The sequence below is a fragment of the Galendromus occidentalis genome, unplaced genomic scaffold (assembly GCF_000255335.2).
Source record: "Galendromus occidentalis unplaced genomic scaffold, Mocc_1.1 scf7180000077522, whole genome shotgun sequence".
Lineage (NCBI taxonomy): Eukaryota > Metazoa > Arthropoda > Arachnida > Mesostigmata > Phytoseiidae > Galendromus > Galendromus occidentalis.
Window position 1 is genome coordinate 36,731 of NW_003805510.1, and position 60,948 is coordinate 97,678.

A 60,948-nucleotide genomic window follows, 5' to 3' on the forward strand; every position below is an offset into this window, starting at 1 on the left:
TGTCATGGATAGCGTCGATCTTTCATTGTAATTATTCGTCTCAATAATCACTGCGCAAATCATTACGTATGTCCTAGTTCTGCGCTAAGTGACCATAGAGATGTATGTCTGTATAAAGCTCATTATTGGCCCTTTGAATATGCCTCACTTCTTGCTGGTCTTGCATTTGTCCCCATGTTCGAAGCGATTGCCGCGGACTCATGCAGTAGGTAATCCAGTTCCGGGTAACTTTCGCAAAGACCAACATTTTTGAGCTCGTCGTCGATCAGGACCCCGGACGACGCACTTTTGTTTAGTTCTCTTGTTAGCGCGATGCCTTTTGAGCGCATGATAGATTTTGGCGCGTGGAAGTTTCGTTGACCTGCGACATATTCTAGTCATCGATCACCATTCATCAATGATTTCTCTTTTCTAATGCAACTCTGATGTCCTCAGAAAGTATACTACAACGAATGAAAAATGCTATTTCCATAAGTTTTCTCAAGTGAGTCTGAGGGAGCTGCGACAGTAGCCATGGAATCGTGACGCGGACAAATTATATCGAAGACAAAGCGTGAGGTCCGCGAGACGAACCATGCGAGATCCAGGAATTCTGTCCTCTCTCCGGATGTTTACATTGGCAGCAATTAAAATCTCATCGATGACTCACTTTCAGCCAAGTTCATCATGATGAATGTTGAAGGATACGACAGAATTTTCTTCTGTATACTCATGAATCATGAAAGCCTCACATTAAGCATATTCAGAAGCCGGGCCGATGGGTTTCGGGTGAATGACTGCATTCGGACCGGAGCCCCAAAGTCGCCTAAGGACAAGCACCTTATATCCAGAAGCAACGCATATTCCTCCTCCAACATACATATTTGTCAAGCAAGATATCCGTTTTCTTTCGCGTGCGCGACGATGGGAAGTTGGGCGTTCATCCCAGGGAACTGGGAAAAATTGATGATAGAGATTTTCTCCAGAGGCACAGGCCCGCGCATTGGAGGACTACCCATGTGGAAGGAGGATGAAAAAACGGATTTTGAATAATCCAGCGTCCAAGCTCAAGATCACTCGACATCGGATTCAATACGGACACACGCCAGGAGCACGAACCGACTCAGACCGGAATCCGCACGATTATCATGCGGCGTCATTATTATCGAAGGGTCGTTGGCAGCAGGGCAAGATACTGGTTGTGACCTCTGGGGCGACAGTTCGGCTCGATATTGGAGCGACTTCGAAGGGCATGAAAAAACGCAGCCCGTTGCGTCGAGCAATCACCGTATCCTCTCTTGCTTTCGCATGCATGTGTAAATTGGGGAGGAAGTTCCCCGCCGTACCGGGCTCGCCGGAGAATAGACGGACGAGTGTCCATCTCCAGAAAACGTGCATGCCTTCTGACAGAGAAGATGAGGTATCAGAGAGTCTCCTGCATTGGACAGAATAAGACGATGCCTTGATGTCATCGACTTGATGAAGCCTCGACCCAGTCGAGCAGCTTGCGAACTCACAATTTTCAGTGCAAAGACAGCTGCCGGGTCTCTTCAGGATCATCGAATTTCCACGAAAAAAAAGTTTTTCCGTCACGGAGCTAGCAACCATGTACACGACGCACAGTGTCATTGCAGTCTTCCAAGCTCGCTCGGAATGTCGTCTCCGAGATAATGGGGAGGCGGACGCGTCTCATCTGATGACGCAGAATATCGTACACAAGGAACCGTGTCACCCAACAGTAGGGAGTCATATTAGATAGCAGTCGAGTCGGTTGGATTACACAGGGTTTTCCAAGATCCTTGGCGGTACATCAAATGACTCCTTTGATCTTCTAGATTTCCAGAGGTCTTAGAGCAGTGTATCTCACGCTTCGGGGGTCCGCATCTGGCCTCAGCGAACAAGCGTTGAGATTGAATCGGCTCTCAATGATAGAGCTAATCAAGCTCCCAACCGCGAATCATCCAAGAATGTTCGAGTGCAATGTTTCACATGAACTGTGCGTGGGGCTGTAAATAATTCGCGCCCCACGATTGGCAAGCGAATTCTCGCGGTACTTTCTCCGATACCTCATGTATGTAGATTGAATGGAGGCCGCCAAACGCCGCGCATTTTGCCGAAAGTCGCCGCGAATAGTTCACAGCCATAGCTACGCGGAATGAAGAGCCTTGTGAGATTATTTCGAGTGAATTGATGGCTGAATCCATTGGTGATTCCATAATCACGGCAATACAGTTCCTTCCAGGAATGGCCTCCAGCCACTGCTCCACTTACCAGCGACGTTTGTCCGCTCTGATGATAAGAAAAAATGTTCTTGACTGCTTCGATCTGTTTTTGAACGTCTCCGCGCAGGACAAGTCCCGCTCGCTGAGCCTCCGGAAGAAGAGATGATGAATCGATTCCCGACATGCTCACCGGCAGGAGCGGATTTACCCAGTAGGCTTAGTAGGCTATAGACAGGGGCGGCAGTTTTCGGGGGGCGGCGGAATCCCGGTTGAAGCTTCTGTGATCCTCGACAAGTCTCTCAGTGAGATCATTCGAGACCGAGACGGGGACGTCAACTGTGTCCATGAGTTCGAAGCTGCCAGATTAACGGCGGGGAGCCGCCCCAAAAATGAACAGCGAGACATAATTTCTTGAATACCCGATCAACTATTTTGGAAAGGAACACTCCCTCTTCCTCTTCTGGGATCGACTGAATAAGCGTAGACATTCCCAAAGTCTATGATGGATCCTTAGGATTTTTGTGGAATAGAAGATAAATCTTAAAAACTCGGAGCAAGCGCCGAGAAGAATCGGGATTCGTTCTCAGATGGGTTGCATCAGGGCGGCGGTCCTGATCAAGCCAGGCGGCGGCGAATTCGTGAATCCGCCGCCGCTCACCAGTATACGCGACGCATTCAGGCGCGATTCGACATTTCCATCGTTGGGTGAATGGAGCCTCCATACGGAAATCCAGGGGCAGCCGCTCATGAGTGACACTTCGCTGCAATCAAGTCAGCGATTCTCGATGCTCTAGTTGCAGGCTCACGAGATCCTATCCTGTAGGAAGCTTAGAATTCGCTTCTCATTTTCCCATCCGAAATCGCTCAATATCTCCTCCGAGGTCTAGTGGATCATAGAGATCGCAGGGCCGACGCCTTCGTCCCCGGGAGACTGGAACTCGATCGCCTCCGGGTCCATTCTGCGGAGACTGACAGCCCGGATTCTCCCATCGGGTGTGAAAAACCGTCAGCGTCGCCCCCGCGTCCAGTCCGCGTCGATTCTTTTGATCGATGAGACGGTGAATGTGTGTATCTTATGCGCGGAGTTGCGATGGTGTCTCCGATACCGAGCATTCCGAGAAGAATTTAAGGAAAATAGATCTTGACGCAGGGAAAAGTGAATTCTGTTCACCCATCAAGATCACCGCAGCATTATCCACATCGGGGATTCTGTCAGCGGCGGGAATGGCTCATGGCGCCGGTGTCCTCGGCATCCTCAAAGCAATTCATCAGCGAAGTTATGGCTAACAATCAAACAGTTCATGGTGCACCATCCGGCAGCTCCCGTCAGGAATGAGCCGACACCCTCCAGCTCGCGTGGTGTAACGTCGGCGCCCTGGACACGCGAGTGACGACTCGAACGAGGCTTCTCCGTACGAAACACGAACTTGGCGAATAACGAGGATTTATCCAAGACCGTCAGTGTTGTCGCGATACGGGATGAGCGTGGCAAGCGCATTCGATTTATTCTGAGGATGCGGATTCATCCTGTCTGTAAAAAACCTCTGGCGCATGGGCAAAGGCAGTCATCTCCTACTCTGAAGTCTGAAGGATTCGGGACGGGTCTCAAATCCGAGACCAACAAACCGAGATTCACTGACTTCTATCTGCAGAGGTTAGCTGTTGAAGAAGGGCGTCGGAGCGCTCAGCTTCTGCTGGATCGTCGCCCCCGAAACCGGAGTCTGGATGGGATTCTCTTCGATTGATCGAGCCGTCTCGAAGACTTTAGTGGACGATAAACGGGCTATATACACAAATGGGTCAAACGCGAAGAGTTCACAATAATAATGGCTTGTGCCGAAAGAGTTCGCTGCCTAAGGAATATTGATCTGATGCTTGGACAGTTTCCCTCTCGATTTCCCTTTCTTGGAGACTTCGATTGTTCTCAGCCGCTGACAGCTCCCGCAAAACGATGATGGATCCACCGGAATCGCCGGTAGGAAATAGAAGGGAAGGAGTCGGTCATTGACCTCCAAACTCCGTCGAAGCCGCGGAGGGCGCGCGGATGGCCATAGGATATCAGCTTGGTCTCAAGACGGATCTAGAAGATCCTGGACATCGAAGTCAAAAGAGACAACGCAGTCGCCGACTTTCGCTTGCAAGGACGCAACCGCGGATCGATGAAATCGACCGAATTCCGACAGTCCGTGACGAACCGATATGTGACGAGAAGGAAACGACAATTCTAAAATCAAGGGATGAGAAATTCACAAACAGCGCGACGCGGAACGCTGCCAAACTATTTAGCATACACTTCCATTCGATGGGAGAAATCCATTCATGTATCCGCTTCCGTTACCGGCAGGAAGATTCCGCTTCACGAGTGGGTGTTCGAGCACTTCTCATGACACGCGACGCTTTTTCTCATGGTTGCGTGTGGACATCGAGAACCTTGATTGGGAAAAATGCGAAAACTTCCAGCGGTTACGGGGGAGGTGGGAATTCTTATTAGCGGACATTGAACGGACCTCTTGATATGAGGACCGCTCGATGCTCTTTTTCGCGGAGGAATCCCGTTTTGCATATCGAATGATTCGGACGGCGCACCCGATTTTCAGGATAAGCGCGAGCCTTCCGCATCAAAATTCATCTCCGAGCAATACTGACACAGTCACGTTCGGATTCACTATCGCATCCTGTTCTGGACGTTGTTTCACTGTAAAATCCAGGTCACGATACGTCAAGTTGTTCTTCTAATAGGAACGATTTTTCGATGAGCTTTGTGGCACAGCCATGCCTAGCGTTGTCAAAAGGTCCAGACCATAAAATATGTATGTATCTCACGACGACAGGAAGTTACTCACCGAAGGAAAGAAGATGCCGCGAGGTTATTAAGTGAGTAGTGGTCTCACTCTCGAGAACGGTCCCGCATCGGAGGTAGCTATTTGAACGGTTCCGTGAGACCACTCAAAATCGGTTGTCCAGTCCAGGACACAATTCACTCACGACAGGACTCACACGAAACACTGCATGAGCCACTTTCCCGATCAGAATTAGGCACGGGGCTGGACGCAGCCATGGAAGGAAGAGCGCTCGGGATTCTAGCTTTTGACGCGCGGTTTGGATCTTCTGACCAGCCCGGTGCACCCTCACCCGTCAGTCGGCACCGGAATGATAGCCACCGACTCTCTCCCAGATAGACCTCCCTCGCGCTACCGCCAATCGGCGTGAGTACCGTTTGTGATTTAAATTTTCTGACGCGTCAACAACGAGAGAAATAACAAAAGAGATCCACACAGACGACCTTTGACAAAGTCAACCAGTAAGTCGGTCAGATACAGAGATAACGGCGGTACTGAATAATCTGCCCTTCGTTTCTGTCTATGTTCAAAACCAAAGGATGACCAAAGTGCGACCCTTGTTTCGGCTCTTATTACCAGAACATCCTTATCTGACCTGGAATCTCACAGCGATTTGTTTTTTCTTTCCTCCGATAGGGAGGGGCTCTCGGACCCTGGCCAAGCCATTGTCATGGGCCCGGAGCGCGTCCGAAAAGAGGGAAAGTAATTCGGTGTCAAAGCTCTACCCGGTGCACCATTTTTCTTTTCGAGCTATTTCCTTTCTCTATCAATAGGCCCCATCGCCAAAGTTGTGGGCTCCTCATCGTTTCGAGCTCTGGATATCGATGCGCACAGTACGATATGTTGCCATCATTCAGTCAGTCAGTGTCGGACTCCAGTGACTGTTGGAACCTGACGTCGAGCAAGGGTCCGGTTCTCGTCTGACGTCTCAAGATTAGCCGAAGCATCATCAGGCACCTTCTAGTCACTTTCGCTCTGAGTTGGTAGAACTCTTCAATCCGGTGGAAGTCTTGGGCGAGCCAGGTTCAATGCCAGCCCAACTCGAGTTGGTACTCGCGACCTAACAGAAAAGTGGCGTGATGATACGATGGGTTGCACTCGCCACATCTCGGACAAACCCCTATGAGATGCGTCGATCAGTACTCAGCACTGCACACCCGAGGCGTGAGCCGCATTTTTTCTGCCTCGCGCGACATCCGTACTCTCAGCAAGGCTTCCCTTCATCGGGTCCTCTCTTTCATTGATGCTTTCCAGGACATCCTGAGTCTGTTCGCCACAATGCGCTTGTTCCAATGGTCTCGGAATGAAGCGGGAGCCGCAATTTATTCTTCCAAGGATGAAGCTCCGGCTCACAGCTTCCAAATTCTGTGCCTCGAGTCCCAGTAAAACTATTTGTACTACTCAAGACAAGAAGTCGCTCTTCGGGAGCATAATGTCGACTCGGGAGGCTTCTGGATGAAATCGCGGACTCGGTCGCTGAGCGGGAGGAAATGAGTATCGTGACTTGTGACAGATAGATACCGATGACGGGAACTCGGACGGTCCAGCGTTAATCAGCGAAAGGGTCTGAACCATAATAAATGACCTAGTTCAAAGGAGCAGAAGAAATGCTAGATGAGAAGGTGGCCGACAGCGATTCGTAGCATGGAAATGGTCAATGACCGCTGCCCGAGGACGCTGGCACGCTTGAGAAAACCTGGAGTAAACTAACGCTTTGGAGATGTAGATATCACAAGTGATCCGGGTTGCTAAGCCCTTCTGAGAACTCCCGAGAAGAATCTGGGGAATTAATGGAATAGGAGGATGGTATTCGGATAGGAGGAATGTTTCAGGATACCACAAACGCATGGACCGATAGATGATGTCACAGTCGAATCAAATCTCGGGAGCAGTGATATCCGAAATTTTTGAGATCTTGAGAGGGCGCAGGACCATTGAACATACATATGTATTGGAAATTGAAAATCAGTCAATCGACAATATCGCTCTGCAGGAAAGGGAGTCAATTCGACAAACTTGATTCGGACCAACGTTCCGTGTCAAAGCGGAGATCGAGTGATGACAGAAAGGCATTCCGCGAGGCGCCTGTCGATGAGGGGGAACGCATTATCTTCGATGCCTCTCTTTTATTGTGGGAAATTCATCAGCGATTCCCTGCCTGTAGTCATTCTCACCGAATTACTTGCGGATATGCAGCCAACGCAAGTTCCTCCCGAGACGGTCGTGGATCTGGGGCCCATAGAGATTGGAGTTCCATGATTGGTCATCTTTGGCATCGAACCTCACCGACAAATTACAAGGGATAGGCCGCTCGAGCGGAACCGCACTTTCCGAACCGTCCACCTGGAGTGTGTATGTATCCTGCAGTATTCGAGTATTAGCAACGGTGACTGCTCGTCGAGGATGTAGCTTTTCATGCTGAGAACAGCACCGTGAGTCAGTACTCAAGCAGGTTAGACTGCGATCAGATCCGTATATGCACTCTGCTTCACCCATGGTCCATTTTGGCTGCCGTGCTTTCTTTCGCAGAACAAGATCATTTCCCATCGTGTCTCATCAGTATCAGTCATCAGATCTTAGGCCATGCTTTTTCAAAACGAAAAAACAAGGCTCCGTTGCTTGACCTTGAAGTGACGAGCACCCTCCCCGGCCTATGCTTGTAGAACGCCGTTCAGGGTGTCCGTGATTGTGCGCTCTCGATTGCTTCCCAAATTACGCGCAACGGATGTGCGACTGAGCGTTCTGGCTTTCTCAGTGTCGGCTCCGAAGGGCTAGCATGTGGCACTTTTCCGTCCCGATACATATGGAAACGTGGAGGTGAGGTCGGCGACATCGGGCGGCTTCAGAGCTGCCTTGACTTTCCTCGCTGGAGGATGGATCAAGAAAAGGAAGTGGCACGAGAATGAAGACGGAGCCATTTATAATTATTATCACTATGGAGACTGTAGAATGGTCACTTCTATGGAAAGGCTCTTCGTTTTTCATCCATAATTCTTTCCTAAGCGTGGGGATTTGGTCGATGGAAGTCGGCATACCTGCCGAACTTCATCCCCGCTTTACAGAAGCCGCTGCACCGCCGACGTGGAGCATGCCTCCCCTTGGCCCGGATGCTAGTACGTAATCGGCATACAGCGCAGCGGAGAGAGACGAGATACCATTGCATGCAAACGAAGACTTTCCCCAGTCCCGAGGTTTGAGCAATCTCGATATTCTTCCCTCATCAGACCAAGATTCAGAGGAGCCAGTTTCCGGCCGATAGTTATAGTCGCGGCGCTGTCCCTCCGGGAGCGCGGGGCCGAAGGAGGGTCCTTACAGGCATCAGCCAACGCGCGGGCGCCGAGTTACCGGACGACGATCGCAGACACTGACGATTTCACTCCAACGGCGCGCGGCGGTCACTTACCGCGAAGCAGGGAGCGGGCACACTTTCCCCGCAGTATGAATCATCCAACGCTCCTGTCGGCGGCTGATCCCGAGTGACACCCCGGAACGAGCAAGATTTCTGGGCCGGGTCACTGAGGTCAATATTCCGAGGGAGGGGAAAGCTTCGGATCTCGTTTTGATAATTTCCCGCTTCCAAAATTAGGGTGGAAAGCTATTCATCCCGCAGGGGGAAGAATGCCGCATGGAGCACCTGGAAAAGACAGCGGACACATATAACGAACGGACCGCAATTAATAGTAGACACGCTAATATCCTCCAGTTTCTCAACTGGAGAAATACTGTTCCGGGAGAACTATCTAGTCGGTGGAACATGAGATCATCGGATGAAGGAGCAGACATTCGATAATCTCCTGAGAATGCTGATGACACAGAGCTGGCACAAGGTTCGTTCGTCCCTGCGTTCTCCCAATTGATGGCTACGCTCCTTCTGGGATGGATTGGGAACTTCGTGCTGGAGAGAACAGCGGAAAGAGGACATTTTCAGGGAGTATGAAATTTTCATTCTGCTGCTCTCCGGAGGCTCATGTGGACAGTAAAGCTTTTCCCGGATGATACATGGGTAAGACACCGATCGGTGAGTGGGTTCAAGTTCGGTGATGGCCGACAGTTCTTTCAGGCACAGCGGTCTTCAGAGGCGATCGGAATTTCGAGAGACATGCTACTGGGCTCCATGGCGATTGAGAGAGTCGATTACGAGAGACGCAATCGTTTCAGAGCGAGTTAAGCCTCGAATGAGATATCCAGGTCCTGGTTCTCCCCGCAATTTCAGTGTGGTCTGTCGGAGAGATGCGTCTCGTCCTATGCCTGAACCTGTCGTCCCAGTTGGGTAGGGACTCCCACAGAATTTCACCGGCTCTCACACATCTATACCCCTCACATCTCCGGACGAAAGTCTGGAAGTTCGATATCAATGAGCTTGGTAAAATACCAGCGAGACGACCCACGCCCAACTGAGGCGGTTGAGTCTCTCCCATAGTTGACCGATTGCAGACAAGGCTCCGGGAAGATTTCGGAGCTCCGGTCGACACCGCCTCGTTAGCAGGGCCGCTGAGAATGAGTCGATGATGTAGTCGTCCACAGCCGAGGATCTTCTTTGAGCGAAAACCTGAGGAAATCCACACGAACCAAGGGCGTCCGTCCCGATTAACTGTCCACATCGACGGATTCTACGACTACCGATAATAAGAATCCCGTATTTTTCACCCTTCTGAGCGGCTTCATCGAGGAAAAATGGAATGCGAGAAACCAAGCTTCCCGGACGCTTTATGGTGGGCGAATGACTTAGTTCTTATCGAGTGGATGTATCAGGATCTGCAAAGACACCGGTGCTCGAAGATATTATTCCAGAGCAATTCCTCTGAGACACGCCAAATTCTTCCGAGCGATATTTTGATTGACGTTCGGCGTGAGAATCCAAGCTATGGATGTATGGATGCTCCCCTCTCATGGAAAGGATATCCGGGTAGAGAGAGCGCTATAAAGTCTTCCTCCTCCTCGGGACGATTCGACCCACCATAAACTTCAGATTCAATGCGAGCAGGATACGGGACCCAGTGTAGAATCACAAGACTCCTCTAACCCCGCTGATAGGCTCAAATCTGAGAACTTACTCGAGCTAATCCAGGCGGCAGAGAACAGACACAAGAGCCGGCCTCATTCGTCTAAACGCCACTACTGTTCACCCGAGTGCTGATTCACTCGTTCGTTCTGTACCCGATGTCGTTCAGCCCATTAGTCAATCGGGTTCAATCCAACGAGCCAAGGAAGCCGTTGAACTATTGATGCTGTTGCTGCCGTAGCCGTGACGATCAGTGCGTGTCCCTCTCGAGTTCATGTTGTCCGCGAAATGAACGAATCCCTCTGTTTCGGTGGTGGAACCTCCACTCCGAGACTGAACCATAGTTGAGGGAGAGTGCAGAGAGGAGAATCCTCCCTGGAGCCCCTTCACGATATTTATGCGAACAGTTTTCTTTTGCAGACATTTCCTTGTTTTCACTGAGAAATCAGATCGCGGTGTACATCAGAGCCCATCAGTTTCTCCACCGGTTGTAAGGGTCTACGTATCGGAACTGTGCCGCGCGGAAGTACCAGAATCATCGGGGCAAGTGAGTACGCTTCGATCTGATAAAGGGAGTTCGACGCATGTTTCTCTCGAGGCATGCGATACCAGCGATGCAGCAGAGAGGCACCGAACGGAGTTTCGGAAGCTTGAATGCTGGCATGATGCTGCTTCCTCCGGACCTCTGATGGCTTGTTCATTCATTCGACGACGGACACAGGAAGGTCCCTGTCGGAATTTTTGCCACGAGATCGGAAGGGTGTAATGGCACAATGGTCATATGCCCATCGAATCAAAATAGACCGAGGACGGTAGCCCGTGAAGTCGGGACTACATTTTATCTTCCAAGAAAACTGTAGAGACCAATTTCGCATGCCCTGTTGGTGATGTACTCGTGATGAAAAACTAAGGCACCCCTGCCGGAGCAAGGATTCTCTGAGGATGTCGAGGGAGGGGTGGAATGGAAAATCATTCCGCCTCCGTATCGGGAACTATCAGCTCTGATCTCGCGGGAGTGTCAGGAGCGCCCAAACATTCTTAGCTCATGTCGTTCTTAATATCCCCGCCTGATTATATCCGGGAGCAGGCTCGTATATCTCGAAAATGTGCCGGCTCATGGCCGCCCAATCTCTGGCCGCCTGAGGTCGATGGTTTCTGAAAGCTTTGGGCGCGAGGGAATGACGTGTTCCTCCAGCGAAATTCTCCAGGGGAGTCTGATGTAATGAGAGCATGGGATTTTCGCAGATGGCACGAGGATGCGACTGCTAACATGTCGAGCTCATCAATGATAGCCCACACATGGACTCTCTGCAAAATTCTTCTTGGCGTGAATGTACTCTTAATTATATTCGACGGCTATTTGTTCCTTCGCGTCTCATCTTTAGAGCGCAGATTACTCATCTATGAAGATAGGTATCCCGAGGTGAGATCTCACTGCTCAATCCAGGCACATGATCCGCGACGAGCATTCGTATGAATGTCTCGAGAATTTGAATTACGCCTGTCGATCCACAGGTAGCTCCGACTGCAGCGAAACCAGAATTTTCGGGGAATGCTTTTCCTCGAAGTCGACGTTTCGTCAATGACGAGCAGTGCAAGTGCCCTTCCGGCCCACCTGGTAAAAGAGGGCGGAGAGGTCGGAATGGAGAGCCTGGTCCCGTAGGTCCCGCTGGTCCGCCGGGGAAACCAGGATTCCCTGTAAGTCTGAAATGAGTTCTATGTAGAATCAATCTGCCCATTGAGGGACCTCCCGATGGATTTTCGCTTCGAACCTCCTCGTTTCCAGGGTGCCATAGGTATGGACGGCCCCAAGGGCGAGCCGGGGAGCAAAGGAGACAAAGGAGAGGGCGCTGGATTCAGTTTCACGAGTGGTAACGCAAATAGTGACTCAAATTCGATTCCGCAAGGAGTGCCGTCCATAACACCGCAGGACATCATCATGATCAAGGTATCTTTGAGGCGAGATATTTTCGTCCCCGTGATTCTCCAGGCCTCTTTCCCCTACACCGAGACTTATCCACATCTTTCCCAGGGATCTCAAGGAGAACCAGGCGTTGCGGGTCCTCCTGGGCCTCCAGGTCCTCCAGGTTTGCCAGGTTTCGACGGCGGCACAGGACCTCCAGGCCCAACCGTGAGTAAAGCCTGCGTCACGTTCGAGATACTGATGATCTCAAGTCGCTGATTTTTTCCCGAGCCCTGGGTTTAAATCCTTCCATTGATTTTAGGGACCTCCAGGGGAGCCAGGACCTCCGGGTCCACTGGGGGAGAAGGTAGGCATGGTCTCGTAGTTAGCAGAGTCTATTCCGGTCGATGAAGCGATGCTTGTTTTTCTGTTGGTCGGGGTTCTGCTCATAGTCGCCTGAGGCCCTGGAGAGAAAAGTGAAAGCCGGGGCCGTATCCACGCTCATCTACCGTGCGGAATGCTATACCACATGACAGCTTCCTCGCTCTTATGTCGCAGCGGTGCGCTCCGAGCGTGAATCCTTTATTCGAAAGGAAAAGCCTAACGAGATTTGCTTGACAATCCTTGTATCGTTTTGGACAGGGGCCACTCGGAGATACAGGGCTGCCTGGACCGAAGGTAAGTGCAGCTGAAGTGTTATTGATTATGGTCATCAAGTCACGCTCAAGACGATTCATTCGGGGTTGGAAAGTGTATCATCAACTCGCTATAGGGCGATCGTGGGGACAAGGGTGAACGAGGCCTAACTACAACACTGGACGGCAATACCTTCCCGACTGGTTTCATCGAAGGTCCTTCTGGACCACCGGGGCCGCCAGGTCCGGCCGGTCCGCCTGGCCGAAAGGTAAGATTACGAACCGGAACCGACGACATGAGCCTTCGGGCGCAGTTATTTGGAAAATTCATTCCATTCATCAATCAAATAGGGAGATCAAGGGCTTCACGGCCCTCCTGGAACTGACGGTGCTAAGGGCGATAAAGGAGAACGAGGAATGCGAGGCAAACGAGTGAGTAGGACCTAAGAAGGATTTAGTGACGTCTTTCTGTCCATTGGAGGAATCTCCGTATTATCTAATCATTCTTCTGCTTTTCCTAATTCCAGGGACCTCCGGGGTTGGACGGAATGAAGGTGATTCCTCCCTCTTTTGATGATTCTGATACTCAATCCCAAATAGATCGCACAGATATTCTTGGAAGCCTTCCGTGTCCACCAGCTGCTGAACCCCATTACGATTTCTGATGACGGTCAATACTATCACGTCCGCAGTCCGAAGCTCCTGATTCCCAGGACGAGCTTCAGAGCAGTCTTCGAGAGAGAGCTTCGAGATTTCTGTGCGACAGCGATGGAGTTTCCGGCAGCCATTTTGACCATTTATTGATCTATCGACGGATTAGGGGCTCGACTCCTTGCCGTTTGTGGTCGCTCGTCGGCAGCGCTGCTTGAGGGTGCCTTCGATGGGGGTTGATGATCGAAACAATCCATCCGAGCCGGCGCGACTACCCTGACTGATCCTCGATTGAGCGGGAAATCATTTGGCGGCTTCGGAAGTTTGCTAAGAACCGATACTCCGAAAGAACCCCGCACGAGAAAGCCCCGAATGGGCAACATTAATTTTGCCGAGACACTCGTCTGCTCGACCGAAGAGAGTATCTTTTCTGCCGCAGAAAAACTCACGCATGGGAATCTGGCTATTATGAAATGAGAGGGCGAGGGCGAATGCGCGAGTTCGAGAGCTGCTGAGTTTTAGAGACGACCACATCATATCCAGCAGCGGACACGAGGAATTATGACGTCTCTTCTCCTACTGTCGCCTCTATGCCGGAATGCTGACGTGCTTTTCACTAGGAGGCGGGTCATTGTTATAAGCCTCCTGCCCGCCTCTGCTACCCTTTTCTTTGATTCTGGTTTATCCTGCTTAAGAGACATCACCACTCCCTTCCTCCTCAAAGCATGGCTCATGTTTTGCGTACTCATTTCTCTCGATTCCCTCAGGGTTCACCCGGCGACAAAGGAGAGAACGGATTGACGGTGAGTCTCCGGTAGCTACTTTGCTCGCCCCCCGGTAGACATATGCGCACTGAACATCTCACGGACTGCGACGTCGATAAACAATTTAATGATCTGATGTCAGACGCGGCATAGACATGCCATATATGCAATAATCGACCTGAATTCCAGGGTCCACGAGGTAAACGCGGTAAACGCGGAGAAAAGGGTGATAAGGGAGATCAGGTTAGATTGATGATTCAGTAATTAGAGAATGACTTCAGTCGCGTCCGAAATTCCGATTATTCTCATGGTACTCTATCATGGTGGAGAGCCCACGAGTACGGCACAGGACTTGAGAAACACTTCCTATCTAGTCTGGATGCTCTAATTCTCGGGAGTTCCCATCAGCCGGAACTCTCGACTAGGCGAAGAACGCGAATTCTTACGAGAGCCGTGGCGCTCGACCGCGGTCCTCGGCGCTCCTCCGTAGAGCTCTAGGATCGAGCTGAGATTGCGAATCATAGCGATCCCAGGAACCGCGGTTCTTGACAAAACCTACTTTGGACTGACTCTCCCTATAGTTTAGTGCTGCCTGTGAATGTGGTGAAACGATGAAATTGCCGTGCAAAGAGAGCTCACTCGCTCGAGCGGTCTCGGCACGCACCAAGCGATTGCTCTCCGTTCGCAAATGTTTTCGAGTCGGAACTCTTCGGAAAATCCGAGGCGGAATTTAGTCGAGAGGTTACTTTTCTAGTCTTCACTCATTCCACCGAGTTTGGCGCCTTGTTTTCAATGAAGGTCGTTGCTGCTAATTCCAGGGTGTACCGGGCCTAGATGCTCCGTGCCCACTGGGCCCGGACGGCCTCCCTCTACCAGGATGCGGGTGGAGACAGGCGGGAGCAGGTCCCCATCCAGGCGGCGAAACAAACACGGTGATCAATCTACATTCTGGTCCTGCGCAATGATGTGCTTCATAGAATCTGACAAACGAATGAAATCGATCCGCGGCCCTGTACAATGCTCGGGATGAAGACCGGATTCTGAAGCTCCAAGTCGATTTACAGGAAAGGAAGGAGTCCGCCTGAACAACCCGATCCCGCGTCTGGGTGAAGGAGAGGTCGAGGAAAAATCTAATCATCAAGCCGAGAGCTCAACAGGGATTGCAACGAGCCTCGACGCTCAGGGAGAAGTGCACACCACTGAAGCTTGGGTGAACTTCCATACGAGGGCTCCGCGACCACAACTCACTAGGTAAGCTGCTGGTCCGTTCTGAGAAGTCTGTTTTCGATCTCGTCCGAAGAGCCTCTACAGCTTGAAGATCGTCCTCAGGTATGCTCATGGTGATGATGTCAACTTCCGCCCCACAATTATTCTCGCTTCTTTGGATGATACCGCTCAAAGGAAGGCCCGGATCGAGATCCCAAATCAGAGACTGAGAAACGACCCGGCCTAGCTTTCGAATCGTCATTTCTTTGCTGCTTCGGGAATCCACCCTATTGGCGGTATCTTGAACCTGCGAACCCATACAGCTGCTCGGCGGCATCAGCACTGGCATGATGCCTGCGGCGAATCCAGAGAACCCCTACCCAGATGGGAAGATCTCGCCCTCATCGAGACGCCGTTCCCGCAAGGGGCACTTCCCAGGCAGCATCCCCCTTGAGAGGTTCCGTTATCTGATAGCCAAAGTCGTGGAATATGCGCTACCGATTGCGCCTGCAGATAGATCCTTCCTGCCTTTCCGACTTCAAGAGCAGTCCTCAACGGAACCTCCGCCGGGTGGTTTCGCGTATAAATATGGGAGCATTCCATCCAACCCGATTTTCCGTCATCCGATGTAAGAATGGAAAAAAGGAGAAATGCTCCCTCATAAACTCTATATACTTATCATTCTCTTCCGAAACAGATCACGAGGAAGTCGCGGGTCGCTGTATCCATATGATCCAAGCATTCGTCGGCATGACTCCCCTTTCGCGAAATAAAAACTTGGTTTGTTCTGTATAAGCATCATCATCATTGTTGTCGAGGATTGATTCTAGTGAGCTCGACTTCGGTCTCGGTCTTCTTGTCGAAAGCTCGGCCTCAGTAAAATATCTCCGGGGAGTCCTGAGATGCAACGAAAAAGCAAGGTCACGGACTTCTATGGATGTATTGCCCCAATTTAGAGGAGCCGAGCGAGAAGCCCGAAAAATTCGAAACAAAAACAATCTGAGGAGACGGAGCACTTCGAACACGGAGCCACGATTTGCCAACGTTCCCATCAAATCATGGCTTTTTGGCTGGAATTGATTTCTTATCACAAAGAGGACCGGCCGTGTTTCAATGAACAATCAGGGAAAGCAAAGGGTAGGACTGAAACGTTCACCAAAAAAATCGAAGCGGTTTCGCTCGAGAGGTTGACCGATCTCTTCGAAGAACTACGTCCATTGGATAGAGGAAGGGAACGTAATGTTCCTGAAGTATTGCAGGAGTGATCGTCACTATGCGAGTACTCTAGTGTGTTGGGGCTATATGCCCAAGTTAAAGCCAAAGCAAGAGAGCTCGAGAAGGCAGGCCGTTCAAGTCGACCCACCGCTCAAGTTTACTGTTCGCCTAAACTCACGGCTCGTGCTCGAAGTCACCGAGGTCTCATTATCACTCTGTGCTTGAAATCGCACGTGCTGGAGCCCACGCTGCGCTCCCTATGGAGTCGCCCTGAAAACGCTGCGTCCGGATGGCGTCCGCGCTCAGGCCCATCATGTTTTGCGGAGCTTCTCTTATGGTACCTCAAGAGGACTGCAGAGTCGTTATGCATTCATTTTATTCCTTATGTACATCTACTCAGATATTTACAACGTCTGTCGAGTCAACGAGCTTCCTCAGTCGTATGGCACTCACGGGGAAATCACTAAGGTGTCTAGACACTCGGGGCATCTTCACGGTATTTGCCGAACTTCCATTTCTGCCGATTGTTGTCCTCATCACAACCTCGCACGAGCAGCTCAGTTTTACTAAGCGACATCTCCAGGCACTTCCTGCTGCTCCCGTGCCGGAGCAGTTTCGTCTGGAAATGAAATTAGGTACGAATTTCTCAGTTTAGGAGTTTCCGGAGGGAAAGCGACGGCACAATCTTTGGGTTTGGGGAGTAACTCACTTGCTGGTCATAGATCCAGTATTGATTACCCTTGGAACCGTGGCAAGGATAGAGGATGACATCCGTTCCCGCATAGTCCAAACACGCTTCATCTCGACGGATTTCCCCGTTTTTCGAATACAGCCAATACTGATTACCTCCTTGACCATGACAGGGATATAACCCGACTGCTTTGTGCAGGGAGCTCTTTCCCGCCGGACTGAAAATGGGCATGGGAAAATCGCTGCGTGAGAGATCAGCAACGACTCATCAACGCTCGACCCCCCAGGATACGGCGCATTCGATCATCTCGAACATCCCGCGCTCAACTGTTTCTCAACGTGATGCTCAGCACCATTGTCCGGTTCATAAGTAAATACCTGTCCAAGCACATTCCCCCGCTCCCGAGGTTCCGCATCTCGCCTGATCCGATTGCGTCCCCAGGCACGAACAACTCTGGATATACCTCATCGATGTACCATTTGAATGAATGACACTTGAGCTTGTCACGCAGAGCTATCCGGTCGCTAATGTCCCCGTAATCTCCCTGGAAAGTATCGAGTTCTAGCTACATTCATATCCTGATCGTTTGAGCAGAGTCAGTAAGCCTGCGATCAACCAGCCCTACCAAATCGTTTCCGAGTCTTTCGAAGTAGTAGTTCGCGTATTCGTCCATCCAAACTTTCGCCAAGCGTATGGAGTTCCGTCTCAGAACGTTCACTCCCGACCTCCATTTGTAGGGCGATCGTTTCCGGAAAATGTGACCGACATGGGAGCACGGAATTATTTCCAAGCGACCTCCGCACATCCATGTCTGTAATAAAACACGAAGGATTAGAATCCATTCGGGACGGGCTCAGAATCTCCCTCGATGATAATCATCCAGAGCCGGCTCACAAACTTGTCAGGCTTGCACAAGCTCGGCGGAAGACCACCATTCTGCGTCGGGCAAGAGGCTGCTAGAGTACTCAGTCAGCTCCAAGTTGAGGCTTCGGACCAGAGCTTACCTTGAACGAGAGCTCTAGATTCTCTCCTCCCCAGATGTCGAAGCCCGGATCGTACATTCCTAACCTCTCGAAGAATTTTCGATCTATCGAGAAAAGTCCACCGGCCATCGTGGGTGTCTCGACGGGCTGCCATCGCTTGTAACCGGACTTGAGAATCCTGTCGGATGGTTAGAAAGCCAGGTTTAACACACAGCGTTCTTACGAAGAATATCTGAGTGCTCATCCGGACGCGATCGGAAGGAGAGGCTCGGACCCTTGTTTGAATTACCTTTCAGGTATAGAGTGCCAGGAAAACTGGAGACTCCAATCAAAGCCGCCCACGTTGACATCTGCGCTCTCTTTCGCGTTGTATTCCAAAGTGTCGTCGGCTATGATGTCGATTACCGGAGAAACTACGTTCGTTGAATTCACAGCGATCCTGTCTAAGAGGGGTTCGAGCCATCCTGCGGAATGAGGAAAAAGGCTCATGCTCAGCGATAATTGAAGGAATCAGGCGACTGCTCCGACAGAGCAGAAGAATCATTCACCTTCAAGAATATAATATCATACCATGATGGATAATATGATATATACTCACATATAATATAGAATATATGGAGTATAATATCATACCATGATGACAATAAGGTAAATGATCTGCGCTCAGACTCACCCTGCGTGCATTCCACATGAGAATCTAGGAAAGTGAGGACGGGAGCAGTGGAGTGACTAGCTCCGAGGAGTCGAGCTCTAATGAGCCCCTCGCGTTTTTCAGCTCTCACAATGCGAACCTTTGGAAAAGCTGACAAGTACCTCTCCAAAGGATCCTGAAATTAGTCCATTGCAATTTCCAGAGCGAGTATCGACGCTGGGCAACCTCTCGCTGTATCGGTGGGATGAGCTCCGAACGTAAGGGGACTCACCTTCAGCAGTTGGAGATCCGAAAAATCGTCGACCAGGATGATGTCGTGAATAAGGTGCGCAGGCGAACGATTCAATATCGAGTGGACGGTGCGGATCAGAACGCTCCAGGCTTCGTTGTGGAAGCAAACAATGATACTCGTTGATGGCAACTTCGAGCTATACACTTGATCTCGGCATTCTATGTGCCGCATATCGGGCAGGGAACGATTGACAGATATCAAATCCGATACGTAGGAGTTGAAAGCGTTCTGTTTCCAACCCTCTCTCTCCTGAGGAAGAAAGGGACTAGCTCCTTGACGATGCCCGTGTGTTGAGCTCAGAGGGCAGACCTTCCCTCTTTGCGCGACCTAAGGTATCCCGCCCCTGTACATAGACCATTCACCGTGGAAGCCTTCCAGAGAAGGCTTCCAACTGAGAACGACACGGGAGACGTCCGTCTCCTAGATACGGCAGTCGGAACGCACCTTCTGTTCGACTGTAGAATTGATGTTCTTGATCAACACAGGACGTCCCATTTCCCCGTAAGCAGGCACGGTGGTGGTGTGGTCCTGCATCTTTGAGACATCTGGTCGAACCTCTCCCAATATCGGTGGCACTGCTGTTCGCGTTTTCTCTCGTCCAGGGGGGACATAATTCTGTGGAAAAAGCAGAGGTGGCTCTGTTCATGAGAGAGGTCAACTCCGTTCGCCAGCAATCGACCGCAAGCGATACCGAGTTTTATACGGCTACTGATATCGTTCCCTATTGAGAATAACCGAGTTCTCTCAGTCTCCCCGACGAAAGTGATCGAAGTTTCGCGAACCGGCAGGGATGATCAGGGGCTCCTCTATAGGTGCTCTTCCAAGTCTGGGGCTCTTCATTGAGATCATGATGGTGAATTTTGTCTAGGGTTGAACTTACTTGGGATTTTCTGGCGAAATACTCAAATGAGCGAACGTCCGATAGGACTGCCGTGTTGGGCGACAGCGCCACGAAGCAGAGCGAGCCGAGGACCCAAGACCCGGCGAAGAATGCGAGGCTTTTGAGAAATATGGACCGACGACGAGCAAAGCACATTTCTGCTTATCTGAAAGAATCAGCTGCATCATTCGCGGGAAGTGTTCGACAGACCCATCCCTGATGTTAGATCATGATGTTGAGCCCTCCAAGAGTCTCGGCACCGAACCATCTCTGGACTGTATCTGTTGCTGCTTCCCGCTCGCATCCCTCGTGCTCGGTTTTTACCTCACCGCTTGCGTGGCGAAGTAGTCCCATCGAACTCTTTGTGAAAGTCGTGGAGTGGGATCTCATTCATTCGATTCAGTCTCCCTAAGATTATAGGTATGCGCTGCTTCCTCGTGCTTGCCACATGTATATTTGTCGATTCTACGATTATCAGAGTCATCATACTTATGATCCGCGAGCACTCTCTCACAGCGGAAAGCTACGCTGAAGAATATTCGGACATTGGAGTCAGTGCTCGGGCGAAATCCGGACATCTTCGAGACTCTAGGAGGGTGGCTCGGGGAGAGCATCTAGTATTCGACCGGCATCAGAAGGAGCCTTGGCCGTGACCAACGGAACGACCCGCTCCGTACTCGGGATCAACCTACAATGCCTAGGTGCCAAGCGAGCTCAGGAGAATTTCGCAGGTATAAACCTTCTCGGATCTTTTCTCCTGTTTTTTGAGCTTCCCCAAAAAGCATATATTTTTGATTCTCTGTGTCTGTCTTAGGGATGGCCGAAGCAGGCCTGTGTCACGGTGCTCAGTCGGAGTTATCTTTCAGTCGCACGGCAGAAACAGGTTCTTCGATAGTAGAACAAAAAAGCGGATGATGGAAGAGGCGTGGAGGTGGACCGAGGAGCGGCTGACGAGAGATAATGCCGCTCGATCCGGCGACTAATTCAAGCAGCGGTCTTCGACCAAAGGTTCAGGGCATTTTCTCAATGATGTGGAAGCTCTTCTGAAGGAGTTGCTCGTCGTTATGACGAGTTTCCATCGAGATTGTTGTGAAGCACACAGGATTTCGACCTCAGGGTTTCTCCACACAATTTTCCCCCTCTCTGGAATCCTCTGGAGATCTGTGTAGAGTGTGCTCTGCTCTTCAGGATGCTTCCGAGAGCTAGAAACCTGATGATGATATCTCATCTTGTGGGACTCGAGGGGAACTCAAAGAACCACTCTCCGCGCGGAAGTTCATCAGCTCCGCGACGCCCTCATCGGGATCGAGATCACACCGTATTCAGGAGCAAGACTCAGATCGATTTCTGTTTGCCTAAGGAGTGGTGCGGGGCTTAAGACCCCGGATCGGAGTCGAATCAGGTGACTCCAGTCTGCTCGCGTCGTGGTCAGCGGATGGGGCGCTCGGACGGGACTGTAGAGCTCAATTTTCCGATTTGCGCTCATCTTCGAAGTGTAATCATTTTCTTCGATGATCTCGACAGCGCCAGTCTGAAAGTCATTCAGACGTCTTTCTAGATTATCTAGAAAGAATATCTCAATTCAAATCTGAGTCCTTCACAAGCGGCTGCTGTGTTCTAAAGGAAACCTCGCTGCTAAAGGTCGCTGAATGACTGAATACTACATTTGTCCCAAATTTTATTTCCGATTCAATTCGCTCCGGGAGATGTTTTCAGGATTCCAGCTTCTCGGGTCGGAGGTCTTCAATCTATCTGTCCGGGCCGCTGTATTCGTTTCGAATGCCACTGATCGGTCGACCGTTCGCCGGCTTCAGCAACTCGTGCTACGAGCCGATTGAGTTGAACCTCCCTCCACCTGTGAGCGTGTTAGCTTCAACCGGTGATCCCACCAGGTCCGCTCGGATGATTGAATTTTCATTGAATTATCATAATAATAATTAAGTCGACCACGATTGAGAGAAATACACTTGCTACAACGAGCCCGACTGTACCGGAAAGAGTTGTTCGTTGCAACGGGATCGCCGTAGAGGATGTGTGTCAACATTATCCCAGTGGCGGGCACGCCTGCAGATGAGGACACAATCTCCGCTGTTCTTGGATCCCGTTCACTGAGGAACCTTTGATGGAGGTTCTTTGTGAACTGAGTACGTTTCTTCAGCTCGGCGGAGGTAGCGGATTTTCTGTCCGAGTGGACGTCAACAGACCACAAGATCTGATTCTTAGCCGGTCTGAGGCGAACAGACGTCCCTGCCACCCGACAAAGCGTGACACCCAGAAATTTTCCGTGGTCTGAACCCTCGACGGCATTGCATGCCAACATTCTCGAAGTTCATGTGATGTTCTGTCCTCTCCATCTAGAACGGTGTCGCGGAGGAGAATCGATGAACGGATTTCGAACGCCCTCACACTATTTCGCTCTGGACGGTATTCCAGATAATATACGCGGAGCTCCTTGGACAGCGTGAATTCGGGTCGCGCACTAACCTGAGCCAAAAGTTGAATTGCTTAGAACTTCACCGGGTCCTTAGGCCACTCTGTGAGCGAGAGCTGGACGGATATTAGGCGGAGAGACTGCCGAAGGCCGGCCAATCCGTGTAGCCAGCACGCCTATATCAAGACATCGTATCGAGCGAGAGAATTTTTGCTGGCACTTGTTCGGCATTCACTTCAGCTGCGCTATTGAGTTGCCGTCCGTCGCCGCACGAAATTCTGACACAAGCGAAGTCGACGAGCGCCGTCTGGTAACGAAAGGAAGAAACGTTTTCCTCGGAAGTAAATACGGTGAAGAGGCAAATGACCTTTCATCGGCCATGTTCTGGAGGGCTGGACCGGCGAGAACTGGTTGAAGATTGGTAAAAGGAAACGTGGATGTGGCATTCCGCATGCGGATGGTAGTGCAGTCCATCCATAACATGAGCGTATTTCCTCGTGTCCATTTCCCCTTCGACACCAAGGAAGGTTATCACTCCATTCGCCGTTCGGCAGTGCCTCTCAAAGTACATGAGGTCCAGGATCGATGGATCCGCTGTCCTACATTGTACCTGGTCATCAGACCGATCCCCGCGGGTTTCCCAGTTTTAATCCGCGATTTCAGCCTATATTGATTGATTGGGCAGAAATGCAAAGAGACACACATCTAGACTATCACACGCCTTCTCCTACTGAAGAAGTATCGGTAAAATCGGACTTTTGTGGCTCATTACATCTGCCAGGTTGCATGCAAGCCTCCGGGCTGATTTATCTACTGAAATATCACTCGAGGCATAAACTCAATGAGGGGACAGGATCGTGGGCTGTAGTCCCTATCAAAATAAGAGCTTCATTATTGTCAAGCATGGGGGAGAGCCGCCATTCGGTACCTTAGCCCTATCCAAGAAGCACTCGAGCTCCCCTTCGTTCCCCCTATCCTTCCCAGAGGAAGAATCCTCCGTGCATGCCTGTCTCGAGAGCATGATTCTGAAGATCTGATATTGCAGAAAAATCATGCAGTACTTGCCGCAGGGCGAACGCGAGTTCCTTGAAAATGCGCATCACATTCCATCGGGGAATGTGGGGGCGAGCTGCGGCTGTCTTCGGGTGGACTTGAGTACTGACTCCACCAAACGGATTATACTGAAATTTTGACGCCCTCCTCGTAGTCGGCCTTCTCAGTCCATGGTCCGGAACTCCCGAGGGTAATCGCGTATGAGGGCGCCTCCGCGCGCTATCGACCATCCGGTCTTCGTAGTCTGAAAGACACCATCGCTACCCGAATAAGAGACTATGTACATACATTTTTCTATGTGCCTTCCCATTATGGAATAATTCAGCCGTTTCATAATGTGTCTCTAACTAGCCGAGGAGAACTTCATCTTGTGCTCGACGATACCACTTTATTTAATCGAGAGTCCTCTCTACATCAAGCTTTACAATTCTGGATGTAAATATCCACGACAAGACTTGGCTGCTATCGAAATCAAAATCAGGACGTGCCCACAAAAGTACAAAGACGAATATATTTGCCAGGTTTTCGATGTATCTAAAATCAGGTAGGGTAGATGCCAGTATCCGAATGCTATGTTGTGTATGAGCAGCTTGATCAAGTACGGAACCGATTTCGTACTCCCGGTGAAGCCCGCTTCTCCGACCAAAATGTATATAGCCACCTGCACGAAGAAAAGCCAGTGGCCGATGCCGTTTCCGTGCCAGAAACCGCTCAGAAGGAAAACATACAGTAGACGGACCGTTCTCGGTCCCGAGAATTGCTTGTAGAAGCAGCGTACCAGCCAGCACTGAACGGTACGGTTCCATTTGATGACGAAATCGCGAAGGGTCACCTCTAGTTCAACCGATGGCCTAACACCGAAAACGGTTGCGGTATTCACATCGGAGGGAAAATTCTGTCCTACTCTGTACGGCCCGGATTCGGGCGCGCAATCCATGTTCCCCGGGTATACTCCCAGACCAAGGGCGATTGCGGATGCCTCGCCCAGCATAATGCCGACCTGAAGCCGACATCGGAAACTGAAACTCATGGCGGCGATGTAGAGGAGCTTGAACCAAAAACTTTGAGCCAAGAAATCGGAGGATTGCGAATAGTTCGCGGGCACCAGGAAGTACGTCATCAAGGCGATCGGTACCACGGCTGCGACTATTTCAATCAGTTCCAGGAACAACTCTTTCCGTCTTTTATGTGGGGCTTCGAATCGACCCTCAATGAAGTGCTCGTACGTGTTGAACCGAATGGCCGGAGTCAGTAACAAACCCACGTAGCACCAAAGATATCCGAGAGCTTTCAGTGTGGGCGATCTGGCCAGGGAACAATGTACGCAGCTATCTCCGTTGATCTTAGCTTGAGAACCGCAAGCTCTGTTCTGGAGATCCACCGTCAATGAGATCACTCTCAGGGCCATTTGCATCAAGATTCCATGAGTTTGCGCGCAGTCGTGCCATATCCGAAAACATATCAGGTATCCAAACACTAATGGGAAAATCGCCTTGTTCCATCCTGGTAGCATCTGGAAGAGGTTGATTGTCATCGAGGACAAGACAGAAAAGATGATCAGATGAATGCTCGATGATCCTGGAAAAATTTAGAAGAATGGATCTCGATGAGGCCGTGACCAAAAGGTGGCGCCGGAATTTTCGCGCGCGGCAGCGCTGTCCGACGCCGTCCTCCATGATAGTCCTTCGATAAGGTGACCCAGAGGATGAGACGGGGCAATGAAAACGCTACGTACCGCATAACAACACGGCGCTGAGCAAGCCTACAAGGCTCAAAACGAAGCGTCGGCGGATTCCAGGAGGAGTGTCTGCTACTATAAAACCGAGGAAGCCATGACAGAGTACAGTAGTCAAACAGAAAATCCCTTCAGCGAAAGTAAAACGAAAGTTCGCCATCTTCGAGGCTGTTCTGCTCGTTCTTCGAATTGAATTCTCTCCCGGGAGGACTCATGATCCACTTTCACACGCCTTTTCTCTCCAGAGCGACAGAAAGCGACATTCCGTGACTATCGACAGTCGGAAATGAGTTCATCTGAGCACGGTAGGTTCGCGGAGGAGGACTAGCTCGCGAGCCTGCTTGACTTTGGCACGGATATCGAATAGGAGTTCATCTCGTAATGGGAAACTATCTTCTCGGATACTTCCGGCTCAAGCTACAACAGAAATCGTCTTCGAGTATTGATTAGATGCCCTACCTTCTCCGGAACGCTGTCCAATCTTCTCACAGCGGAATTCGACGAACCCATCTCAAGCCTCGTTCGAGACTGACTTCCGCGGAACGCTACGCGAGTCACTCCCGTCCTGAGGCGAGGAATGTCACTTACAGTCGAGAGCTCTCTACTTCGAATTCTCGGGTGGGGAGGGGGGCAAGAGTTCTAAGTCATCCTAAATCTACATCACCAAATATTCATCACTCATCGGGTTTTATCCTTGAATTTCAGTGAGGGAATTCCATTTTATCGGTGAATCGGGCGACATCATTCCAACTCAACGAAACATCCAGCTCAGAGGCGACCCGATTCAGGGACACCCGAATGTATCCCCCTTGACTACCCTCCTGCTGGAGTCTCATCCCTGCCAAATGGCATCCGCTTTGATAAAAAAACATCGGAGACTTACCTTCCAACCCACTCAAAGAAGTCATCTCGACTTCAGGGGTTTGAATGTCTCGGGCGATGACTGTCCGAAACTCGGTGGCGGAATGAGAATTCTCTGATTTTTGTCGGCCGCTCGATCCAATCAAACGCCGCGTGTCATTGATCATTAGAGTTCCTAAATTTCGGACATTTCCGTTTCGCTCTCGTTGTCCGTTTTTTCGGAAAAATGTCCGAAAATTCGGACAGATGTCCGGTTTTCCGGAAGAATACTCGGAAATCCGGACAAATGTCCGGTTTTCCAGAAATGTGCTCAGCATCCGCCGAATCCATTTTCTCTGGGGGAATAGACCTCAGATCTTCTCAGATTCGCTCCCGATGGCAACTTGGGCGCCGAGATTCTTCGCTGCTTCATTCTGCTCCTCAGTTTGAAGCATAATCTCTGGTCGGAAATCGGAGGAGCCTTCACGATTGGCAGCGAAGCGCTGAAATGACAGCATTGCAAGATAACATGACACTGTCAAGTGTGGAATGACGATATCGAACCTCCATCACCTGATGTGCACATCTGTGAGGACCGAGCTGATCTCGCGGTTTCCAAGCCGCGAGTTGTCCGGACTCTCCGCATCGCGCTCAGAGAGACCACGAGAAGAAGTGAAGCTCGAAGTAACCAGCCAATCGTTCCCCGAACGGAGCCTCTTGCGCTCGTACCGACCCGGAAACTGGACGTGAATCTAGAAACGTTGGTTCGAAAATGGCTCGCGAAAGCTGAAAATCAGTGCTTCCGTCGCCTTAACGGAGACGTGGTGTGCGAGATTTGCTCTGCGACGGTGACCATCAAAGACCGCAGGGGAAGTGCGAGACTCTCCGAGCATCTGAGGACAGCCAGGCACCTGCGCGCAGAAGAGATTTCGGGCAGTCAAAACGGGATCGTGAACGCTCTGAACGCGAGTGAGACAGAAAATGTGAATCCGTTCAATTACGAACTTTTCCTGCTTTTCGTATCTTCAAATATCCCGCTTCATAATTTGTCATCACCACGTTTCAAGAGCTTCTTTCAAAGGTACGCCGGTCGGCCGGTGGAGTATGCGAAAAATCCGGAGAAGTACATTGCCTTCGGCTATCAAAGAATCACGGAAGAAATAAAACGCCGGCTCGAATCAGTTCCATACGCCATATACATCGATGAGACTCAGGATGTCCGAAAGCGAAAAGTGGTGAACACGATTGTGATCCCCCTCACGGGGATGCCCGAGCAACCCCTCCTTTTCGATACAGACTTCGTGGATTCCGCAAACACCTTGACCCTGGCTGGCATCGTTAACCGAACAGCGATGACAATCTCGAAAGATCCGAACTTGTTCAGATTGTTTGTGACCGACCAATGCCGTACAATGATAGCTGCTGGCCGCGAATTGAAGATTTTCTACAAGAATTTCGTACACATCACTTGTTTCGCTCATGGCTTACATTTGCTCTGTGAATTCATCCGAGAGAAGTTCCCAAAAGTGAATTCTCTCGTCTCGAGCATGAAGAGTGTTCTGAACTACTCGAAGGCAAGGACAGATCTCTACCAGGAAATACTCGAGGATGAACCGCTACCTCCCAAGCCAGTTATAACGAGATGGGGCACTTTCCTCAACACTGCGTTCCACCATCAGCGGAATTTCGACAGAGTGAAGCTATTTGTGTCAAAGATTGAAGCGAGAGCCGCGGACAGCATGGCTCTGAAATCCCTTGTCGACGACCCTGATTTGGAGACTCAGTTGGATGCGATTTCTCGTTTCTCGGAAATACCTCGAGCGATCGAGCTTCTGGAATCTCACTCGATCACGATGGAAACGCAGCTTAATATAATATTTTCCATCCAGAGGAGTCTCGAGGAACCTTTTGCCTCTCGGCTGAGAGCCATTTTCGGAAAGAATCCCGATTTCAACCACCTCGAGAGGATTCGGGAACTGGAAGCCGAGTTGTTCAAGTATGCAATTTTGTCCAATGCCGAGGTTGAACGATCCTTCTCGTTATACAAAAATGTTCTGAGCGACAGGCGTCATCGACTGTCTCTGATAAATCTCAAGAGATATCTTTCAATCCAATTCAACTCGGACATACTCTTTGACGAATAAACTCTTTTTTCTCTGCGGATGACACTCAGGGTCTTGTCAACTATGATGGGGCAAGCCGAACTCGAATATTCGATCCATGTCCGGTTTTGTCCGATTAATGTCCGATTTTGTCCGATTCGTGTCCGATTCATGTCCGGAATTTCCGTCCGATTTTGTCCGATTGTCCGAAATCGAAATGTCCGGAATTTAGGAACTCTATTGATCATGTAATCCAGTCGCGGGCCTTTATGATTTCCGCGTCGGAAATCCAATCCCAATTATCCGAGAGTTGATTGAGGCTCCACGGGCCGTTGTTTCGCCGGGGACTCAATCAATATCAATCATGATCTCGAAAAACTGGCACTGTTTGTGAGTATGATATTTCATGAATCATGACGGAGATCACTACAAATGTGCGAACCCTGCTCGCGCTATCAATGCTTCAGGGGAATCGGAGTGGTCCCTCGCTTAATGGGAGTTGTTGGCGCGTCTATTCGAGCTTCTCCTCTCATAATATTAGTCAAGTTGAGACCGGCGCTGGTCCCCGCGGAGACGTCTATCGAGAAATGCTTGAATTCACGAGAGTCCCTGTTCTCCCCCTAAGCCTCGAAGCTTCCCAAGAGTAGATCACCGATGGCGGTGAAAGGAAGTGACCGTCGAGATCCCCCACCACTGAAGACGAAACGATTCTTGCAGCCTGATTCGGTATATTCTAGATTCTCCAAATCCTGCAAACTCCGACAGTGCCTACCTTCAGAGGTCTCTGATATGGACTGCCAAAGCAGCGGCTCGATATTCGGGGGAGCCAAATCGAGGGCAAGGGATAGAGCCCGCTTGGCAAACTCAGTGAACCAATTCGATCTTTTGACGTGAAACGTCTTTAAAAAGGTTGGCCTAGTATTTCACCAAAAGTGTGACGAAACTTGTCCATTTTCTACGCCCTGCAGCTCCGTGCCTTCTACACCGACCGACACCCGGTTGGTGTCTTTAGATAGCAAATTTACGGGATATCAATTTCATACACTTCCTACGGAATTCCCATTACGCACAGATCAACTCCTGAAGGCAAGAATGATACCCTATGCGCCCTATTCGCCCGTGATCATGGCTGCTCCTGGGAGAGGGCGATTTCAAACTTCAAGAGCGCGCGTAAGGGCCCAATGGCTAGCAACGCAATTCCGCATCCACCTCTTTCAAAACACAGAAGAAGATATTTTCCACTCAGAAGAAGATATTCTCCACTCAGAAGAAGATATTTTCCTCTCAGAAGAATATATTTTCCACTCAGAAGAAGATATTTTCCACTCAGAAAAAGATATTTTTCACTCAGAAGAAGATATTTTCCACTCAGAAGAAGATATTTTCCCAACTTCGGTGAAGAGTTCGACTTCACCGGTGATAATGTGACCTAAAAGAACGATCTGAGTTTAAAGAGATAATGACGATGCTCGAGTCTTACGAATGGCCATTCCGAAGACGTTTCACGTCCTCTACTCGGTAGTGGCTCTGCTGCTACCTCTGAATTTTTAGCCTTCGATTTGACACCACTGCGATAAACGGAAGACCTGAACGCCGACCTCGAGGAACATCAATGTTTCGAGGTTCAGCCTAGCTGCATTGAGGGGAAATCCAGAACTCAGTTCACCAACGACGGATTCCGGCATCGCAACAGCAATTTTGAGATGGCTCAGGTATCGTCTATGCAGATACTCGTCATTGAGGAAAGTCAGGCTTCAAGCAATGTCAGCTGGATCGGCTGATTGGTTTTTATTCCCCTCCCGTTTGGGACTCAAGCACAAATCAATAATGCCGATGGTATTCTCTCTTGAGAAGAGTTGGTGGGGCAGAGAGCGACGCCGTCGCATCCGGAGCTTGTCTTGTGTCGCTGTCGACCCGGATCCCGAGCTACAGAACTCTTCTAAGCTTGCCTTGAAGAGAGAGAATTTCATCTTCATTCGTCGTCCCTTGCCGATGCGGCTCCACATTTTGTAATTCCATTTTTATCGATCCATACCTGCACGGGGGAAGCTTCTCGCAATAGGCTTTCTCATAAGTTGATGCACATTGAGCTCCCCCATGTTTCGGGAATTTCTTTATGCTTCTGTGTCTCTCTTTGAAAGCACTGCCGCACGATTTCGAGCACTGTCCCCAGCTGCTCCAATCGCTGAGTTGGCAATCTACGGCTACAACACAGTTCACTCGTTTAGTAAGAAACACCGTCGGAACAATCGATGTTACTTTGCAGATGCAGTTCAAGGGAAGCGGAGAGGGGAGGAATGAATGGGAATTGAAGAGCGACAGAGAAGCGGAGAAACATTCAACTTTATTGTAGCCATTCCCGCGGGTTCGAGCTCAGTTCCGATTGCGCGAGCAGTGAGGAAAGAGCGAGGGGAAATCCGAGGAGAGAGAGGCCTCGTCCCCTCTGGTACTAACGGCAAGGTCTTGTTCCATTACATCTTCTCAACTGCCTCAACTTTCCAGGGCAGGGTTTACCGCCGTTGGATGCTGGTTTGACTATTGTGCGGTGCCTGGAAGATGTTATCGTCGCAATATTCTTGTTCGGTCGAGCGTCGGTCCCACCCATCCCCCTCGTAGGGAACTTGTAAAGAGCTGGACGATGTCTTGCTCTGGCGATCTCGGGATGCGGGTCGGGACCCGTAAAACAAACCTCTTCGGCCCTCGTCGGCAGCATTCTCCACGGAGGACGTACCTTTCTCGGCGACTAACTCCACAGGTGTGCGAACAGGGTCCCCATTCGGACCACTTGGTTACACGACAATCTACCGGAGTGCTCCCAGCCTCCCTCTTAGGATCATACTTCCCTGCAACGGAGTCATGGAGCGGTCAGCTCGGCCCACACATGATCTTCGATTGCCCGGGGTCGGAATATCTCTTCGTCCGATAAAATGATGCTCATTCATCACGTTCGGGCAGCCTCACCGTCTTCGGAAGAGCTCTCTTGACACTCTTGTTCACATTCTTCATATGTTTTGAAGTTGTTCGCATTTCCATTACAGCCAGTATAAATAAAATTTAAACATTTTTTTCCTCTGCGAGGTAATAGTATCGCAGGTGGTGACCGCGACAAGGTCTGCCCTCATCCTTCGGGAGACGACATCGATCTGCTCTCCAGAAAATTCATTTAGAGATAACTACGCATTGAAGCTCCAGCGAGATGCACGATGCGCAATCCTCGAACCGCGATCCAAGATTCCGATCTGAATTTCAGGGGTCGCGGATTCACGTACCGTTCACATCACCGGTGGAGCATTCGCTACCGATGCAGGAGGTTTCTTGAGAATTTTCTACTTTGCAATTATTCAAATTCGCTAATCGCTCATCTATGTAGGACCTGTTGAGGGAAAATGGAGTCTAGCGTCCAATCAAGCCGATTATAGTAGAGCCGATCATAAAGCGAGGATCCATTGAGCGTACCTCGTCCTTGCCTTGGTCCCTTCTCCACAGGGCTCCGTGCAAGGGGACCAGTCTGACCATGATGTCACAGCACATTCCGATGGCATCTGGAAAGTCACACGCTCAGGTGCAAATACTACAAATATTGAAACGAGGTTTACGAAGATCAGGAAGGATCATCACTCACCGTCACAACACTGCAGTCTTCGGTTTCAGCTGTGCAGCGAATTTTTTGTTGAGTTTCAGCCGAGCATACCTGCGGAGAGGAGATAGAATGTCAGGGAGCTCGATCAGTTAGAAGATGCTGCGGGAGACTCTTGGATGGTCTCAGGGAGTGAATTCGAAGCTTATTATCGAACACCGTTGTCTTGCCTTGTGAGCCATTTTGTTCTTGAAACGACGAGATCGCAATCTGTATCCCCGGCCACATGTGACATTGCATTCTCCCCACGGGGACCACTCAGTCGTCTCGCACATATTGGCATGCCTCCTACATCAGGAGAAAATAGAAAAGATGACAGGGGTTCTGCGAATACCGGGTGCACCGCCGTAGGCGAGATGAATTGAGTACTCACCCGCAATCCTCGCACAGAACCCTATCGACGAGTTGACTCTTGCAATCATGTAATCTTTCCCGTGACTGATAAGCTCGGGTCCTCACTCGGACGCAGTCGGCGTTGCAGGGACTGAATGCCGTCCATTCGTAGGTAGCGCATTCGGCTGTTTGAAAAGAAAGACCGTGAGAGAAAACCAATTGGGAGCCCAAATGTTCCGAGATTCCCTACGGTTTCGATTAGGAAAGCAATCAAACGATCAAGAATTGACGATGAGAGCTCCCTACGTCTGAGATCATCATAAGCTTTCTTCGAAGTCGAGAAATCATCAGAGTCACACGACTTCTCGTAGAGCCTCTGTCTTGACAGTGTCAAGCGAGCGACGGGCTTCATTGGTGTGCCCGTTTCATCGAAAAAGGGGCTCTCGGGATCCGGGGGGTAACTAGATGTAATTTTACGAATCCTCTGATGTGGCTCGGACGACTCCACGGATTCCTACAACGGGGACAAGAAGGGCGGATGAGTCGATCTATATTACAAGCAAATACTCTTGAGGAGCATCCGTGGACAAAGAATCGAGTGTATCGATTGATTGCGCTGATTTACGGGATAATAGGTGTTGCCTTCACGAGTGCCAGCATCCCAAGGGTAGAGATTTATTATTTTCTCCGTGAGCCATGAGCAATTGGATTGGCAGAGCTCGAGTGCAGACACGCCCACCAGCCAGTCGGGCGACGGATTCATTCTGGAATTAAGTTGGAGTCGATTCCCCGCCTGGAAGCACTACGGACGGGCTCAGTGGAATCCTTCCAGCGAAAATTGAACCGATAGAGTCGCCCGTCCACTTACCTCGACAGTAAACTGACCACGTGATTCCTCCTGTCAACGCGGAAAACAGCAAACGTTTTCTTCTTCAGATTTGGATAGACCAGCCCTTGGGCCTTGATGACCGTCCTGATCTTATTCGACTGGAATTGGAAAATGGAACCAATCACTATTTCCGAAATTCCGTGAGAAACTAATGGAAATGAATGGCGAAGTGGATGCTCGCGTCGAATGAATCCGCCTTGTCTCATCTCATCTAGCAATGTCATCTCTCATTCCTTCCCGCAGCCGCGAAACAGAAATGCCGTGGTGAGTGAGCGAAGGCGAGATATCGCTACTTCAAGCCGCATCGCCAGGATGACATGATCGTCATCCGTGCCGGGGCGGACGAGACGAGATACGGTCAAATAAGACCTGTCTAGTTATTGGAACGCAGGAATAATGGCACCCATCGTGTCTTCGGGCCTTTCCCGCTTGGGATCAATATCTGTAAGGACACAGAACCCACACCAATCTGGGGGCGTAGTCGGGCCATCTGAGTTATCGGATCTAGAATTCCACCGGCACTGGGGTCGCGGTCGATCCGATGAGACAGAATTCATCTAGGAGTTTCGAAACATGAGGAACTTCTTTGGCGGGCAGAGCAAGAATCCAATTTTCGACATACTTCTTTCTTCAACTCGGTCTCGAGTTCTTTGGTGAGACCCGTTTCCGCGAGATGCTGCACACCCTCCGATGCGTATCCTCCGTACTCCCAAATCTTATGATTCGCAGAATGGGAAGCACCAGTGATATTTGAGAAGCGGACGTCCCATTCATCTGGAAAGGGGAAAGCGCTATTCAAAATCTGGTGAAAAACGACAATCCGATCGAAATTCGACGGAGTCTCCTTTGAGCTTACTCTGCGGATATGACTTCGGATGCGTGTATCTGGACCATAATCCCTCGAAAGCCACCTCATACTTAGCCTCCTCGCAAGCGCAACATTTCTGTTGGAAGAGGGGAAGTACATTCAAACTTGAATCCTCTCCCATCCGTGGCGGCGTAGGAGCTGTAGGAGATCGTCATAGTTTCGCTGGCATCCCAGCCCACATGGATTTCGGATTACCTCAAGGATGGCATCCTGGTCGTCAGTGTTCTCGTAGTCCTGACAGATTTCGCGGGATAAATCGTCATCATCGGCGTACCATCTCTCTTGATCCTCGACGACGGACGCTCTGCGAAGACATCATCCTTCCCCATTAGTCCATTAGGCAACCCGTTCGACTCTTCCGCTGGAATACCTATACTCCTCGAGGGGGGGAAGCGCCGGGGCCCTCAGCTGCCGTCGCGACGGTAGCACGGGTCTAGCAAGCTCATCGAATCGGCAAACAGAGATATTCTCCTTCCAGTATGACGAGGAGAATGTTGATCGCGGAGATTGAGTGCGCATCGGAAGATCTATCAAAACAGGATGCATAGAACTCGAACAATTCGCACCGGAAGATGACACAGCCGCTCCCGGACGCAGGCGCTTGCCATTTGACCGTAGCACGAGTTTTCTGTACAGCCGAAGTTGCAGTCACCGAATTTGGACAGTCCTCTGAGAATGTAGTTAGCGAGTCTCCTGTTAACTTGAAGACAAAGAGAAATTGATAAACGCCATTTCGAAGAGAGACTTCCTTCATCGAGAATCGGTGGTGATATCTCGTTCCATGGCAGTCAGCGAATTCACTGTACCGCGGCGAATTTTACCTTGAATGACCCCACATCTGGATTCAGTTTATTGTAGTCCGACGATTCAGCGGTGAGAGTGAATCCAGTGAACTTCTGTAGAGCAGGGGCACCGTCCATTTGCTTGCCGAGAATCGACACTGGAAATAGATGATTCTGAGAAGGCTTGTGAATTGAATGCATGTATGTTCCTCATTCGATACTTTTCCCGCACGAAGGCTATGAGCCTCAGCCTATGTCTGCCCGAGCGAGTCGCGAAAGTAGAGAAAGAAGAGAGTCTTATATTTTCTGCGAGAGCTCGGCTGCGATGAGTCGCGATCTGCGAATGAATGAACTGAATGAAATCCAATTCTTCGCAGGGCAGTGTTCGATTGCCTGTACAATCATCTGATTCCGAGCGCTTTTTTGACGCCATGAACGATCATCTCAGAATATTCTCGATTTTTCGCAGAGGGGATGAGCTTCAGGGGCGGATCCTGGAACTTTCCGAGGGGAAGGGGGCGGTCGATGGACCGATGGAGGGGCGAGCCGCTATCTAGGTCCTCTTCCAGCATGGAAATTATATCGAGGTCACCGCGAAGGAAGAGGGGCGAACAAGGGTTTCGATAGCTCATCGTTGGAGGAGGGGTTTTGTTGCACACATCACGGTTTCAGAGGCATCACCCGGAAGGACCCGAATTCATGGGGCGGATAAGAGATTCTTAATGGAGCTTCCACTGGGAACTTCCCGGCACGGAAAGTGGAGATCGTGGATCGAGGAGAAAGTGATCGAGGTGGAGCCGGGCTATCGGATCCGGAATCAGGCCAGGGAAGAGCCACTCTATCTGATGGAATGCTGGATTTGAGCACTGGAATCACGCCCGGGATTCTGATTCCGGTTCCGCAACGAGTGGCTCGGAGGCGAGCGCGAGGATAGCCCGTGGAACGAATGCCTTCCCGCTTGCTGTTCAGGCTCTGACTTTTTCCCGTCTTCCATTAATGACGTAGACCCTCACTTTAGGATGATCGATCCGAGAAAGGCATCTCTTGGTTCCTCTCCGTGTCTAGGAAGGACGCAGAAAGCTTGGACCCTTCCGGAGAACATGGGGTGCAATGCTGGTCTCCTTCCACATCGAATGCTCCCCCCTACTCTGCATCTTGCATACAACGGAAGAACAGCAGAAGAGGCGAGGTTCGCTGTCTCACGCTTAGATGCGGAGCGGTTTTTTTCCGCGCCAGTCTATCCTCCTTTTCGTTGCGGAGAACAATCGACTCTGGAGAATATTGATCGGACTAGCTTCATTGAATACGCGGTACTCGGCGGAATGTTCAGCGATTCAGATGGGCGATTCGAGTACCGTCTCTATCATAACGGGTTGTCACGCAGAGGGCATCTCGATCGTAACCACTGCAGGGTTTCGGGCGCGGAATTCGTGGATCCGCCACAGAGCAGAAAGTCAGTTCCGGTGGCTCTAATAATTTCGTGCACTTGCAAAGCCTGTGTTGAGCTGCCGATGGACGCTTACCGAACACATAAAACGCTCGATCTGGAGTTCACCGGAGTTTTCTCGAATACGAGCTCTTTGAGGAATTCTCTATGGGAGACGCTTGACGTAGGTCTCGGTATTTATCATGATTGGGAGTCTGACAATTCTGAGGACGTTATTCATCATGGGTATTCGCCTCAGGGGAATTCTCGAACCCGGTCTTACCGCGACGATACTACAGGTCGGCTGCGTGCAAACATATCTGAACGGCGCGGCATTCGAATCACCCAAGTTATAGCAGGGACGGGCAGGATCTTTTCGACTCGATCTACATTTTGATATTATTATCACGTGAATCCTTTTCAGCCGGAGCATGCGTTGGGACAGATCCAGGGAGGGGGACAAAAGCCACGACCCACAAAGAGAATCTGACAACTCGCCACTGGAGGGGGAAAGTCCCTCGAAATCATTGCTCTCGGAAGAAATTACGCGTGTACGACCAACCTTCGTAAGTTTGTCCTGGCACGTATTTCTTGGGGAAACCCTCGATTTCTATGTAGAATCCATTTGAGCCGCTCAGTTTGCTGGAAGATACACCCTGGGGCTTTCTGCTGCACACATTCGACGCGAACCGAGGGTTCCTGAGCAAGGTATTTGCCTCGGTGACGAAATGAGATTGGAGAAGTTGAGCGCTGTTTTTGTCAATGAAGCAGAGTATCATCAGGAACAGGAAGATGAGCTCGTGCACGAGCAGTCTCTTCTGCACGCCCGAAAACACCTCGAGAAGAAGGGGCACGCGCGAGACGCACACCATGATTGGGGTAGAGACTCGTCTCGATCACCGAAACACCGTGAAGCTGATCGGTTTACCGATCACGAGCACTCGATTATTCACGAGTTTTATTGTTGTTTTTCTTATCTGTCCGACTTGAAAGCTTGCTCAAACAATCGGCGGTGAGACCATGACCCGTTGAGAGCAGAAACACGCACTCGCACGACGATATTGTTCACTCTCGCTGGTTGGTCGCTTGCTTTGCTGGTCGGCTCATTCGTTCGTTCGCTGGCCGCTCAGCGGCAACAAGGGGCGAGGAGTTCTCCATAGACGCCGCACTGGTATAACCCGTACCAGTAGAAGCCTGTTCTCCTTGATGAGCAGATCATCGTCATATCGAGAAGCCGTGATACCGGCTATGGCAGCGCTCGCTTAGTACACGGCACAGGATAAGTGTGATGGGCGATCCGAATGCTACCGCGGCGCTCAATGCTGCATGCGTCTCCCATGCCGCTAAACTCCGCCTCGGATGAGGCTTATAACAACGACGTCCGGTTCTTCCAAGAGACTGATGCTGGTCAGTGGTAGAGTGATGCTCTGGCGGTGACATCTCGCACTCGGCACGGCATCAGAGCTTCCATAAGGGTCTGTTTTGCTCATTCGAGGCGCATTTGCATGGAGTCAACTCCGAATCGGATGACTAAGGAGAGAATCTCGCTTGTGGAAACTGAAAGTGGAATTTCGGCCAACGATCTGAATTCTCTAGATTTGCGGCAGAAATCACTCCCGAGAAGAAAGTGGACTTCAACTGGAATCCGGAAAGTTCAATCGGGCGGAGTGTTCAAGGTGCTGGGAGGGCAATTATCGACAGCTCTGACAGCGCGCCCGGACTCTCGGTGGAAACTTTTATCAGTCGAAAGTCGAGAGCGCGCGGGGTGAGGAGCTTTTTCTCCACCGACGTAGATGGCTCCCGACTACCCCCACGAGCATATACCTCGGACGCTCCTCTCAAGCGAACTGCAGATTGTCAATGTTTTACAAAAATTTTAGGCGCGGTTCGTCAGAAACTGACCGCCCTTTCATGGTATTCTCATCAATTCTGTCTCCCCCGAGACTTCTTAGACCATGATCGCCGCGTATCGAGATACAAATGTCGGCGGCGACCAATGTTTCGTTTCTTTTGGAGAACATATTACATTCCCGCCCCCCTTACTGTGAGAACGGCGAGGCTTCCATGAAATGTCTGGGCTGATCTCGAATAAGAGCGTGTGCTTCTCTCTAGTTCTGGATTTATTCAGAATATAGTGGTCATCGGATTTGTAGATGTGGTCGTGGGGGAAAAAGCAACAATTGCGTTCGGGCCGTCCCTTTTACAGCATCCCAGAAGCCCAGCATTGCCAGAATACAGATCCACGAGGGAGTCCATGATATCAGCGTTGATTTGGTTTAGACGACAGAAGCGAAAAAATCACTTCCTGACTCTGAAATGACCAGGAGGTTTCCCGACGCATGCTTGCCCTTCGCTCAACAGTGATGCGGGGGCAACGACAACATGTTCTAGACTTAGACCTTCTTGGACCTCGTTGGCTGAATTGTCGATCTTTCGCGGCTTGTCGGCGTACATCAAGCGAACTCCACAGTGAATAGTGACGTCATATTTTTTTTCGGGCTTCCATGTTCTGTTTTCTATTTCTCTCTGGAGCGATCCGCCACTCAAGATAGCAGCACAAGGGTGACGGAGCCGCAAATATCTCGTTTCTCGCCGATCTTTATACCTGCGATGTCAAAGCAGCTTTCGTACATCTTCGACGACATGAGAAAGCCACAAGGGCTTCAGAGGATCTGCAACCGTATTCTTCTCACCGCAGCCTTAGGTCAATTCGCTAAATCCTGAGGATGGTTAGATGAAGCCCGAGTCGTCCGCGTTCCTGATGCCGGACTTGGGAGGTGAGCAAAGATTTCCTACGCAGCGAGCGCCGAAATTCGTCGAATGTCGAAAGCATTGTCTCGGGCGGCATAGTTTTCTACGAAAGTGAAATAACTTCTAGGGCTCGTCTTTAACAGGACTTCGTGAGTACATTAAGCCGCATGGGATCATCTAGACCTAGAGCACTTCCACTTCTCCGGCAGGAAGTTCGACATCGGTCATAAGCTCTTCCGTTCTGCTTCAGCGAGGCTCGGGAGCCTCGAGCCGGAACCATTTCGCTTGGAGTCCGTTGCTCGCACTATGAACGAAATCGCAGAGATGTCCCGACGCAAAACTCAGTTTCGCCAGTGGAACTTCCCTCTGTTGTAATGGAATGTACGGCGGCGGCAGCTCGTGGTCGACGGAGAGTTGGATCGAGGCCGTTTGCAAACCTATTCGGGTCACGTGGAATGTGAATGCCTCATTGAACACCGGTGAGGTGGTGTTCTTCTGGGTCCCGGTCCTCTTCTTCTTCTTGTTGATCCGATTCTTCCCGGAGCTCGTCGTGACGGTCAATTTCACGAACACGTCTGAAAAATCGGCGAGACAATGTTTCATTCCGCTGTTCCGTGGGGAAATCGAGGGTGCGCCTCATCTGACGGATATGAATATCATTCAAATCGACCGATAGCTCCCGGCGAGGTCTTATCAGCCGGAGCGTTCCATACGCCGAAAAATGCGGTCCGTCTTCCATCTCGGCCGATGTACGGCAAACTTTCACAGACAAAGAGCCTTGACCTATGGCTGCTAGAGACTCACCGGGGTTTCCGTTGGCCTTGACGCTGGTGGGCACCGAGAGGCCCTTCACTCTGAGTATGGAAATCGTCAGTCGTTCCGCGCTCTGCAGGTAGCTCATCGAGAGCTGTACGTCCCCATATTTTGACTGAGAAAAGGGAGGCACTTAGATTAACTTTTAGAGTACGGGATATCGCTTAGAGTGCAGTCCTCCTTCCCCAACGGACTTCCTACTGCTTCGTCCCTAGCTGAAAGCCTGCGAAAGCTGCGCGAGCATCGACGGACTGACTCCAAAAGGATCGAGAGCATACTCCTAATTGTTGTAGGATCACAAGCCTATGACGTCTCTCCGGTGGTGCCGGAGCTCGATTCGTGCCGTGGACCTTCCCGACGAAAATACTCGCTTAGCGGGCGCCTCTTGGGAGGAACCCGGAACTTCATGACAGATATCGAGTCGGCGGCTGAGATTTCGATTCGGAAAACCTCTACGAAGTTCAGTTTTCTTGTGTCGAGCTCATCCACCTCAGTCCGTCCGTTTCCACAGCCGGATAAGTCCATAGCTCGAAGCTGACGGATCTATCGATATCTCAAAAGGTGTTCGTCACACGAGGGCAGCGAGCTGGGCCTCCGTCGTTCTCGTGGATTCCTATACTTAGAACTATCGCCCCGAAAGAAACATGGAGCTTACCATTTTGTTCGTGATTGTCTCCGCGGAACACAGCGGCAAAATCATGGAGACCGGTTTGACATTGCCCTCTCGCGCGGAGTTCAGCAATTGATCGAGCGAGAACTGCACGCCGCCCAGGCAATGCTCGGCTACTGCTCCGGAGTCAGAATCGCTTTTCGGTACCTCGTTCAAGACGAAGACGTTCACGGTCTTTCGAATCGCCGGCAAGAGAAATCGAGGTGAGGAAGAGCGTCTTTCATGAATTCATTAAACTCATACTATAATCGCTTCATTCGCCATGGTTGTTAGCGAATCTAGAAGTGTCGTGAACGAACTATGGAGCGTGAAAGGTTCGATATTTCGTTCGATATCTCTACATGAGGGAGCGAGAATGATAGGCAGCAGAGCTTAAGCACTCCCTCCCCCGGGATACTTACATCGGTCTCGAGATCGCCCTGATTGACATCATCGAACACAAAATCCTCTTCGAATTGGAGCTCAGTTGTATTCCTCTGAACATGACTGACTTTCACCTGCTCGGACTTCGAGTCAGACATCAGGGAAACTCTGAGGTAGGGGTTCACCACATGTGAGTGGCTGATCGAACCTTCAACATGAAAGACTCGGATACATAGAACCGAGAATTGCGAGTTGTAACTGCAACTCAGATGGAGTTTCGCGGTCCCCGGGGTTTCGTCGCTCCCCGCACTTCCTTCTGCCTGTGGGAAGAACGGAAATTCATTGTCCGCGGAACTTTGGTCCAGCTGCGAGAGCGATAGTTAAAGTAGCCGTCCCGAAATCGCTCAGCCAATATTTTTTCGCCGAAAGTATTATTCATCATTACCCATCTTTCTTGAAATTAATATCATCGGTCATCAGTCACAGGGCGTGAATGAACATAATCGAAGCAGCTGAGAGACGAGCGAGCTCACCTTGACTTGATACATATCCGCGTTGAACTGGGTGTGGTCGAGTTTCTCATACATCGTGCTGACTTTGGATTTTTGTCCCGTCGTCGGCTGATAGTTCTGAGCAACCGCGTCCAAATCCACTGCGGACCCTGACGCCTTTGCGAGTTCTGAAAGAGACCATCATTCCTAAAATTGCGCCTCCCGCGAAGACCTCCCGCAAGACCTGATTCTATTGCGTGAGCATCCTCCATGATAGAATCAGCCGAAGCTGAGCAGAATATCGTCATAGTAGACACATGGGAGAGCTCACCGTAATCATCGCTCACAGCCACGGCCGAGGGTTCTGACGCTAATGTGGTGGCCGTACTCGCGGAAGAAATGATTGACTTCAAAGAGTTCCTATCGACAGCTTTCGCCGAGCATGCCGCTTCCCCCTGCTGTTGGTCCTGCCAGACCTCTGAACGGATTTGGGGCAGGGCAGACGTCAAGTCAGCAAGACTCCCATCGCTGCAGGTGGATCCACTGGAAAGAATAACTCCATGGATGCGGAACAAACAAAAGCTCAGACGATGAATGGCGGCGACGCGACGGTGAATAATTCACGCGACGACGATCAGCGCTACTTACCTGTGATAGCGTTGACGGTTGCAGAGTTTCACGATCGTAGCTTCTTCGCAAGCGAAGGAATCCAAACGATTCCGTTCGAACCAGTTCAGCTTGTATCGTCTCGAATGCACCACATAGAGGAGGATGGCACAGAGAAGGAAACAAGCCAATGAAATGGAAAGCAGCAGAACGGAGTACGTTCCGTCGAACCTGAGAATTTCAGATCCCTTCATCGTGGAGTCGTGTGGCTCAGCGGCTTCCCGAGCAGATTGCGACCACCATCACGTCTGTAATGAGCAGCGTTTTAGAGTTCTGACCTTCGTTCTGCCCCAAAATCCCGTCAGGCAAGCGGAAGCGATTCCCATCGCCCGAGGGCGATTGTGCATCGGCCAGTTCCGTGAATGAGTTCCCTATAAGGTGGCCCTCGGACGTTCCGACTTCTCGGAGCCTGATCCGACTCGCCTATTCTCCACATTTCAACGCTTGATATGCATTTTGGACCTCTCCACTCTTCCCCCTATGTTGAGCTCCAAGTCTAAACTCCCAGTCTCCAGTGCTATGAGTCGCGGGCTCTTGTGATCGACTTGGGCCTCATGTCGGCGAGACGCCGGAAACTGCCGGACCGAGACTAGAAGTCGATATCGGAGCGGCTGAGCTTAGTCATCGCGAATGTTCTGATGACATGGCCCTGAATACGGTCTGCTTCGCCCGGGTCCCCGTGGTCGGAGTTTGCGAAATTTTCTGGAATTTGACAGGTTCGGGCTCGCGTCTATGCATTCTCCGCGATCTGTACCTCTCGCTCGCTGGAGCGACGAGTCGCTAGGGATTTTCAACAATCGATTCGGAGAGCTCGGAATTTCTTGACAGGTGCATCGATATGGAATTCTCTCCGAAATCGCCCATGAGAAATCGATCTCATCCGGGGAACTAAATGCCTGCAGATCCGCGAGCTCACTCGATCTTGCCTTCAGGGATTCGTCGGCGCCAGAGGGGCTGATAATAATCGAGGCGAATGATCTGACCCGACTTCGGTCTTGAGCCGGATCGGACGAGAGCTTCTGGCATTTGAAATCTGTAAGACGCCCCAGTCTGTCTGATTCTCAGAAGCACGTCGATGCATAAATTGACTGGCGGAACGGGCTCCTCTCCGGGCAGAGGGCTCCCCCTTCATTTGTCCCGTTCGTTCCCCCCTGTTTTTCTGAGTGAGTAGAATCTGCCTGCGGAGGTTCGGTATTCCGCGCCGATTTCCCCGCAATGCCAGGTTACCATCTTGATTGCATGATATTTCCGTCCTAAGCGGCCGCTTGCCGCAGATCATCAAATCGAAGCACCCACTCGTCAAAATCATCACGTTCGCCGACGACATAGTCATATATGCCGCGAGCAACTATCTCCTGCAGAACGCGAGCCGACTGGGTCAGGACAATCGGGCTCTCAATGAACTACAACAAAACCGAGGCCATGAAGTTTCGAAGAGGAGGACGTCTCTCCAAAGATGACAAAGTCTCCGTCCACCGGCACAAGATCGAATATGTGAACAGATTCGCATATCTAGGAATCACGATGATGACATCAGGGACCAACTTCGGCCAACACATCGGCGATAGAATACGGAAGGCCATCCTGGCTTTCTCCTAGATCCCAGAACCCCAGAACCTATCGTTGGAGACAGCACTGGAGCCGATCGCAAGCTACGGTATACAGGTGATTTGGGAGCACCTGGAGTCCCGAGATCTCGCGAAACTCAACTCCGTGGAAGCATGCTGTGTCAAAAGAGTCGTGAGAGTGCACAACAAGACCAGCAACGGGCTAGTGTACCTGTTGACGGCACTCAATTGCTGACTACAGAGCTACAACGGTCGTTTGCCCTGCCGAGGACAGAGGCCGTGGCGAGAATTGATGAGGATTGGAGCCAGAAGATCGCCGAAGTGAGCCAAGAGTTCCGACGCTCCTCCGCAATGTGCTCAGACAATTGGAAGAAGGGAAACTGTACAAACAGACACGTGATCATCAGGTATAGCGTCCGCGGATTCCACCATATGTTGTGTCAAATCAGACTGTTCCATGAGGCGTCCCCGACGTGTATATGCAGGCTGTGTAACGAAGAGTGGAATCTCTACCACGCAGAACAGTGTGTCGAAGTCAATTCCCTGTCCCAGCTGTCGAAATTAGTTGACCCGAGTCCAAGACTATGAGCCATAACGGAGAACAAACTCTTGTTAAGTTATGATATTCATGTACATATAATCGTTGACACAATCAGTGAGACTAGACCAGTCGAGTCAAATATTCCGCTTGCATCCTGACCCGCCGCATCCCATTCGAAACGAGCTTATTGCATGCATCAGGACATCCTGAGCTCGGAGTTCCCCATCGCAACAGGAGTAATAAAGGAAAAGCCATGTCATCCGGCTCGGCTCCTGTGTGAGAAAGAGACGATCATGTGCATAACTCGAACCCTCTCTCGATTTCGCTTCGGTGGAACTTATTGTCTAGTATATCGCTCTTGCTCGTGCCCCGTAAATATGCTACCTACAGGTCCAGATGAGATGGACAGTGGGACCGAAATAATCTCAACTCTGTCTCTTTCTTGGGAACGTCTCCAACATTATCGTACATTCAAGCAGTCCGTAGTCACTCCTCAGCATCCCGGGAGCATCCCGCTACGATTGATCCATGACTTGGTGGATAGACTGCTTCACCTCGTCTCTCGAGACTCTCTCTTGGAGTCCGCATTGACCGGAAATTTACATTGCATACGCTCATCCCACTTCCCTGTTGACAATCAGAGATTCCTGGGAGTCTGAGGATATTCATCTCCGATCGATACAGCATCCGGTCCTGAGACCGACCGTACGACTTCATCCAAGAGGTTTTCTATTATACTCCCGATGTCATACCATATCTCCATCAGGTTCTGCTACTGATGCATCGCATTTCGTGAAGGTTCCTCGCTACTCTTGGGAAGCCTTGTAAAACTAAGCGATATTCATCATCCACTCTCCGAATCAACCAAGGGACTCTATATGAACCGGGATTCATAGGCAGAGCTTATTCGAGACCGGTACAAGCCATTCGGGATGTCAAGGCTCCAGACATATGAGGGATTGCTATTCGATTCGGGCGTTTCGATAGCCAGGTCGCCAGCTGTAGCTCGATTGATCCAGAGACACATGGTACACCTTGAGAGGCACGAGTTCACGCAACGCTATTCTTTCTCACGTAGAGGCCGTTGCCGTGGCAACGATCCTGATCGATTCAAATTAGAATCCCTAGCAGGAAGGCTCATTGGAGGATTTTCGGCAAGATTCTCCCAAAATTGCAATGTCATTTCTCGGGGACCCCATGCGTTGCCGCGTCGTCAAAGGTGGAATGAGCGGCTATATTCGGGAGCTCCCAGAGACTCCGGTGAGGCGGAACCTTCAAAACATGCGCATAGCGCAATGATCACGTACGTAATTACTCCGCTTGCTGCCTGAATGGCGGGGAATCTTCTCTCTCCTTTTTGAAATATATATGAGATTGCAACTGCAGTCAGCAAAAAACGTTCCCGCTTGAATCGCATATATTGCATGTACGCCCAGTGCAGCAGATGGTGGACTCCGGCATCCAATTCCATGGCTCGGAGGGCCCACGACGCAAGCTCGCAGGTGTCGATTCTCCCTCCATTCGCGAGCAAGCTATAGGAAGACAGTATTCCCTGCCAGGGCTCCTTCTCCCGTCAATCGGCTCGTTCTCTACGGTTCTGGCTCGCACAGAACAGAGAAAGAACGATTATATCAGTCTAAACGCTTGCCGAAGCTGTCATGGCGATAACGCATTGAGCGCAGTCGGTTCTCCACCGTTGAAGGGCTTGCAACCTCTAGTCCCGAGCTGTATCCAGGGGGGAGTTCTGCCTATCCGATCGAGAGTTTCCGTCAGGAGAGGCCGTCGACTTACCTCGAGACTCACGAGTTCGTCCTGTGGCGTACACGCATCAAAAAGAGCTTGACAACAGGTATTTTCGATGTGAAAAATCGCGCTCGGATATGCCCTCCTGGACGAGTCCGCTCAACTATGGGCAACAGAGCGTGTGACGTCATGGCGGCGAAGAAAAGCCACACAGACTGAAGGAGGGAACGGTAGACCCTCACCCGCTGGCTCTCACAGCGTCCCCACGTCCGATCGATTTCCGGCGGGCAAGTTCAGCAACAAGTGGCGAGGGCACCTAAACTACGGGGATGACAACCTCCATGGCGGAGGAGGTGGGAAGCAAGGAGATCACTGGCTGGAACCGCAGCAGAGGATAATCGTGTCGAGTTTTCGACGAACCTCGCGGCGGAGAATTCTATCCATTCAAATGACCGTTATCGTAGCGAGTGTTCATCATGGACATTTTTGATGGGGCGATAGAAGTCGCGAGCACGAAATGCGTCGATGGAGAGCGCTGCGATATCTCGAACCACGATCTTGCTGGGAGCGACGCATAGGACCAATTCGGGAGCAGAATTGGAACATCTCAGGAATGGGGAGCGGTCGAAACGGTTGTCATCTGTGGGGGGCATGTGCTACACATGTTCTTATACCAAAGCCTCTTCATTGGGAGATTTACGTGTGCTGCCTACCAGGCCATTTCAGTCAGAGGCAACCGCGGGAAACTCGCGAGTCCCTTGAGACGGATTCACGAATCAAGAGGCAGTGGCAAGACTAGTCTCGGCGGAGAGAGCTACCCGGGTAAGCTTGCGATTCAATTTTGAGCCTCCATGAGCATCCCCGATCTATTATTCTCCCCAAAGGAGTTTTCCTAGAGTCCGCACAGAGTCCGACGGGACACGCCACCATGAAGCGCTACATGGATAAACAATTCATTCCTCTCTCTTTCGAGTTAGCGATCGCGTATACGATTCGAGCGATGCCACTGCTCGCTTCAATGAAATCGACAACCTTATGCCTCAATCCTGCGTCAAAAAGTCAAGCCTTAATTTAGGCTTTAGACCTATAAATGTCATAACGAGGGGATACCCTAAGCTCTTCCCGCTTTGAATGCTATCCTTCCTTACTCGACATCGATCGTCATCATGGTGCTTGGATACCGAGTATAGGGGGAGCACAGTCGTTATCGGCGGCTCCATCATTCATGAACCCCCTGGAGCCTCAACTTCTCCATGCGTGATTTCAATGAAGAATGCTTCCGCAACACACCGCCGCCGGCCTTCGGGAGGATTTTCTTCCATGTGGACACATTTCGATCCCGTGAGTCGCGACGACGCGACGTCGGCAAAGCACTCATCAGCAGCGCGCCCGAGCCAACAGTCGCGCAGCCGAAGGCCCCCGTCACCTCTAACAATGTAGCCTTCCTCACATTCATTCATCGATCCCGTTCGATACCAGAGTAAGGAGCGCGGCCGGAGACCGCATCCCCCGCGCCTGGTCCGCCATAATTCAGGATTGCGATGGGCGCTTCGTTCAGTGCTCCCTGGGTACGTCGCGGTGTCTCTCTGAATGCGATATTGCCATCAGGATGCTCGATCTGAGGAAGGACAGATCCAGCCTCCATTTCCATTGCCTGCCTCCTTCTTTGGAAGTGTAGCTCTCAGGGGAACTTAGGGGGTTGACAGAGATCCTCCTATAAACGGGCTCCCGGGAGAGCGTCGAGCGATACATCATCATTGTGAAGTAGCATGTACACCGCGTCTCCTAGGATAGGAAGTGTTCTCGAGTCCGCGAGCGGCTCTTGAAAACTGTTGTAGCCTGGAGCCTTGATGCGTTCTCGTTCTCATTGGCTTCGAACATCGCTGCTGAGCTACACCCGAACCTCCCTTCCCGCGTAGGAGCTTCTGTGATCAATTATTGAAGCTCGAATTGAATCAAGAGAATGAGGGCTTAGCGGGAAGGTCATTGAATTCTCCCAATACTCAACTACTTTGATACACTCGATTCACTATCATAGTACGCGACACTGTATCGCATTTTGTGCAGAAGGCAATCGGAGCTATCACATATAATGAAAATGAGCTGGAAATCAAAAGTTTGGTGCTCCCCGGGGTTTGGACCAACCGGAACTGACTACTGGAAGAATGAAGGGGCATCTCGTAGAGGTTTGACACTCCCCGGGAGAAATGAACACGCCCGATCTCTCTTAGAAGGAAAGTACCTTGTGGGTGTCTCGACACTTGTACTCTTGAAAATTTCAATACTATTCTCAACACGAATCTTCCGGTAAAATCTCATCATCTCACCGCTTTATTTGATTTCATCTGTCTCGGCTTCCTGCTCCGTACAGAGAATCATCCGAATCCTCTGAATAAGAGGTACGATGTGGGATGGTGATGGGCAGGGCTGGGAAGAAGGCGCGACGGCGCCAAAAGCCGAGAATTTTCTCGGTACTTTCAGGCGATCCCCCATAGGAAGTCAATCGGGGGTGGAAATCTCCGTGAATTTGCGAGAAGAACGCCGTGAATGATTCCAAGCCTTAGTGATGGGTAATCAATGAGTCTCAATGCAGAAAATTAAATGAGCATCATGAATGACACACACTGGGAATAGAAATCCGGCTGGAGATGCGTGTCCCGTTCTTCAAAGTACTGCTTCGGATGGATCAAGCTCGAGGCCGTAGCTCTTACCATGCCCTATCGCAGGGCGTCATGTCCTCGCAATCTTTCGCCCCCGCCACAGTGTCCAAGGCACCCGAATAATGCTTTTATGATCTTGATTCCCAGAGCATTTAGCAAAACCTTCGGCGGTCGTCACAAACCTTCTTTCTGCCCGCAGTTCCGTGTGCACTTGCAGCATTATTCACAGTTCTATCATCCCGATCAGCACCCGCACGGCATAAATCTTCGGCGGAGGAAGCCGCCGGGATATTCTATATGCGAGATTCAGATGGACGACTGATCGACCTGATTCGGAGCCCTCCGATACGTTTGAATGCAGCCCATACAACGAGTTTGCTCTTTCAGTTGTGAGTGTGATGAATAGAAAGACCTCTCGGACGGAAATTTTCGCCGGGAGAGATAATTCCTTTCGAATAGTAAACAATAAAGTATCCGATATAGGAATCACAACGAGCGGAAGACGAGGACTCTCTACTTCTCGAGTGGTTCTGCGGAGCCTTCCCTCGAGTTAGATCTGGATTCGGACCCGTCTCGAGTCTATCCGGAGACAGGCGAAGAATATACGGCAGGCACCGAAGCCGCATTAATTGAAGTGTGTTTCTGGGTGACCCGGTGTAGAATCAGTGCCTCCGGGCTGTTCAGCGTGATGCTCCCGGGAAGATCGAAGTAATGACATAACTTGTAAATCACAGGCTGACGACGGATCGCAGAATCACTATGAGGACTCCTAATGCTGTGAACATGGCCATAAATACGCGAACGGCTCCCCAGCCGCCGTGTTCGAATGTGTGTCCCATTGGACAGAAATACCCGAGACATATCGTATGCACCACAAGCCATGCACAGAGGTACGCGAAGGTGCAACTCAAGCTCCACCCATGCAGTCTTTCGACTTCGTCGAAAAAGCTTGTACCATCACTTCGTGATCACGCCAGGATACAGGAATTCCATACCGAACCTCGTTCAGCTGTTGTTTTCCGTTTTCGTGCGTTCCGATGGAACAGTTCTGCCAAGATGCCACACCTGAGTTATCGGTTCTGGCTGAAAAGTGCTTTTCGGAGCGAGCCCTGCTGAACGGGACGAGGCAATGAAGCTAGTCAACCGAAAATTCTCGGACGGAATCTTCGCCACCGAAGACCAAAACGGGAATTTCAATTAAAATATCGGGCGACTCTTCCGATAGATACATATCGGTTCGCCCGCTTCTGCCGTATGCTCGATCAAGTAGCGAGCAAGCTCGTTTACCATAAGAGACATCCAGGTTGCTGTCATCGTTTCTGCTTACTCGTAAGAGCGAATCCACGCTTCAGAAGGGACACAGGATACTTTCTCTCGAAAATTCGGCTTCTGTGTCCACTCGACAGCTTGCGAAGCCATTTCGGCGCCCCTGACCCGAACGTTTTAATCAGCGCTTGCGACGAGGCATTGATTCAATTGACATGTATTTTCATGGCTTTCGGCCAAAAAATCGTTGCGTCGTATGGCGAGGACTCGCCACCGTTCTCGATTATGAACAAAAATAAAGTCCCCGATTCCCCGAGCTCAGATCGAAACGGAAGATAGACCGAAACCCGCTCCAGGGGGAGAAACCTGAGCATAGTGACGATATTTAATGCTTGCGCCCCTTCGAGCGGTTCCTGATGAGGGCGAGGGAAGATCCGTTTGCCAGAACAGAACCTCTGGGTGATTCTTTTGGATAAAAGTACGCCACGGAGGTCTCTTATTGTCGGATTGATGATCCATGGAGCTCATTGTGATCTCCAGAATGCATGGAATGTCTCGAGGATATTCCATGATCCCATGGTGTTCAGATCCGACGTGTGGATGGCCGTACTCGCGAGCATTAAATTAGTGGAGACTCTCCGCTGTTGAATTTCGCGCCTCCTGAGGTGAGTCCGACAGATATGAGGCAGGTCAACGAGGAGCTCGACAGACTGTCAATATTGTAGGGCTTGACATTTCGACAGACCAGCGGAATTGTCGAGTAGTAGCTGTCGCATTGACGGTTTCTCGATCAAGGCTCGGCCTCTCGTACCACCATCGGGACGGTGACAGAAGTCTCCATGAACATCACTAGTGATTATTGGCAAAGACAGCTCCCTATGCGACCGCTACGACGATTGTCACAGACAATGTTCCCGCTCCTCCTACCATCGTTGATTCTAATTAAATCCATTGAAATGAGTCCGAGTGATTTTTCAAAGACGGAGCGGTCGGCTTAGGCGATTGCGGCATTGGGCTCCATTCATATCGAATCAATGGGAAGGGTTCGATTCGGAAGAATATTCATATGCCGAAGCGCTCTGAGCGGGATTGATGATACTATCGCATTGGAGCGAGAGCGAGAGAACCATTCATTGTCAGATATGGAGCGGAGCCCCCATTTCCGGCTTCGAGCACGGACGGCTGGAATTGTGACGGTGCATCTGAGCGAGCGATAGGTATTGTTCGAGCCGCGGATATCGAGTGTGAATCTGGGAGAGAAGAAAAATGCTCCAGTACGGATCTTCTCTTATCGAGACGTCAGAATATCGACCCCTCGATCTAAGCACGCTTCCAACACACGAAAGTTCCCATAGTATGACCAGAAATGTTTTCGCAACTCCCTGTCTCCCGTAACGCCCTTGTATGGACACAAAGACATGATCCATAGAGCCATCCGGCGTGATTCTGATGTTGGAAACGAGAATAATTGAAACACAATGGATCACGAGACTCGGACAGTCTGAGCGGTGAACAGGCTTCGATCGATGAATATCCAAGACCGGCCCAAGATGAACCACCGACAGCCTATACCATCTAGCCATCGATGGGGAATTTTCGAAGCGGTGCATTTTTCCGATACGCGCCAGTGTTCGTGGAGAAGAGAAGCAATTTACGGTCTGGCCGTCCACACTTGATGCTCAAGTTGCCGAATGTCACCGACTCCGTCCGCGACCTCTGAGAATGATTTGAGGATGCTGGACGGCTGTCCCCATCCATCGATTATTATCGCAGAAATATCCAATCGTCGCGATACCTCCGAAAAAAAAGCGAGTCATGACTATACCATGGATTATGGCGTATTGGAAGCGCCGGCCCTCGAGTCTTCGCCCATCCTTCCTGCGGAAAACTCGCGGAAGACTCGCGGAACACCTACGGAAGACCAGGCGACTCGCTCCGAAGTCGGGGATTGTCAACGTCAAGATGTCTATGCCTTCGTTTGCGAGGAGATAAGATGAGGAGGAAAACTTCCAAAAAGGCGAAAGATCGGTCCGAAAGAATCCAGTGGACCATTTACGATGAAGTACGTGTGGAATCCGTTTCCCGCGATAAGGTCCGAATTCTGTGTAATGCCGGCAACCGTGTGTCGCTCACTTCTGTGAGAAATTGGTGCACGACGTCTGCAACGACGACGGCAGCGATGATGATGATGATGACAGAAGCAACGGGCACGGTGACGCCGCCGTAGACGATGCAAAAAGCGTCTCGCGATCATCTGGAACCAGGAATAGGCAGCGGTCATCGACGACGACGGCGCCGTCGTCGTCGACTACGGTCAGATGTAGCTCGGGGCCACCGTGTTAATTGCCACCGAAAGGGAAAACGCTGCTCGCTCCCGTTGTCGAGGAAGAATCACTGCGGCGGACTCGTGGAACCGAACGTCTTTTACGCCAGAAAAGCTAGTCAACTACGGAGCTCTGCAAAGGAAACTACGGCGGAAACTCCATCCGATGGAGGCAACGGTATCGGGACCGCCTCGCCAAGTTAGGTCGGTTTAACGTCGATTGAGGTGGGACATCTTCTCATCCTACACTCAGGGTTTCACTCTAGGAACAGAAAAACCGTAAATTCGCTAACATTCCAGGCGATATCCGCATAGAGGGAGCAATATACTGCAAGACACTGGGAGTGTGAGACTCTCATTCAGACCGATGCGCACACAATCCTACTCAGAATCCTACTCAGATGACGAACCCCCGGGGATTCCACTGACTGATACCGACCGAGTGATGCGACTCGAGCTCGAACACTCACTGATCCGTAGTCGCCCCGCAGCGCACGGATTAGCGGTTCATATGATTGAACAAGTTCCCCTGCCCTCTCAATTGGTCACGATCGGATGCGGAGATCTACCCAAGAATCTGAGGGGACGCGATAGCACGTTAAAAAAGTCCTGAAGAGGTAGTGCTCAAGCACTACCGTTGGTGGGGCGTGAAAACGTCCCGGTTACGCAACAAACTCTTGGAAATCTGCGGAATAATTGTGTTGCTTATGAAGAAATAAACTCGCGGTGATCTAATGTGATTTATGCGGATTCTGTGATTTTTGAAGCCTTTCTGCTTCGGCATCGCCTGCCGCTTCACGGATGATTGTGTTTGTGGTTGTTGACAGTTGTCTTGTGCCGTTGTAATCTCGCACTTGGAGGTTCTGTAGAATGACTGCATCACCTTCTTTTCCATCTAATTTGCCGACAAACTCCGACCAGAGGCCAAGATTCACCATTTTCATACTGTCGTCGAGTACAGTAACCGTTTGTTTTTCGCGGTTGATACCATCTCGACTGTTGAAAGTTTGTGGTAGCCTCACGTCGAATACCACTACGAGGATATCGACCGTCGTGTTCACGGGCTTTGATAGCAGTTCAATAAGAACTGTGGTTTGCGCCTGAGTCTTCGGGAGATCGTTTCCCACGATCGGAACGAGTTTACTCAGCTTGAAATAGAGATTTCGATTAAATCCCGAATTTTCTATTGGCCTATGATGATTTTTGCCCTGCGATTGTTATTCATGATTTCATCTGACCAATGATATGTGGAATACCTTCGTGAGCTGAAGCTTGCATTCATGTTCTGTCGCTCGGTACTGGGGATTCACGGCTTCGACCTTGTATGCATTTATCTTGTAGCATTGTCCAACCGTGATCATTCCAAAGATCTCCTCCGTTGAATCCCCTACCTAATCGGATTAATTATCGAGAAACATGTGTCGGAAGTGTTGTGTCGCGCGCCCCCATACCTGCTCATACCTGGAACATCGCACTATCTCCGGCTCCATTTCATGTGAAGCGCCGTGGCTTATGTCCTCAACAGATCCGAGACTCCCATTCTCCCCATTGCGAGCATGGTTCGTAGCTTGAGAATGTAGCAATGAAGCCTCCCGAACTCCCGACGTCGCTTCCGATACAGAGCAGATCGCTCAGCTGCGCTCTTTGACTTCTTGGCTGGCCCACAAGCCGAACTTTGGGCTTTTCGCTTGAGACGCCTCCTACTAGCATTTTTCGGCCTCATCTGGACGGTCGCTTAATCAAAGTAGATCAGTATGCGAACGCAGACACCGCGATGATCAAATCAAAAGGGATATCGCTGGATAACGAAGCCCGCATAAGATCTGATGAGTTCTGATGATCGCCTGAATTCTCCTGAAAATCTCTTTCGCGACGGCTCCTCAAAATGATATAAGTAGCGTCGGTGACGGCACACATCGTCGCCTTTGCCGGGCAAGCAATTCCGATCAATCCAGCGTCTGAGCACTGAGAAAAGCGATTATTTATGCAAGAATCGAGGTATCTCAGAGGGTTGCACGAATCACGCGGAACGGTAGCTCTGAGGACTCCAATCGGCTCCAAAATCGCGTGGAAGCTCGTGCCGTAAATTTTCGATACTATGGCACACACCGCGAAGATCTAGGTGTTCGGGGAACAAAGTTATGAAGCGTCAAAAGCGGATCACTTTCGTGACGCTGAGGACGAAGTACCCTTGGTCTGTATGCGCGATGAACTTAAAGACGTTTTCACGTCAAAACATGGATCAGCTTTCGGGTCTTCACTGAGCGCCACTAGCTCCAACGGGAGACTTCTCCCAGTGCGCCTTCGCTCCTCATCCTCCTCCACCGAAGGGAGCGATTCAGCGCTCCTTGCAAGCTCCGCTGTCGATGGGGAGGTTCCGATGCATAGATCAAACTGGGGCATCGGCGTTGCAGCGCGGAAACCGAAGAGCCTGCATCGTTATAGCATTCCCGTGTCAATGATCGGTCGCACATATTTTTCTCACCGCGCAAGCCGTAATAGGGACCCGCTCACCTGAACCTTCGAGCCGAATTCTCGTGCGTGGCTCTCCGATTTGAAGGACCTCAGATGATTCCAGGAATCTGCAACACAGCGCCCGTCATCGAGTTCGGCTTAGGGCCCGATCCCGAGGCCCGGAGCCCAAAAAGCGAGCGCCTTACATCGACTTCGGCTCGATATATACCCTTGAATTTTTTCCTCGGAAGGTCTGGGACCCACTCAGGATCAGAAATCGATGGGGAGAAAGACCAAATCCAGAAATCCCAGGGAACTTTCTCGAGATAAGGAATAAATTCGTGATGAATCAGACCGAGGTCAGAACTGAATGGGCATTGAGTTCGAATGAGAGCGGATATGGGACTGGGAAAGGAGTCCCCGAGCAGGATTGAGACTCTTCTACGGGAGCGGCAGAGTGTGCTGGTACGACGGTAAGCTTCCCAGGAACCTGAAAATCCTCGACAGGGATATCTCCTTCCCGAACATGAAAGCAATCTTCAGCCTGCGTCTTCCGACCCGACATACACCCACTCCGCAGCGCACCGTGAAGACAGAAGTCACGATGATATCTATGATCGAAACGAGATCGTATTTCCATTGTACCTCATGGCCTACAGCAGCCGTTAGACAATCACTTTCTTCCCATTGCTTGAGGTACCAGAAGGGCCGGAAACTTGGATAGAAATACCTCCGTCATTTGATGCCCGAGGTCTATTGTTGTACGGAATGGTCATAAATGGTCATACCGATTCCGGAATTAGTGATTGCGGTTTCTATACAGCTACACCGGTTCCGCGATCCCGCATTTCGGTGCCTCTCCTGCATTCGCGACGCGGAATGTCTTCTCCTTGCCGTCAGCCGCGTAACCGCTCGAGCCGGTCGGCCGCTTCGCTGAAGGGCTGGCAGGACTGCTTAAAGGCTGGCAGGACGGTGGAATAGTCTTCTTCACACGGACGCGAAAAGGAACAGCGGGGAAACCGACGGCCACGAGTCCGCAGGGAGAGAAAAAATCGTCGTTGACGTTGCAACGTCGACGGCAGATCATCCGACGGTTATCCGGAAGCGACGTTCTTCATTTAATGCGAGAAATTGGCCGAATTTCGACCCCGCCCATCATAGGGAAAAGTAACGAGCGCCGAGCCGGCCAGCCGGCCGTCGCTCCAGTCGACGGAAGGTTCGATACAACGTGCTCCGAATGAAGACCGACGACAAATGATTCAAGCGATGATGCTCGCTACAGCTCAGCGGCTTTCTGATGCCACCCTTGTACGACGAAAGTGCGAGCCCCTTGTACGAACACGTATGGCTTGAATGCCGATACTGAGCGCTTGTGTTCGAGCATCGAAAGCGGCCGGAACGACTCTTCGCTCTTAATGACCGATCTGGCCACACGGCAAGGCAGGAACACCTTCTCTGCCCCGGAATCTCAGCCGCCATCGATCGTCGACGTCTTGTACATATCTCCTCTGATTCTGCCGGCTCATGGCTGTCATATTCATCGTGACTCTGATCGCGGCATCCTCGCGCGGAACTCCGCGAGAATATCGTAGGACCTTTGGCTGCAGTCCTTTCGATTTGAGTCGCGGAAAATCGCGGCTCTTCGCGGCAGCCTCGATGGAAACACGTCCACGCTGCAATTACTTTGGATCCCCGCGTTTTCGAGTCCCTGCAATTCCTGTAGTCCATCCGATGCCCTGTTCGGGGATACTCGATACTCGACCCTAAGACTCGCTCAAGCACTTACGGAAATCGTCGGAGATTGGAGCCCGAGCAATCTGATCGATCCCATGCTCCGCTGTGATGCTCGAGGGCACGCAGGCAAGCTGGCTCATGTCACTCACTGTACTGACCGCCGAAACAAGACTGACGCACGACTCACGCAAGCTTAAAACAAGCAACCAAGATCGAAGCTCATGTTTTAAGGTTTAACGTGTTATCTAGAGATCCAATGCTCTCGTGCTGTCCGTGTCGCTCTTCACCAAAAATGGATCAAGCATTCAATCGTCCCCAGGCCCGTTTGAGATTTCGGGCTGAGTCTGCCTGACGTTGCAATCGATTCACTCCGCTCCCTTGCGACAGGAGTCTCGAGAGCTCTTCACAAGATCGCGTGTAGGCCCAACGCGGAGTCCCGCATGGAAGGCATGCTGGAATTGAAGCTCCGCGGGGGGTTCAAGTTCCGGGAGGATCGTGGAGCTAATGTCATCGGTGAAGGAGTCGAAAACCTCGAGCTCTGGATGGGGTCGGATAGAAGAACCTTCTTCCCGTGGATTACACAGCGGCGAGGGGGGAAAAGCCACCTGGAAGAGACCACGCTCTTTCGATGCCAGTCATACAGAGAGGAGCGTCATGCAGGAACCTGAATCGGAATAATGCATTATAGATCAACCGGATAGAGCCACAAGTAGAGAGATAATGGGCAGTCAGAGATCTCGGATCAGGGAAGTTAGAGGAGCCTGACAACGGCTGGGAAAAGCCCTGTCATAAGCCAAATGGACTCGTAGGTTCCGGGATAGACACATCGGGGCCTCAGTTGCCCTCGACATGATAATTAGGCGTTATCTCGCATTTTCATCCTTCAAAGATTGTTGCCCGGGGGACATCACATCCAAATCGCGGATCCTTTGCATCCACTTTGCATCGACTCATGTAGGAAAAGAAGGGAACCCGATGACTCGAGTTGTTCTGATAATATTAAAGCCCCGGTATCCCGGAGAAGAGGCCGGATGTGTTTGAGAATTTTATGTTGAATTCTTCTATATCCTGGAATTCTCACCGGGTTCGGCCTGAAATACTAACGCGTCCTTCCAATAGCCTCGGAGACGCAAAACTCCCTCCCGGGGTTTTCCAGAGTTTCGCTCGCCTATTCCGCTAAAAGCTCCCTGCGGGTCCACGGTGTCGGGGCAATCAAAGCACAATCAATTGGCGAACATATTTGCTGGATAAGAGACCAGGTCGTGGGATGGATTCCGCAAGTAGAATTTCCCGTTTCATAGTCTCGGATATTCAGTGATGACATTGTGATAATTTTGTCGGACCAAGCAGGAGACGCTCAGAGTTGTCGTCCGGAAATTGATTCCCCTAAGCACAAGCAGTTTCCCCGGAGCGATCCTCATCGAAATCCCGGAAGCGAGTTCACTTCGGTTCTCTGTCGGACGAAACACGAGATGCGAGCCTTCGCAACAGGGAATACGTCGGCAGAGAATTTTCAAATTTCCGATCAATGACAAAGTAGATATAGGGTATCCGTCAAACTAACTTTACATTGGGTCTAATGAATTCTTCGAAGAGCAAGCTCTACGGACAGGGAAGTTTTGTCTGCTCCGAGGGAATTGGGGCCCCTATATAATTTTTTGGAGTCCTTTCCTTCGACTGGTAGCCGCCCTTAGTGCCCCACATTCTTTTTAAGGCTCTTGGGGAGCCTTTCGTTCTCCTTAGCGGAACTCCTGTCGACAGGGTCTGCCACGAGCCCCGCTTACCCGATCACCTAGAAGTTCTAGCTCAATTGGAGCTTGAGCAAGGATGAGATAAGTGTGGTTCTCTTAAAAAATAGAGGGGGAGGGGTGTCTCAGTATAGGGGTGAACCACTGTATGTCCGTCACGACAATGGAACCTCCGCTTGAACATTTATTCTCAATCATAGGTGGACGCTCATAGAACAAAGGGAGTTCCCCCGGTGATGGGGAGGAGGTTGTCATTCCTCGAGAGAGAAGGAGGGATTTTTCTTCACAATCAGAAGAGAGGGAGGGAAGGGCAGCTACAGGATGTCCGTCCGGTCAATAGAGTTTCAGATTCGGCGGAATCATAAGGAGCGCCTGCCTCCCTCCGAGGCGCTGCCTGCTTGAAAGTTCTTGCTCGCCCCGAGGTCCTAAACATTCCGGCCAGCGAGGAGCTCGGGGGAGAATGGACGCTCCACACTCGAAAATCGAAAAACAGCGAAAATCCTTAGCTCTGAATCCTAGCACATCGATCCTCGCTCGTTCGACGACTCGGCGTCACAGCGTTCTGTGATTTCCAGCCATGAGCCAAGCTGCAGACGAGTTCTCCGCGGAGGGGGACTCACTCCGTGAGGAGCCGCTTTCACGTTGTGGGATCTCGCCGCTCGCGCAGCAGGCGGTGTGTGTTCGATCTCTGCTACCAGTCTCCTCCATACGGCCTCCTTCAATTCCCGTAGGCGAATCCCCTACGGATTCTCCTAACGAAACAGCTGGTTCCCGGCCTCGATCCAACCGAGGACATTTGCTCTCGGGATGCTTCTTCGGAAGCAATACCTGGGTGAACCCCACGACGTCAAAGTCTGGCTGTGTGGTCTAGCCCGGGGAGCACCATATATGAGGCAAGCTTATGCGAGCGTCTTCGATGATGCATAGGTGAATAACAGACTGAAACTTTCGATTTGAATATTTTTTTTCTGAGAATCAGATTTTTGCATTCTGGGTCTCCGACAGAGCGGATCATTGCGGAGACTCACAGAGGTCAGACAACCGACTCAGAGTGAATGTCATTGTCTATCCTGGGGTACACCGCTGTATACGACGCCGACATCCCAGCGCTGGACGATCCCCGTGATCATGGCGACAGCGTCGAATTCGATTTGGCGTCTTCGATTGCGCGTGAAAGATACGACCTCGAGCGGATTTCGGAAGTTTTCCCGCCCCCCCCCCGACCTCTGCGCCTTCGACGGACAACTCTGTACAACACAGAGAACACTGCGAGGCTTTGACACGCCATGGACTTGAACACTAAGCTCACGCGGACAGTTGCCCGACCTGCCGAGCGGGTGGCCGCCCGCTCGGGCAAGTTAGCTGTTGGCGATGCCGCTGAAGAAGAATGCTCATTGTTCTTCTTCCGGCGAGAGCGTCGCTTGCACTTCTGACCGATGCGATCATATGTATTTGTGTGCTGTTTTTCCCGAATGCTAAGCATCTTGCCGTCGCTGACAGCCTGACTGGCGGCGACGGCAATGTCGGCGGCAACGTCTGTGGTGGCAGTTTATCCTTTGCCGTTCGCCAGTTTGTGTGTGTCTGTCTGTAATTCTGTTGGCCGGCCGGTCGGTCGGTGCGTCTCATCCGACATGTCTGCCTCAGTCGTAGGCAGTGAACGAACGTCTGATCTAACAGTGGACGCGCTGCTTGGCTCGCTCACTCCATTAGTCATTTATTCTTTCGTCGTGTCTCTAGTTTCGTAGCGGTCACGCAGCTTCCGCCGAATTTCCCCCTGGGCCAACCAAGAAGTCAGAATTCAGACGGTGCTCCGACGTTTCTAATCTTGTTGCTGCGGCTGACGCTATTGACATTTATCGCATCGCAGGAAAGGCTAGAACAGCGCTGACAACAGACTTCCGATATCACAATATGTCAACTGTCGCTGCCGAGAGATCTTCTCCGGCAAGGAGATGAGCTGTCCGATTCCGAAAAACTCTGGATTTTCCGGCGAAATCGCCTCCTGTCAGGGGCAATCGGAATACGGCAAAAATCGAATCCGAATGGACGAGGTCGGGCCGAGGGAGCTGATTCCGCGCTGTTGGAGAGCTACTCTAAGCAGCGCACGACCTGGGTCTTCCCCACGCCGAGGAAGCGGATTCGCCGATCGCTTATGGACGCAATAGTCTCGGTGATCACCAACCCGATCACCTACGAATGTACAGTTCTCAAGCGAATCTCCGACAGGGTCTCCAACATTGATGCAAAGGATCCGATGTAAAGCTCCGAAAAACAGTGCTGACATCTGGGTGTCTATTCGATGCATGTTTCGACGTCAAATATCCGTCGGGAACGAATTTGGTACCGCGATGGATCATGCAGACTTTCTTCACGCAATCGCATCACTGCTGGAGCATAAGATTGAGCAGAAGTCGGCGAGAAGTTACACAGGACGAGCAGAGCCGTAGACCGGATGGCGATACATGGCGCGCTAATGCGACATCAAGGCCACGGTCTCCATCGAGCAGTCCCGCCGCTGAAACTCCAACAGTCAGGATAGGCTGCCTTAGAGAAGGCTTCAGATTCCCGATCGCCTAATTCTCTTCAAGATGAAGGGTTCCAAAGTGGAAAGACCATGCTTTCAGGGGAGACGGTTGGCAGATGATCAGGGATCAAACGACACGACAAGAAAAGGCTCGGTGTATCAACCAAGTTGCTGATTGAGTGCAACGGCGTAGGCAGAGGGGAAGGGGCGGGGGGTCGAGGGACCCTCGCCCCTCCGAGATTCACCCTCCGTTATGGTGGAGTACAGGACACGGCCGCCATCTTGGAACCTTCGCTCCCTCTGGCCATAAGTGTTGGCTGAAGAAATCCCGAATATGAGTGGATATCCCGGTACCCTTCGTTCCTTACATACCGAAACCTCCCACGAGATAAGCTTCAATTGACGATCATCTCAGGTCCCCGTCGATGCGAACACTTTCCTAAGCGCAGCTCGGCTTCGGTTACTGGGGGCCGCGAAGCTCGCTGTTATTTGTTTGTAATCGCAACAAGCCTCAGTGGCGAGGATCTTCGCATCGGACGATCAACGACGCTTTCAGCCGGTACTGCCGCAACAACAGAAGCAGTACCGTCGGTCTCAAAGTTTTCTGCAGAAAAAAATAACC

The 60,948-nt window shown here is 50.9% G+C and overlaps 5 protein-coding genes across 5 annotated transcripts; 1 reads left to right on the forward strand and 4 right to left on the reverse strand.

Annotated features, from left to right (window-relative positions):
- Window positions 1-11,313: 11,313 nt before the first annotated feature.
- Window positions 11,314-13,385, forward strand: LOC108864813 (collagen alpha-1(XXIII) chain-like). The gene is made up of 9 exons (XM_029112615.1): window positions 11,314-11,466; window positions 11,559-11,741; window positions 11,830-11,991; window positions 12,076-12,174; window positions 12,269-12,313; window positions 12,719-12,850; window positions 12,933-13,013; window positions 13,109-13,135; window positions 13,182-13,385. The coding sequence occupies exons 1-9, from the start codon at window positions 11,314-11,316 to the stop codon at window positions 13,383-13,385; spliced, it is 1,086 nt and encodes a 361-aa protein (XP_028968448.1).
- A 3,504-nt stretch (window positions 13,386-16,889) lies between these two features.
- LOC100908043 (putative polypeptide N-acetylgalactosaminyltransferase 9) lies at window positions 16,890-22,594 on the reverse strand. Its single transcript, XM_003747454.2, has 11 exons — window positions 22,400-22,594; window positions 19,916-20,081; window positions 19,480-19,650; window positions 19,015-19,284; window positions 18,765-18,918; window positions 18,381-18,555; window positions 18,113-18,269; window positions 17,734-17,919; window positions 17,486-17,652; window positions 17,127-17,325; window positions 16,890-17,036 (listed from the first exon to the last, which is right to left on the reverse strand). Exons 2-11 carry the CDS (start codon window positions 20,069-20,071, stop codon window positions 16,890-16,892), a joined length of 1,782 nt encoding a protein of 593 aa, XP_003747502.2. The 5' UTR covers window positions 20,072-20,081; window positions 22,400-22,594.
- Window positions 22,595-23,820: 1,226 nt separating this feature from the next.
- On the reverse strand, window positions 23,821-24,933 carry LOC100908182 (lysophospholipid acyltransferase 7-like). The gene has a single exon (XM_003747455.1). It carries the CDS (start codon window positions 24,931-24,933, stop codon window positions 23,821-23,823), a length of 1,113 nt encoding a protein of 370 aa, XP_003747503.1.
- A 5,468-nt stretch (window positions 24,934-30,401) lies between these two features.
- Window positions 30,402-36,984, reverse strand: LOC100908325 (spondin-1). Its single transcript, XM_029112616.1, is given in 18 exon segments — window positions 30,402-30,625; window positions 30,808-30,919; window positions 31,038-31,145; window positions 31,148-31,219; window positions 31,346-31,449; window positions 31,533-31,618; window positions 31,699-31,767; window positions 31,884-32,001; window positions 32,087-32,231; window positions 32,323-32,560; window positions 32,672-32,810; window positions 32,915-33,033; window positions 33,558-33,709; window positions 33,792-33,879; window positions 33,999-34,107; window positions 34,370-34,503; window positions 34,625-34,743; window positions 36,574-36,984. Coding segments are annotated over 18 exon segments (2,322 nt in total). The 5' UTR covers window positions 36,884-36,984; the 3' UTR covers window positions 30,402-30,525.
- A 1,228-nt stretch (window positions 36,985-38,212) lies between these two features.
- On the reverse strand, window positions 38,213-41,959 carry LOC100908469 (synaptotagmin-8). Its single transcript, XM_003747457.2, has 7 exons — window positions 41,748-41,959; window positions 41,431-41,642; window positions 41,142-41,287; window positions 40,647-40,928; window positions 40,231-40,419; window positions 39,567-39,690; window positions 38,213-39,337 (listed from the first exon to the last, which is right to left on the reverse strand). The coding sequence occupies exons 1-7, from the start codon at window positions 41,957-41,959 to the stop codon at window positions 39,009-39,011; spliced, it is 1,494 nt and encodes a 497-aa protein (XP_003747505.1). The 3' UTR covers window positions 38,213-39,008.
- Window positions 41,960-60,948: the final 18,989 nt, after the last annotated feature.

Coding starts and splice junctions, on each gene's coding strand:
- LOC108864813 (XM_029112615.1), top strand. CDS start 11,314: ATGTCGAGCTCATCAATGATAGCCCACACATGGACTCTCTGCAAAATT. Junction 11,742..11,829: donor CGGGGAAACCAGGATTCCCT/GTAAGTCTGAAA, acceptor CCTCGTTTCCAG/GGTGCCATAGGTATGGACGG. Junction 12,175..12,268: donor CAGGACCTCCAGGCCCAACC/GTGAGTAAAGCC, acceptor CATTGATTTTAG/GGACCTCCAGGGGAGCCAGG.
- LOC100908043 (XM_003747454.2), bottom strand. CDS start 20,071: ATGTGCTTTGCTCGTCGTCGGTCCATATTTCTCAAAAGCCTCGCATTC. Junction 17,920..18,112: donor ATCTAGAGCTCTCGTTCAAG/GTAAGCTCTGGT, acceptor GTTTTATTACAG/ACATGGATGTGCGGAGGTCG. Junction 17,653..17,733: donor AAAGACTCGGAAACGATTTG/GTAGGGCTGGTT, acceptor GATACTTTCCAG/GGAGATTACGGGGACATTAG.
- LOC100908182 (XM_003747455.1), bottom strand. CDS start 24,933: ATGACAATCAACCTCTTCCAGATGCTACCAGGATGGAACAAGGCGATT.
- LOC100908469 (XM_003747457.2), bottom strand. CDS start 41,959: ATGAAGGGATCTGAAATTCTCAGGTTCGACGGAACGTACTCCGTTCTG. Junction 41,288..41,430: donor GGCTGTGAGCGATGATTACG/GTGAGCTCTCCC, acceptor GGTCTCTTTCAG/AACTCGCAAAGGCGTCAGGG. Junction 40,420..40,646: donor AGGGCGATCTCGAGACCGAT/GTAAGTATCCCG, acceptor GCGATTCGAAAG/ACCGTGAACGTCTTCGTCTT.